The sequence below is a fragment of the Hakea prostrata genome, chromosome 5, assembly GCF_041222555.1.
Source record: "Hakea prostrata isolate BN-2017 chromosome 5, UWA_Hpros_2, whole genome shotgun sequence".
NCBI classification, from domain to species: Eukaryota; Viridiplantae; Streptophyta; class Magnoliopsida; order Proteales; family Proteaceae; genus Hakea; species Hakea prostrata.
Genome location: NC_142604.1, coordinates 29,428,855 through 29,500,943, shown reverse-complemented (window position 1 = coordinate 29,500,943; position 72,089 = coordinate 29,428,855). Strand labels below are relative to the sequence as shown.

Here is a 72,089-nt window from a genome sequence, read left to right as displayed (position 1 = left end):
AATTCAGGGTATCTAGATTATGCATCGAATAATGTATCACTTACAAAATAGATGGGATTCTGAATCGTACCTTCTTCTCAAATTAATACAGCACTCACTGCAGCCTTTGAAGAGGATAAGTATATTTGCAAGGCTTCTCCTGAAATTGGCTGAGATAGGACTGGTGGACTGATCAACCTTTTTTTTAATTCTTCAAATGAATTTTGATAGTCTTTTGACCATATGAATTCATTGAGTGCATTCGGATTTTTCAATGCCTTGAAAAAAGGTGCACACTTATCTCCAGATCTGGATATGAATTTGCTCAAAGCTACAACTTTCCCTGTCAAACTTTGAATCTCCTTCATATTACTAAGATGTGACATATCCAAGATGGCCTTAATCTTTTCCAGATTTGCCGATCAATACCCCTTTGTGTAACCATATAACCCAAAAATTTTCCTGATGAAACTCCAAACGTGCATTTCTCAGGGTTAAGTCTCATCTCATTCTTTCTAAGCACATCAAAACATTCATTCAGATCAGTAAGGTGATCATATTTGAATTGACTCTTCACCAGAAGATCATCTACATAAACCTCCATATTCCTCCCACTATGAACGGCGAACAATTTATTCATTGCTCTTTGATATGTTGCCCCGACATTCTTTAATCCAAAAGGCATAACCTTATAACAGTAGCTTTCACGATTCGTCATAAATGTCGTATGAGGTTGGTCCTCCTTTTTCATAAGGATCTGATTATAGCCTGAATAGGTGTCCATAAAGCTTAACATTTGGTGACTTGAAGTGGCGTCAATCAACTGATCAATCCACGGCAAAGGATAGCAATCCTTGCGGCAAGCTTTGTTCAAATGAGCATTCTCCATTTACCATTATGCTTTTTCACCATTATTGTCACATCCTCTGAGCCGGTACCCTAACTGGCATACCCGAGAGTGTGATCTACAGCCCCGAAGATCAAGTATTGAGGAAATCATCCTCCCACATATACAATAACATAATCATAAACAGGAAATAATCAAGGTTTAATATTATAAACAAAAGACGAAAGTCAAGAAATGAATAATCAATATAATCAGAGTGCAAAAAAAATGATACTAGATGTAATCACATCAAAAGAAGTAGAGTGAGGCGGAAACTTACTCCACAAAATACAGCGGAACGCAGTATGTAAGTCTAAAAGAAATAACAATTAAATCAAAGGAACTAAGAAAGATAACTAAACATAAGAGTTTTCTATTCTATAGATGAAATCTTCAAAATAGTGGACTTCATCAATCCATTTGAGACGTTCCAAATGCACGTTGTCTTTAATCTTAGTATGCAACTTGATCAACTAAGGGATCATCAGAGTAATCTTGAATGTTGCCAACACCTTGCGTGTAGTACGCTTCATCAGCTTGCGCTTCATCGTACTGTTCGCCATAGTAATCAGTACCTGTGGAATAGTCTAACAAAACAATGTACAAAAGGAATGAGTTTCGAAGAAACTCAGTAAGGTAGTTAATCCATAACAACATAAATAACATGAAAGCAATCCATAAAAAGATGAAATGCAATATGAAACAAATAATGTATGTATGCATCTAAACTGTATGTATGCTGGTCTCTATGGCCGACATGCTTTAAGTCATAGCACCGTACTTCTTTAGGTAGGTCACGCATATGGATCCTGTTGGTAGTGGGTCCGGCATCCCTCAGGACAAACCATGGCAGGGGGTTAAGTCAACACTCTCTCTCACAACCATTTGGCATAAGTACCGGCGCATGTTAGGATAAAGCCTAGCCCAATGCAAGTCATCTACTCAGTTACATCAACTCAGGTCCAAATACTTCCATTCCTCGCCCCGGGCGATCCTTTCTGGTATCCTTTCCACTAGAGTCCTAATAGTCCCAGACTACGGACTCATCAACCCTATTGGTTATCCACATATGGTAAACGGGAAGCTCTCATGTCCCCTCACCGATCTTGAGCGCCCATGAGCCCAAGTCTAGCCATATGCAACCCTCCAATAAATGGCCCCCACAATGTGATTCTCGTCCTCTCACAGGTTGGTTACCGGTCTTGAGCGCCCGTGAATCCCCATTGCTGCCACGGGTCGTTCGGTCTCAATACCCTTCCGATTTGGGTCTGATATAACGGGGATATCCTAGCCAAACACTGCTAGACAGCCCTAAGTATGACAATTAATAATTCGGGAAAGCGTCGATGGACAACCCCGGAAACATCCCATACTATTTCCGATAATGTCCAAGGACAGAAGTGTCAAAAGGACACCTCTCAATCCCAAATCATACCTAATCAGATACAATCTCAGATCAGTCATGACATACACAGTCAACAGAATTTAAAGTTGGTCTTCCTAGAATTATATTGTATGCCGATAAATTTTTATCAGCAGGAATTTGGTAATCATTGTCACCGTTTGTGGATGTGTTCCCAGTGTTATTGTTAATTCCACGGTTGCTTCTACAGAAGTAGACTTTCCAGAAAACCCAAATAACCTTGTTCCACAAGGTTTTATCTTCACAGTATCCAGCTTCAACCGTTGGAAGGCTTCATAAGACATGATGTCTACAGAAGATCCCGTATCAATTAAAACCCTGTGAATGTCTCTATTTGCCACTTCGATAATAACAACAATCGCATCATCATGTGGTTCTTGAATTTCACTCATTTCCTCCTCCATGAAGATTATTTCCTTCATCTTGTTAATTCTTTTAGGAATAACATGAGATTCAACAGAATTCACATACCTGGTGTGAGCCTTAGACTTTGAAATTGAATTTAAGTCTAAACTCCCCAATATGATCATAACAGGGGACTGCTTTTGTTGAACTCTCTGGTTTTCTTGACCTTTGGTATTTTCATCTGGAGAATTAGGCTGAAAATCCCTCTTCACCTGATCCTCCCTTCCTGGTCCTCGATTATTCCACCTTCTTGGTTGTTCAACAACATCTCTTTGTTGTCCTCCATTTCTTCTTTGAACATATCGATCCAGTCGCCCTTGATTGATCAACCGCTCAATCTTATTCTTTAGGATTCTGCAATCATCTGTATCATGACCATGGTCCCTATGAAATCTACAATATCTGTTTGGATTCTGCTCTTCTGCTTTTGCTATCATTGGTGCTGGCCACTTCACAAACCCCTGATGCTGGATTCGCATAAGGATTCCCGACCTTCTTGCATTCAAATGAGTATTGTTCTCCGGGAATGGTCTCGGAACATCTCTTCTCACTTGACAATCAGAGCTATTCCTTGGATAATTCCTGCCATTTCTTCAATCTCTCTGATCAGATCGTAGAACTCCCTCTTCCTTCTTTTTGCCATCACCATCAGTTTCCTTTCTGGATTGCAATATATCTTTCATGTTAGCATACTGGTTACATTGTGATGTTAGCTCCGCAATATTTGCTAGTTTGTTTATAATTAAGAACTCTAGCAAATGATCATCAATCAAACCTCTAAACATAGCATCATAAGCTACTACTTCATTTAGGTCTTTTATCTGAATTGATTCTTGATTGAATCTCTTCATATAGCTTCAAACTGATTCCCTTGATTTCTTTCGAATTGTTGCCAAATTATCCATTGTTTTGCTACTTTTCATATTGCTCTGGAATCTCAATAGAAAAATCTTTGTTAGGTCTCTGAAGCTTCCAATTGAATCGGCAAACAGACTAAAAAACCAAGTTGTTGCCGGACCCTTCAGTGATGACGGAAATGATCGACACTTCAGAACATCAGAGTTACCTGCCAACATCATAACAAAATTGAACTGAGCCAAGTGTTCAAACGGATCTGAGCTTCCATTGTACATTGTGAATACTGGAAGTTTGAAGTTATGTGGCAATGGTGGTGACATAATATCTCTATAAAACGGATTTCGATCCATTGTTTCTTCCACATTTTCTCCATTATCCTTATTTGTTAGTCGTTGAATCTGATCATTTAGAATGCGAAATCTCTTACTGATTTCAGATCCATGGACTTCAGATCTATCATCCTCTAATTTTTCTTTCTCTTTTTTATCTCTTCGACTCCCTAGAGTTTTACTCTTCCTACTCTGGCCTTGACTTATACGATCATCCTTAGATGATATCTGATCATCCAACTCCAAAGGAATGTAACTTGGATCTGCACTCTCTCCTGATCCTTCTCTAAGAACTTATCTCCTTTGGCTTTCTCTCAACCTTGCATCTGGAGGATTTTGGTCGAGACCGCCTCAACTCGAGGAAGAGTATGAGATTTTCCAGCAAGTGAGATCAAAGCTCTTCCTTCTGGCCGAACTCCTACTTGTTTTATGAATTATCTCATCAGATTCTGTGTTTCAAGGATCTGATGATGCATACTTTCAAATCGTGTAGTGATTTGATTCGGATCCAGCTCTAGTTGAGAAACAAAAAGCGTATCTGCGAGCTATTTCTCCTGTCTCTCAGATATTTCAGCAGGATGAGGTGAGTGATCCTCTATTACTCTCTGTTTCTATCGAGTTTGCATTGCCGGAATCTATAGTGTTGGCACTATTTCTCTTGTTTTTCTCTTTGGCTTCATTCTTCTTGGCTCTCTCTGACTAGCCTTCGCCATTTCGACCGGTACTACCTCCTCTCCCTCAGGTGATTGAGATATGACCTCTGTCATGAATCTTTCCCACAGACGGCGCCAAATGTTGGTGCAAATTTAGCCGTGATCTCTAAACTGTGAGTCTAACACCGAACCAAGCAGATCTGGACTGATCTGAATCTATCTTGTGAAACCCGGCCCTAACCTTAACCCGGATACTCTTTTATTGTAGGTCCGAAGACCCGAAGTAGAAGTGAAAGTCAACTATGGGCCATATTGGTAGATGATATAGTGTTCAACTCCGAACCTATGGAGATTGAAGATGATGCCCCATACTTGAAGACAGTGTTGGATATAGAGAAGAGACTGCACCTTGATGAAGAGAAGATTAGTTGATGACCTTAGAGCTTGGTGGGATATGATTTAAAGCCATTTTTACATGCTAGGTATGTTATAGAATATGTGTTTAAAGTTTCGTTTGATTCCGAGTAGTGGAAGACCCTCAAATCCCTATTTTTGGCTTTGCTGACAGCCTGGGTCGAGTGCTTGGGTCGACTGCCCAATGCTACCCAGCCAATCAACCCAGAGTTGCTGAACTCGAACAGAATCTTTTATTTTGAGAATCTTGCTATATATACCCCATGACTTCGTGATTTTAGTATCCCTAGCCTCCATAACACTTAGAGAACGAAGGGAAACCATCTCCAAGCCTCCAAGAGTGAAGAAGAAGACCTAATCTTGCAATCTTGCAAACTCTCTCTCTTGTTCTTCAATTAAAGGTTAGTAATCTATCTTTAATGTTAATGATTTATTCTTTCCATGATCACTCTCATCTCTGAACTGAGATTATGATAAAGATGCTGCAACCTTGTAGTCATATCTTTACAATCTCTTTTCATTCTCTTGTACTATGATCATCTCATTCATTCTTAACATGATTCTTATGATTTCTTCTTAAACTATGATAATTTTCTATTTTGATTCATTCTAGCATTATAGATGCTTCTCTATGATTATTCATACCTCTGATCTACTGTATTCATGTACTAGAATGAGATCTAATCATCTCTAGTTCATCTCTTTCATTCATAGCATGTTTCCAATGAAAACTATGATTTTTACCAAAATAGAAACTATGGTTCTAAATTAGGAAGTAATGTTTTAATGGTGGTTTGATGTCTAAATTATGCTTTCTAGGCTTAGACTACTGTGTTAGACAATCCCTCCAAGTTTCGCCGCATTCCGGTTTGTGTAGCATAGGTTTCGGATCAAGATTCTATTTTTACTTTCGGATTTTCTCTTGGGCAGATTGCCTGGGTCGACTGGCCAATGCTACCCAGCCAATCAACCCGCAATAGCAGAATCTGTTTTCTTCGTCCGATTTGATTCAATTCATGCTTATTCTTTTAGGACTACTTCCTAATGATTGTGTGATGCTATTCTAGGGTTTATTTGCTAACTTTGGATTCATCCTCTTGTCCGTCCGGAATATTCTCGGATCTATTTAAGGTAAGGAAAGTTGTTACCATATTAACATAGATTTGCATAAATTTAGTTTCTAATTTGGGAACTACTTAGATTTGCTACTGTTATGTTAGTTTCTATTATGATGTGAATGCTGCAAGTACATTAGGATCTTATTTCCTTATTTACTTTATGTACTTGATTATGTATGAATACTTACTCATGTATGTTTCCTTATTTATTTAATCTTGTCTTATTATACTCTTTCATATGATGTGATATTTGTCGTGGATGATATGACTGAATTATGATTGTGATTGCTTAGGTATGATTTGGGATTGGGGAATGTCCTTTTGACATTTCTGTCCTTGGACCTCATTGGGAGTAGTATGGGATATTTCCAATGTTGCCCTTTGACGCTTTCCCGGATTATTGGTTGTCATACCTAGGACTTGTCTAGCAATGTTTGACTAGGTTATACCCCTGTTATATCAGACCCGAATCGGAAGGGTATTGAGACCGAACGACCCGTGGTAGCAATGGGGATTTATGGGCGCTCAAGACCGGTAACCAACCCGTGAGGGGGCATAAATCACATTGTGGGGGCCATTTATGGGTAGAGTTGCATATGGATAGACTTGGGCTCATGGGCGCTTAAGACCGGTAACCAACCCGTGAGAGGACATGAGAGCTTCCCGTTTACTATATGTGGATGACCTATAGGGTTGATGAGTCCGTAGTCTGGGACTATGCTGATTCTAGTGTGAAGGATACCGGAAAGGATCGCTGGGGGCGAGGAATGGACGTATCTGGATCTGAGTTGATATGACCAAGTAGAAGACTTGCATTGGGCTAGGCTTTACCCTGACATGCACCACTACTTAGACCAAACGGTGATGTGAGAGAGAGGTGACTTAACCCCTAACCAAGGAATGTCCAGGAAGGATGCAAGACCCAACTACCACCGACAGACCCAAGATGCCAAGATGGCCGAGGGGGGAGTGATTGACCTACCCAAAGAAGTATGGTGCTATGACTTAAAGCATGTCTGCCTATAGAGACCAGCATACATAGAGTTAGAAACATTATTGCCTCATATCATATCATCTTATGCTTTGTTTGTGACACTATGTTATTTATGCTATTATGGAATAACTTGCCTTGCTGAGTTTCTTTGAAACTCACTCCTTTTTGTACAATATCTTTTGTTAGACTATTCTACAGGTTTTGATGGATATGAAGCGCAAGATGAAGAAGCGTACCATACGCAAAGTGCTGGCGACTACGAAGATTACTTTGAGGATCCCTCGAGTGGTCTCTCTTGTTACTAGGATTAGCCCTACTGTGGAGTGGGAGCGTCTGAGCATCATCGATGAAGTCTATGTCTATGAGGACATCCTTTATAAAGTAGAAAAGACTCTAGTTTAGTTAGATTATATCTTCTTTCTTGTCTTTAGAAATGCTTGTAATCCCATTTGATTATCGAACTACATTCCGCTGTACTCGTGGAGTGAGATTCTGCCTCACTCTACTTTTGATTTATATATCTATTAGTATCTTTTCCGCACTCTGATGAATATCTCGTTACCTTACCTTGATTCATTTGAATAATATTGTTAACATTGATTTAGTCTTGTTCTTGATTATATTGTTGTGAATGTGGGAGGTTGATTTCTCTAACTACTGGATCTTGTGGACTGTGGATCACACACTCGAGTATGCCAGATAGGGTACTGGCTGGGTGGATGTGACATATCTTCACTGAATTGAATCGAGCTCACTTCCTTTGAAACAATGAACTTGTTAGAAACAGAGCCGATCGTCTTGATTGGCATTGCATCTCTGACGATCTTGTCAGATGATGGTTCCAATAGGGTTTTAGAGCTCCTACAGAGCTTTAATGGAGATATCTGAATGAGAGTTCCAGTGATTTAGAGTGTGTTACCTGTTGAATGAGAGCTTCGTCCCCTTTTATAGATTTTCCCGCCTGATCTCCTTTTGACTGCGACCGTTGGATCATAATAATGAATTAAATGGTCATGATCAGACCTTTATTTGACTTTTGGGCGGATTGATATTTCATCTTATCAGCTTAAACCAATCGAATCGCCTTAAAACCGGAATGAACTGGCCTGAACCGGAATTGGGATATTTTAGTCACCACACCACCCAAAAAAATTAAAAAATTGAAAATCAACTATGGTTTGTTAAGGCAGTTCGACTTTCTTGACTATGTTAGGTCACCAGTCTACGTAATTGAGGAGGTTTAAGAAGATGCGATTGTCCTAACAGATGTTGCGATGTCCTAAGGTACTGAGGCGGGGCATGGTATCTCTCACAGGTCTTGATTCAAGGTGAGTAGTTTGTTGAGTGTCTCTATTGGTTTTATGTTGTCTTCTTTTAAATCGTGTATTATGTGACTAAGGTCATTTTCTATTTTCTATGATTTATAATTCTACTTCTCGTGATGGTGTCAGTCTATTCCGTTACTTACTTGGGTTGTACTCTAAATTACCTAGGGTTCTCCCATAGGCATTGGCGCAACCTTTATTTATTACACTGTAGCTTATGGATGGTATGACATTTCTTTAATCTCTTTTGCATGTACCTATAGTACGTTCTCACAGATATTATTGTTTGACATCGATATTATAAATGTATTGCCGATTAGGGTATCTTGGTTCCAATATCAGGCTATCACACTCTACCCTGGGCATACCAGGTCTACACAAGTAACTTGAAGTCACATGACACGGATCTTTGATTGGGCCATTGGATACAGTATTATAATCAAGCATCATTTATAATATCCATACCATGAAGTAAAAGATAACAATTTCCATTAATGTGTGTAACTATTGGTTATCAGTGAATTGCAACATATCAGATATAATATGGTTATTACAGTTATCTATGTAAAATACAACAACAACAATAAGCATCGTCCCAACTAAATGGGGTTCGTTACATGGATTCTTGCACTCCAATCAGTCCTATTTGGGGTCATGCTAGATACAAGGCCTACTCTATGCATATCCTTTCTCATCACTTCTCTTAAGGTTATCTTAGGTCTACACCTAGCTCTTCTAGTCGTACAGGAGCATTTATAGGCCTCTGTTGAACATGGTCGTGCCACCTGAAACAACTTTCTTGTAGCTTTGGGAGCAACTCCTAAACCAGCTCTAATATGATCATTCCTTATCCTTCCTAAGCCACTCATCCATCTTAGCATCCTCATTTCTGCTATACTGATTTTTTTCTATATGATTCTTTTTAACAGCCCAACACTCTACACCATACATCATAGCTAGTCGAACGACGGTCCTATAGAATTTTCCTTTAAGCTTTAATGTAATATGTCTATCACACAATACCCTAGATGCACCCCTCCACTTCATCCACCCTATTATGATTCTTTGGAAAACAACATCTTCTATATTACCTCTTTTATTTATGATTGAACCCATGTACCTAAAACAATCACTCTGAGGAATCTCCTTTTTGTCAAGTTTCACCCGTTCATTGTCTGTCTGATCATTTCTAAAGTTACAGAGTAGATATTCTATTTTCATTCTACTTAGTTTAAAGCCTCTTGATTCCAAAGCTTGTGAAATCCCACCTAACCCTAACCTAGACACCCTATTTGTTTTGGATGAAAAAGAGCTTGATTGTTGTTTGACCTTGAAGTTGGACCTTGAGTACAGTGTTGATATCTTTAAAAGGTCCTAGGAAGTCAAATCAAACCTCTCCCTTAGTGTAGGTCCGAAGACTTGAAGTGAAGGAAGAGGGCTTTGTGGGCCATCTCAATGGAAGACATGGTATTTGACCCAAAACCCATGGAGATTGATGATGGGGTTCCCTATTTGGAAACCTTTTCTGATTTGGAGTTGGACTGCTTCTTGGTGTTGAAGAGCTTGGTTGATGGACTTGATGTGACACCCAGCCCAAATCTAGCCCGGAAACCCGATCTGTTTTGCGTGAAGTCGGGTTTTATTTAATGTTGACTTTGAAGTTTGACCGTGATTTCAGTTTTACTATCTTTTAAAATCTTAGGAAGATGTCTTTGTGGGCCATCTCAGTAGAAGATATGGTGTTTGACCCAAAACCCATGGATATTGATGATGGTGTTTCCTTATGGAAACCTTACTTGATTTGGTGTTGAACTATTTTATTTGTGAAGAAGAACTTGATTGATGGACCTAAAGCTTAGTTGGACCTGGTTTGAAGACTTCCCTCCATACTAGGTAAGTAGTATGATGTGTTGAAAGAAGCCCATCCAAAAATATTGAAGTTTAGCCCATTAAATCCCTATTTTTGAATAAGCTGTCCGAGCAGTGGCATTTTGGTAAATATCTGTTTTGAAGGTTTTCAAAAGCTTTATTTCTTTTAATTTCGTGGTAAACTATTCCCACCATGTTTCTAAACCTCTAGATAGTGTGGGATCGACCTTTGAACTTCCTCTTTGGCAACCAATCAACCAACAGGGTCAATTTAGTCAGTTTGGTGAAACCCTAGTAACTCTTGAACTCTTTGTGCTATTTAAAAGGGAGAACTCCATGTGTTTCACTCTCAATCTGTTTCTAAGCCTTGGGAGAACGTGGGAAGATCCCTAGATCCTCTCCTTCGAAGCCAAGAAAGATCCTCAAGCATCTGTTCTGATTTCTTCAGCGGTTTCTCTTCTAAAAGGCTGGTATTCAATTCGCTTCTTCTTTAATTCATTCTTTCTTCTCTACTTCTGATTTTCTGATCATGAGAAGGGTATTACACTACTGTAATGACCTCTTCTTTAATTCTTTTAGCCCTATAGTGAATCCCCCAATTCACTCTATGATCTTGAAGCCATATGGCGATGATCCTTGAATTTGATTCCACCAAAGCTCTTAATGATACTTTCCCTAATTTCCTACCTATCTTTATTATTGTGGGGAAGGTCTCATATTATTACCATGACCTTCCCTTGTGTCCTCATGATTGAGGAGTTGATCCTTGTTTTTCCTTGGAACAATTGGCAACCCTTTTATTTTCTATTAATTCATTTGACTCTCCCCAAAACCTTTCTTGATTGTAAATTCTTTGTCCTAAGGGTGAATCTTTATTCTCCCTAGTCTTTTCGTGGGATACATGGATTCTTGTTAGTAATCCCTAATTGTATGATTTGAATTTCTTTCCCTTCACTTTAATTGAGAACCTTATTTTCTCTCATTAGTAGACCCTTCCTAATTCCATTCTTTATTTTGAAATACTAATGAGATATTCCTTTATCTATCTTGGGTTGTTTTTGTGAGAATTAATTATGGGTAACTCTCATGGGAGGTAACCAACTCTCATGAGAGGTAACCATATCAGAGACCCTATTGTTCTTTTATTTGTTGGAAACTTCCCAACACTTTTTCAGATTGTGCATTCTTTGTTTCTCTTTCCCATGGGTGAATCTTGATTCGTTGTTTCTCTTTCCCTTGGGTGATATTTGTGTTAACCTAAACTTGATCACTATATTTTCTTCATGATCCATGTTTAACCTAATCAGGATTTCTAATTATTCTTTATTCATTCTTGTTCTTGTTTGAGATCAGGAAAAAGATGATGCATCCTTGCAACCATCTATTCCATGATCTCATTCTATTCTTTGAGATCTATGATCATCATCATAATCTTAACCGTAGCTAATAAATTCCTTGAAACCCTAATCCTTTTATGATCTTTCTGGAAACCTCTTGTAACCTTCCATGTGAGGGAAACCTCATGGGTAATGTTTCTGTTAACATAAACTAGATTTCCTATGGTTTCTTGTTATTTTCTTGATAACAATCATTCCCTCTCTTTCCGTGATCATAACCTTTTGATGAGCCATATGTTATGGTGAAACCCTAACCTCTTTGTTACAAACCTATTATGATTGATTTTTCGGACTATGATCTCCCCCATGTCTTCATTTGGGTTAGGTTGTACTTGGTCTTCAACCCCATGAGCAAAGCACCCTTGTATAGCAATATACATGGGGGCGGTTGCTAGTGGCGGTTGATTAAACCAAGCGACCGCCTTAAGCTTCCGCCCGATTCTGCTTGCGGGAAAATGCCCTCTTTTGCCCCCTGTTCGTTATAAATAGCATCCCTCGCCCTATTAACGCATTATTTTGTTCGGGATTGCTATTTTGGGCGATTAGCCGGCAGTGGAATCGTGCAGGATTCAGGTCTGAAGTGCTGTTAATGATATAAAACCTTTTCTCTTCTATTCTTGGTGATTCTGATTAAGGTAATGAATCTCCATCTGCAATTCTCTTCTTTTTAACCTCTGATTGATATGAACCCATCTCCTTTTTGTTGGTGGTTACCCAATTGATTTGTTGTACTCCCTTTCCAATGTTCTTGATGAGATCCTGTTCAGAAACGAATCCCTGCATTTGTTAATGGATGGATCTAGTCAAGGGGAGAGTTTCTGGGTAATCCATTTGTGATAATTGTTAGGTTTCTTTTCACCTAGTGTCTCTTGGAGTGTTAGATTCGAGACTTTGGCCATGATCACTCGAAATCCGGATTGAAAACGGATGATCAGAAGCCTAAGTTTCGGATCTGTAACTCTCTGTTTTTGGGGCGGTCACTAGTGGCTGTCGCTCAACCTAAGCGACCGGCTCAAGCGACCGGCCGGTTTCCAGTGTCTATGTAAGTTTGATTTTGGATTTGTTTTGACTCTTGACTCTTATATATTCTTGTAACCCTATGCCTAGGTGTTCTCTGTTTCAAGTAAAAGTCTTATAATAGTTTCTGGAATTCAAGTTAGAGGAGTTTTACATAATTACAGGTAAGGACATGCATTCTTATTTATATGCAATTACATATACATGATGATTCTGTTGTTCTATTTACTATTCTTTGATCATGTAACTTGCTGTAATTGTATAAAGTATGTGAATCTTATTGTACACTTGCTGTTTGTGGTATTCCTTGATGTACTTCATCTTTCATGATATTGCACAACTGTTCATGGTATGATAAAGAGTGTTGTAGTGTGATTGTGATGGAAGGGGTATTCCATTGGGATATCTTGGCTTGGGATATCAGAAGGCTGTGGAATGGGACACATGCCTGCTGATGTCTCCAGCACTATCATGATTACTTGATGACATACTTAGGGAGTCTAGAATTGCATGGCTAGGTACCCCACATGCTATTACCCTTTCGGCAGGGGAATTGAAGCCGGGTGACCCGTGACAATGGTGACGTGACTATGTTTCATCCAACAGCGGTAACCAGTCCGTGCGGAGACTCAGTGGTCCACTATTGGTTATGCAATGGTAGGGTTGCATATGTTAGGGTTGGGCTCATGGACGTCCAAGGAGCGGACCGGGTGTCGCGAGGAGTCATGAGAGCATCCGCCCCAATAATATGTGGATGACCATAGGGTTAAGGAGTGGAGTCCAACAGAGGTAGCCAGTCCGTGAGGATTCTTACTCCTAGGTTGCGAAAGATACTGAACCGAGTTGGTTGGTGCCATAAGGGAAGTATCTGGACTTCATATAGTATGTTACCATTATGACCTTGCATTGGATTAGAAACCCCGACATGCGCCAGTACTCATTGCCAATGGTCGTGGTGAGAGAGTGTTGACTTAACCCCCAGCCACGGTTTTGAGAGCCAGGTGTGGACTTACCCCTTTGCCCGAGGATCCCTACAGAGGTAACCAGTCCTTGCCGGATCAGAGTGATGAGACTTACCTAGAGGAGGGCTGGTGTATATCTTAAAGCATGTCAGCCATTAGAGACTTGCATAGTTAGATCTTAGTAGCATTCATATTTCTGCATATCATCCATATCATTTCATATGTGCATTCGTGGATTGTGTTGACATATATATGAGAATTGCTTGTTCCTTACTGAGTTCGTTGGAACTCATTCCTTTCATTGTATGTATTATATAAACTGTACAGATGGTTGCACAACGTCGAAAGTTGGAGATGATTCGTATGAAAGAGCCTTCTCGTTTGAAGCTGATGTGGCACAGACAGTGGTACATGGACTTGCAGAGCATGAAGCCTCCTGAAGATGAAGATTATCTAGTTATTTATTTTGCTTCCGCTGAACTCGATATTACATTTGATTTTTGATTCTTTCCTTTGATTATTTCTTGGATATTTATTGAGGTATTTGGACTCCTGTAACATTTTTATTAATTATTGCACTATTCTTGCTCTTGATTCATGTATTTGTATTTATTATTATTGATAGACTAAAACCATGGATCCTGTGACGAATCGCACCCACGGGTTGTCGGGCGGGTGACCCGGGCCTGGCGGGCGGGGTGTGACACTTGAGGCCTAGTTGGACATGGTTTGAAGGAATCCCTTCATGCTAGGTAAGTTGCTTGTTGAGTTGGGAGAAGCCTGATAGAAAAATCTTAAGGTTTGGAGCTTCATTTTCCCTGATCTGGACTTGCTATCAACCTAGGTTGACTGCTTGGGTCAACTGGCCCAATCGACCCATAGGCAGGGGCAGTTTGGTAAAACTCTATTTTTTAGGGTTTTTGAAGCTCTATTTATTAAAATTTCATGGTGATCAGCCCCGTTATGTTCCTAAGCCTCTGGAGAACATGGGAAGAAACTTAGAACCTCCTCTTCGAAGCCAAGGAAGATCCCCAAGCATCCGTTAGAGTTGCTCCGTCGAATCTTCTTCTTCAAGGTTAGTAATCAATCTGTTTCTCTCTAGATCTACTCTCTCTTCTATTTCTTCTATTTGTTTTGATTGTGAGGAAGGTATTACACTACTATAGTGGCCTATTCTCTGATCCTCATAGTCTTAGAGTGAATCCCCATTCACTCTATGTTTCCTTGAAGCCATATGGTGAGTTTCCTATATTTTGATCTTCCATAAGACCATGAGTTACTCTCTCTTTGTCTTCTATCTACCTCTGTGGTTGTGAGGAAGGTCTCATGACATTACTTTTGACCTCTCCTTATCCCCATAATTTTTGGGTGAATCCCTTTTCCCTTTTCCCTTTGTGAATCTACTCAGGGTTTATTTTGAAGGAAATTTTAGGGTAACCTTCAAAAGGGGTATCCATTCGAAAACCTTGTTTTGTTTTTCTTGTTAGACCCTTCCCAATGCCAATTCTTGATTTTGAAATACTATTCTTTCTTTCCTAGAGTGAAACCCCTTTCTCTCTAGTCTTCCCATGATATACACGGACTCTCTTCAATAAAACCTTAATTGATATGGTTCGATTAGAACTCTATTCCATTGACCATGTTTGATGCTTAGACCTTTATAGATAGTCTTATTATGTTTCAGGGAACTCCCCTTTGAATTTCAGAGTAATCGAACTTCAAACGAAGAAGTTATGGCCGATTTAGGGTTTTCTGTTCTATACTATTGCCTGGATCAACTAGGCCAGGCTGCCCAGCCAATCGACCCAAAGAGTCAGTGACCTCAATTTTGCTATGTTTTGCTTCCGTTTCATCTCCGATCGTTAGGGTTTTTTCCTTATGTTCAATACATATTTGTTTAGGGTTATTTTGGTGGTCTTGGACTTGCCCATTGATATCTTTCTCAAAGTTTACGAAGTCGGATTCAAGTTGAGTACTCCACTCGCAATCTGCATATTTACATACCTTGTTATGATATGGTTCGAATGCATGAGTTAGATACCGTTGTTTTACTTTCTTTACATTATATTACTTCTGTAACTACGGTAGCATGTTCATATTGAGGTTTACATATTAGAATTGATTATAGAGTAATGTAAATGCGATTTGGACTATAATGTGAATGTGAATGTAAATGTGATATGTATGGAATCATGATATGGTGTGAATGCCTAGGTTGTAGTTGTAGAATGGGGAATGCCCTTTTGGCGTTTTGTCTTTGGACACCCAGTGGAGGTGGTATGGGTCACTTTCCTATAGTGCCCTTTGGCGCTTTCCCTGACTACTGGTTGACATACCTAGGGCATGTCTAGAAGTGTTTGGCTAGGAAACCCTTGTCATATATGACCCTATCAGAAGGGGAATTGAGACTGAGTGACCCATGGCAGCAGTGGGGATTTGTGGGCGCTCAAGACTGGTAACCAACCCGTGAGAAGACGTGAATCACATTGTCGGGGCCATTCATTAGTAGGGTTGCATGTGGTAGGCTTGGGCTTGGGCGCTCAAGACCGGTAGCCAACCCGTGAGAGGACATGAGAGCTTCCTGTTTACTATGTGTGAATGACCAATAGGATTAAGAGTCTACATAGCCAGGAAGGAGATGGTGACTCTAGTGGGAAAGGTACCGGAAAGGATCTCAAGAAGCGAGGAATGGATGTATCTAACCTTGAGTAGATGTGACTCAGTAGATGACTTGCATAGGGCTAAGATTAACCCTGTAAACGCGCCAATACTCAGACCAATGGTGATGTGAGAGAGTGTTGACCTAAACCAAGGTATGTCCAGGAAGGTTTCAGGACCCAATTACCAAACGGAGAACCCAAGATGCCGGGAAGGCTGAGGGAGAGGGATTTGAGACCCACCCAAAGGAGTATGATGCTATGACTTAAAGCTTGATTGCCAATAGAGACCAGCATATTTAGAGTTAGAAGCATACTTGCATACATTGTTTCATCTCATTGCATTTATTTTGCCTTAGATTGTGTGTGAAGATGTTTATTGTGATTGGACTACTTGTTAAGTTCTTTTTGAACTTAGACTTCGGGGGACATGTTTTTTTAGATGCTTTTACAGGATCGGAAAAGAACTCGTGCTACGGTACGGAGGACCCTTCCTTACTTGGTGTAGCTCCTAAATCAATGAAAAAGGTTATGACCAATGTGTGACCAAAACACACGTTTGGACTACACTGACGGCTCCTATTGACAGCAACCAGCATCGTCTTATTTGCCTATGGGATCGTGAGCTAGAAGCTGACCCGAACTTAGAAGAGCACAACCCTTACGGTGAAGAAGGTGAAGACTGAAGAAGAAGAAGAGCCGACAGAAGATTTTAACTACTTTACTTTGTTCTTCTAGATTTATATTTTAATTCTAATAGCTTTAGACTTTGCTTTAGATTTCGATCTACCTTCCGCTTTTGTTTGTGGGGTATATTTCCATTATACTCTACAGTTATCTTTTGATTAGTACCTTATTATATGCACTTTGATGTTCTTTTGTGATCCTTCTGAGATCATTTCTTGATTTTTATTATTAAATTACTTGAATACAATGATTTTGTTCTTGCTTTTGATTATGTTATTTTTGCTAAGTGGATATGATCGTTCATAAACTTGATCTTCGAGGCTATGGATCACACCTTCTGGTATTCCAGATAAGGTACCGGCTGGAGGGATGTGACAAAGCTATTATCCATGATTTTAACTTGGTATTAATCCCTACTTTAATCTCATCTATTAACACAATGTCATCAGCAAAAAGCATACACCAAGGAACATCGTCTTGAATGTCTTTGATTGATTCATCCGCTAAAGTGCAAATAGATATGGTTTAAAGTTAATCATTGATGTAATCCAATTGTAATTGGGAATTAATTACTTTATCCCCCCCCCCCCCACTATTTTTATACTTATCATAGAACCATCATACATATCCTTAGGTCCACGTATTTACTTGCAACCCTTCTTTTCTCTAGCACTTGTCAAATTAACACTTTAGGAACTCTATCATAAGTTTTTTCTAGGTAATTAATACCATATGAATGTCTTTCCTACACTCTCTATACGTTTCCATAACTCTTCTAATTAGATAAACAGCCTCTGTCGTAGATCTTGCCAGCATAAACCCAAATTAGTTTTCTGTAATTGAGGTTAAATGTCTCAAACGGGTTTTAATTACTCTCTCCCATAATTCCGTAGTATGGCTTATCAATTTAATGTCTCTATAGTTATTACAGCTTTAAATATCTCATTTATTTTTGTAAATTGGAACCACGATGCTTCTCTTCCAATCATCTGGCATTTTCCCTGTGTTCATAATCTTATTAAACAACTTAGTCAACCAAGCTAGCTCATGGGTTTCTAAACTCTTCCATACTTCTCTTGGGATTTCATTAAGACCTTGTGTCTTCCCTAGTTTCATCATCCTTAGTATCTTTTACTTTAGACATCGAAATTCTCCATGTATATGTTCAAAAATTGATGCCTTGGTGTATGTTGTAATCGTCCGAATCACAAATACTAGAAGTGTGCTCGTTTAATAGACTAGAGAAATAGATTTCCCATCTCTTCTTAATGTCCTCCTTACATACTAGTACTTTACCATCTTCACTTTTAATACGTCTAACATGATCAAGATTTCTACTCTTCCTATCCTTTATTTTAGCTATCTTATAAATAGATTTTTCCCCTTCTTTAGAGCCCAACTTAATAACTCTTCATAGTTCTTTTCCTTTGTTTGTCTTGCAATTTTCTTAGCTTCATTTTTAGTCAACCTATGCCATTGCAGATCATCAACATCCTTAGTCATTTATCATGACTTAAAACTAATTTTTTTATTCCTAATAGTCACTTGAACCTCACTATCCCACCACCAAGTCTCTCTACATGAATGGAGCTTTCCTTTAGATTCACCTAGAATATCTTTAACCACATTCTTGATACACGAAACTATCTCATTCCACATGGCATTAGTGTCTCCTTCAGAATCTCACTTTTCTTGTTTGACTATTTCATTGGCAAAGGATTGCAAACACTCTCCTATCAATTTTCACCATCTTATCCTAGGGTAGTTAACCTTGCGCCTTCAGGTTATCCATGTAAAATACACAAATGAAATATCAAAAATAAATGTAAGTAACTTGTATATTAGAGAACATGCCCACCCCTAAGATATGTCTAAACCATAAGAACATATGTAACAACAGCATTAAGCATCATCTAGCAGCACAAGCAGCTCCTCAACCTCTAAGTTGCCCGCCTCCTCAGGCAAGGGGCATCTCTTATACCACCACTCTCAATAACTATAGCCACATCCAAAGAAAGATTTCCCAAGTAATGAATTCCACTAAACTCGTGAAGAAAAACAATCACATTCATAATGCATGCGACGTGATCCTCTTTGCCATCCATATACAATTGTTACTACAAGTATCTAAATATTGTATCATGATTTAAAATATATACCAATCCTCTTGGGCCATACTCAATCCACCTCTAGTCCACTGGATCTAGAAACTCCTAAATTGTTGGAAAAGCCTTGGTTATAGAGCATAGGCCTACCCCATACCAAATATCCACTGAACTAAAATGATTTTCACCATCTCCACTCCAAAATAGGGTGGATAAAGATATAATATGGTTCATCTCCAACCATACTTGACTCAACAGCCCACGTCTACTCAGCCAATGGCCATGTCATATTTTCTTCAATGTTCAGAATTTTTTGTGACAAGGAAAGTCATCATCCTCAGTGGTTCTCTGTAGATTGTTTCCGACAGAGCATGAATGAACAAAAAACTATTGGAAGATACATAAGGTTTTTCCTTAGGTATCAATTTTATTCCAGGTTTTCAATTTTTTCACAATTATTTCACTAATAAAAGCACACTGATAAACAGAATAATCTATAAAGTTATTTAAAGTAACATACTTTTAAAAGCATGTACGAGACTCCATAAATACATAACCAGGTTTCAAAATATAATCCAACAAAGAAAAACAGAAAGGACACATGCATCAATGCATATGCATATGCACAAGCTCATTCTAAGATATCATCTCGCAGGTTTTGACAACTCAAGATTGTGGTTTTCTTCCAATCCCTAGAATAGAACCTTTTCATCGCACGGTACCATGAGGGGAAAAGCAGCCTGATCTGTGAATTATTTAAGACCAAAAAGCAGCCTGATCTGTGAATGATTTAAGACTTGCTATGCAAACTTATATTGCAACCTTTTTTTATTAGTTTCTGAAGAGCTGCCTTAGCTTCTTCCAATGTTTCCACAGCATGCCCCTCTTCGAAAGAAATCCTCTGAATATTGAACTGAAATAGCAGAACAGAGACAAATTAGATGTGTACATAAAAATGGATAACTACTGGCATAACTCTCATTTGATTAGTCGACCACAAAGACACATAAGCATGACATGAGATTATCAATTTCCCAATTTTAAATTTGCAACCTGAACAGCAACCCAATCCCCCCATACAGGGAAAGGTGGAAACAGAAATTGAAGAGGCATGATGTTACAGCAATGATAAATTCAACTTGAATGATACAGTTTCATGTTTTAAGTCTACACAGGAGATACAAATTGGCCTCCATTTTATTGATGAGCTTAAGCTGGATCTAAACACTGGTGCCCCTGGATTGCTCGAGAAAGCAGACCATACTCTGAAGCACGATGATTCATTGGTTGGGACTGGAAAATTTTCTGTTAAATCAATGATATATGCTGTTTAAGAATTCTGTAAGACTGTAATAATGAAACAGGTCAACTGGATCATATACATAAGAATTAAAGGGGTATTTGTGTTCTGTTATTATTTCTTTCTGAAGTAGCAATTGTTATCTGTCACTCTATTATGCCTGTTTTCCCCTTTACCAGCCTATTCCTTTTTCCACAATTTTTCTGACAGGTTTCTACAGCTGACAAGGGGTACAGTTTTAAGCCATGGCAGCTGTCTAACTCTCCTCTAACAGTTAAGTTTTTCCCCATACAGACAAGGACTAAAAAATTGTGTCGGATAACTTCAACTCTGAAAGCGCCCAAGGGGACAACCCAATTCAAATTGGGTCACATGATTATGATTGGCCAGAACCTTGACACAGCGAAAATCAAATGGATGATTAAGGTCATATTCATTCAGTTCCACTTAAATTTTCACATTTCGTCCAAAATCCTCTATTTTCTCAATTTCTGTACGTATGGCCTATCCAACAAAATTCTGTTCAACCAGAGGGTCCAGCATTTGCAGCTAGAACTGTAAGACCACTGCAAGATGTTGCAGAGTGTAACTGAATTGGAAAAGTGAACAAGGAACTGGAAAGTACTTCAATAGACTAGGCCCAGAAAGAAATGAAAAGAGGCTGCCAGTCCAATGTGATGCAACAACAAAGCATTTATTTGCGGATGATAGAAAAGAAAGAGTTACCTGTGCTCCTTGTCGGACCCGAATATCGGTGCCCTTGCTATCTACTGATATGAAAGCTGCATCATCAACTTCATTTTCTCTGGACAAAAGTTCTCTAAGTGGCTTTGAGAACATTGCATTGAGTTCCTAGATTAACAAAGAATAAATAAATAAATAATAAACCACAAATTAAAATATTTAAGAATAATTTCAAGTTGGGGTTACTTGCATCACTTTCCAGAATTAAACAAAAGGAAGCCAAAGAGATTACAGAAAGAGAATATACTGTTTGCAAGAACAACTATGATCCCTATAACTCACCTTTAGATTTTGCTCTCCTCCATCAGCCGCAATCTTATCAGGTTTGAGGGTTTCATATTCCTTGACATCTACCCAAGCAACAGTGCCAAAACCTCCAATGAAATATATATCACTGGTGACAATGAGAAGGAAAAATTAAGCCCATGTTTGCTGATCGCTAAAACAAAATACATCAAGCAACTAAAGAGTAACCTAGCAAAGACCATGAACAGCTATAAAGGCAGTTTGCCGACTCTCAAGATAGTAAGTATAATTAAACTTGCATTGTTAGATTCATCCTGAATCAATAGTTCATATACATAGCAATCAACCAAACTAACAGTGAATTTGAGAAGTGCATCAATAACAATAAAGAAGAAAAAAGCACAAATTTTTAGGCCTGAGCCCCCACAAAAACTCAACTCAGCACTATCCAAACTAAACAGAGTCAGCCACAAGAATCAAAAAATTATTATTCACTGAAAATTCAAAAGTTGGATGCAACTTAAAAAAAAACCAAAAAAGATAAGAAAAAGAAAAAGGAACTGCCAAACATTTGGCAAAGGCACTGACATAGAAATATGAATTGGGTCCTCAGCAATTCGCAACACCATCATCAAAACAAGGTAATGCAAGAGTCAACCTCAAACTGGAGAAACCTATGGGAGATCGATTGCAACCAGGATCAATACAATAATAAAGACAATATATAAGAACTAGAACTACATTTTGGCTTCTTTTTTTCCCCCCTTATTATAAACATCAAGGAAAAAAATGTAAAAGGACAAGAACAGATGGGGATCCAGAAAGATAGATAAAAGAAAAAAAGGAGGGGGGTGTTTAAAGGAATGGGCTATCTAATCCTGGGCCTCGCAACCACCACTATCTTAGCTGTTGAGCATGGATTACCCAATAAGCAATGTCTTACAAATTATTCATCCAAAAAATTACCGTAGCATAGAAAATTTAATTTCTCAAAAAGGCAAATTTTCTATTGCATTGAAATGGCCTATCTATAGCTTGGCTAAAGCTTCTTCACAAGGAATAGAAACTCCCTAAATTGAAGACAAACTAATAACCAAGTAACTAGTGTCAATAGACTCTTACTAAAAATAGAAGCTAACTAGAATCAGAAACTAGTAGGTTTTATAATTCAGCCACATGCATAAGAAACTAAACTAGAAATTACCAAAAGTAAAACCAAATAAAGCTTCTAAATCTCCCAGGGGATACAATGATCTAATCTTTGGCCCCCCAAATCATCTAAGAATATTTTCACTTATGGTCAAATATAGTGCTGTGACACCATTCAAATGAACGATAATGTGAACAGTGTATTTTGGCCTCTTCTTGGCCTCACTTGAAGACCAGCTAGGCTGATTGGGCTGGCTTGGTCCAGCACCTGATCCACTTCATTCTAATTCCGTGATTTTCTTCTGTCCAGCCTTCAATTCTACCTCAACTCTCCCATCCCAGAAAAAATTTGGCACAAAATTTTGAAAATTGAGGGACTGATCATCATGTTCTGGATATCTGTCTATAGCCTGCTGTAATCAAATGGGCATGGAAGGTGATCTTCAAGGTACTTTTGAGGAATAACAAATTCCACATGTCCTACACCTTCAAGTGTGTCCTCTGGATCGCAAGTTGGCCTCCTCCACGTCAGATTTGGGCTCACTTCATTGGCTTCATTGTGAGCTTGCAAGGATTGCATGCTAAGTAGAGCAAGGGTTTTATAACATGTTTCCTTCTACTAATAAGCTTTTGAGGATGTCTATTCTCTTCCCTTGCTGGTGGTTTCTCCACTATGGTCTTAAAGAATTGTTGAGGCTTTGCTTGGACAGCAAATAATCTTGCTTTCGTGGCTGCTATGCTGGAAATTTTTTTTTGATTTTTAGTACCTCCCACCAAAACGTTGTTGTCATAGATCCATAGTCTTTCTAGCAACACATCAGTCAAACCCATGCAGTGGGTACCGCATCACATGATGCATCTTCACAGCCGGAAAGCTATAAAGGGACATAACACCTTTGGTTGACCTCCAACATTAAGTAAAGATACTTTGTAGGGCAGTAGGTATTGTTCAAGCTTCAGTTGTTCACCAATGATAAATGCTTGAGAGAATTTTCACACAACTCTCACTGTCAATATGTCCTTGGTGCAACCAAGGATAACAGAGGAAAACTTTAACGTAGTCAACAACTGAAAACATCGGGGACTCAAAAGATGTTAGAGCTTCCATATCTCTGGAACACAAGCAGAAACATCAACTACAATCTGAATTAGCAGAGGATATAGTCCTCTGATCAGTTTATGTTTCTGTGTCATCTAGAGCACAGATGTAGGTGTCAAGGTGATTCCGTCCAGGCTCCTACATCTTTGCCAGTTTTTCCCACCACTTCCTTGGACTCCCTTGGAGCCATGACAAATATGTGTGAGGTTCCTCTCCAACATTTTGCACTGAATATCACAATCCCACTTGAAAGAATGAATCAAAATGAATCTTGACTTGCTAATTCAGTAATTCAGTAGATTATTGGGAAAGGAAAAACACAAAACAATATCTCACCAAGAAAAGGCAGTATCATATGACTTTCACGCTGTAATTTATTGACAAACAAACCTTATATTCTGCATCCTGAAGTAGTAGAAGTTGCCCCATTGTTGTGAAGCTCCCTGTTGGTGCTTTGCTACGTACTGTTTATGAGCCCATTCCTAGCAATATAATCAAGAATATGAATAAAACCTTTAGAAATATTCTTAATGCCTCAATCGAAAATTTTCAATCTTCCTTGCAAATCATAAAAGTTCAATTATTTGGTGCTCCAATCACAAATAACAGATTATACACAATATCAATATCAGTCTGATTAGACACAAGCAACCATACATCCAACCCCACCCACACTAAAAAGGAAGGGGGAAAAAAGATTCAATAACATTCCTAATTCTGCCATAATATTAGGCTTATTAATTGTGTCAAACTAGTCAGCTGTAACATCAAACCAAGAGGATTACAATTAGAACCAACTTGTGCATCTTGAATTCAATGTTATAAAACCAGATATATGTGGCATCCTGAAGTCAATTCCATACAACCATACATATGCATGGTTAGGGAAAAATTGGAAAGTAACTTAACTTAGCAGTTACCAATAATAAACAAATTTCCAATTAAATGATTCGAGGGGAACGTACCTGTTGATGGTCAGGAAGAGGAAAGACATCACCAAATATTGTTACCCTTGCATTTGATAGTCCACTCCATCCAGGAATCTAGAAACCGTCAATCAATAAATCACAGAACTGATACTACAGAAAATAGAAATGAGCAAAAATTTACAGCACTAACCTGCACAACAAGTGTGCACCTGGGATCTGCCAAAAGATTCCTCGTATGGATAGCCAACGGAGAAAATGAAAAGATTGGATCTGAATAAGAAAATGAAAACGTAATATGAGCACATAATTGAAAAGGAACCCAGAAGGTTGTCACCAGGCAGTGAATTGTGACTCGAACCTTTCTTCTTCTAAGCCTCCAAGCAAACACTTCTTAAAATTGACAACAGATATTTGGTATCACATGACTGATATAAGGTTTCAACAAAATATTACAAAACCAACTGAAATATGGCAGATTCCCTTAGACATCCAAATTTCCAAGTCAGATATGTAGCAATCTAGACATTGGAATTTACTCAAACTTGGAGGAATCATTGTCCCCTAGTAGGCTTACATTCCACCAAGTTACAGCACCATCCAAATCCTCTAGACCCATTAACTATAGGAGTACTACCAGGACTCAGCCTCCTAGCAAATTTAGGATTCTCAAACCAGCCATCAGATTTGGCCACTTTTCAAACTGTAACATCGCATACCCCTTGTAGTTTTATTTAAATCCAACCATTGGAAATACCCAATATACTCCTATACAACCTAGTTTGAGACTCTGGGTTTTGGGCTGATTTTTTTGATAATCTTGGAAGTGTGCTGCCTTGATGAGACTCTCCAATCGAGGCTGTTCCATGTTATCTTATCCTTCTTAAAGCCAGTAAAACACAAGTGCACCAGATCGTCATTGGCATCATAAAACTCTTAAACAGCTCCCTTTGAAATTGGAACTACTGGTTTATCTATGAGCCAGGTCAGTCATGTGGCCCTTGTCTGGCTTCCCAGCTCAAAGCTACATTACACCTGTCCTACTTAAAGTCAAATTCTAAGTCATACATAACATACGGGGATTCATTATGTAAGGCCATCAATAGGCCCCATTCAAAAGAATTGAACACAGTTCAGATTATTTGGTATTTACTCTCAGCTTTGAGTGTTTTCATGTGTGTTTTGCTCCTGCAACTTCTAGTTTTGTTCAATCCGGTCACAGAAAGTTCAAGATTGAAGAAAAATAGGCGAAGACAATCCAGGATTCTTCCTGTGGCAGAACCCCAAGCATCTACAAGGCTCTTCCAGGCTGTCCCTTCTTTTAATCCCCTTTAATTTAACCATTTTATTCCACAATCCTAGGTTTGTTCACTGCTTTCCCTCCATGACCAAAAAACTCATAACTTCCTAACCCTCCCTAAAGATTCACTCAAAATTCATACATAGATCACACACCTTGCGCCCTCCCCCCCCCCCCCCCAAAAAAAAAAAAAAACTGATCAACTTACAGTCAACTCTGACCAGCCCTCCATTGTTGCAATGCTTAATTTGATACCCTCTTTTTCACCCTCCAAAAACCCAAAAAAAAAACCCATATTTTCAAATCATCCACCTAAATCTCTTCAAACTTTAGGACAATCATCATCATGGTAAACCTTAGGTTCGATCTAATTTCCATGGATCCTGAACCCAGTTGCCAACCCATCTAAATCAGTTTAGATATCCCCTTTTCTCCCAATTTAGCTTAAAACCTTACATAATCGATTTGACACCAAGCCTAAGCAACCCATACAAGTTCTTCAAGCTTCTATACAAAAACCAACTCCACCATTAGTCCCACAAATAATCCCAACATAGCCTTTATCACAAAATCTTACCCATGGCATAACATAACCAAGGAACAAATTTTGATCAAAACTGAAGTTTCGACACAGAGAAAATGCGAGATTTTCAGGTTTCGACCGAAATTTCAATCGAAATCAATGACTTTTTTTCCCTAAAGTTTCAAACTTCAATTTCAAGCCTTATATGGACTCAAAATGATATTGATTCTTGCATCCTACCTATTTAAAGCATAATAAATATATAATGGAGCAGTTTACCAAAAAAACCATTGAAAATGTAACATTCAAGTATATATGAGAACCACCGAAAATATTACCAAGTACAAGTCCGCCTAATACGTATCACATTCATCACTTTGAAGTTCATACATGAGTGTATACATGTGTATTTTAGGAATATACATATTTTAGAAAATAATTTTAAATAGAGAAAAAAAAAAGTAGCAATATGCAAAAATTAATTTCAACTTCACATAATCATAGATCAACACAAAAAAGAAACTGTGATGCTTTTTGAATGTACTTTTGAAACTCCTAATGCTCCTTCTCCGACGACCTCTGCTCCTTCTCCGGTAACCTTGTCTCTTCTCCGACGACCATTCTCCCCTCCTCTCTTTGTTGTCCCTTGATGGATCCCTCTCCTCCTTCCCCCGCCCCCCCCTGACCCTCCATTGCCATCCCCCCCTCCACCACCCTGAACCAGAACCCCCTCACCTCTGCTAACCATCCTTTGCCATCTCCAACTCCCCAAGCTCCTTCCCAATCCTTGTTGTTTGCCTGGAACACCCTCTTCCATCCCTCCACCCCTGACCGCATTCTCTCTTTCATTCCTTCTTCTTCTTCTTCTCCTTCTGGCTCCCCTGTCCCTCTGGTTCATTGCCCTCCTTTGCTACCTCTCCTAAGATTCTCCGCTGGAAACTTGCTGTTCTGGGTCAGTTTCTGGGTTCCTGCCCCCCTTTGGGTATTATCAAAGCCTCCCTTGCTAAACAATGGAACGCGCTTGGCTCCCTGGAATCTTTTGTTATTGATAAAGGGATTTTGCTCTTCAAATTCTCTTTTGCTGCTTGTCACTCCAAAGCCATTGAGGGTTCCTCATGGTATGTTGGGAAATCACCAATTTTCATCAAGCCTTGGGAACCCTCTATGCCTCTCCGCCGGGATGATTTCAACTCTCTCCCCCTGTGGCCCAACCTCCCTGGACTTCCCCTGGAGTTCTGGAGCCGCGATTGCCTTAGCCGTATCATATCTGCGTAGGGTCGCCCTATTCGATCGGACCTGAAAACTTTCAGGTTGGAGCATCTCTCTTATGCTAGTATTTGTGTTGACGTTCCTGCCTCAAAGCCCCTGCCTCCTTGTATCTCTATCGTCGACGACTCTGGCAAGCACCTCAATCAAATTATCATGTACGACTGGGTTCCTTCGCGATGCCACCTCTGTCAAACTTTTGGCCATGAAACCCATTCATGCTCGGCTGCTCTTGCCCCTGTCGCCGTTGCTCCTGCCACGTCTTCTGCCGCCCCTTTACCTGCTGTTTCGACGAACACCGCTGCTACTAATCAATCTTCTCGGAAGATCCTGCTGCCCACCACTGCTGATGATGGCCGTCTGAACTATGCTATCTTGCCGACACCTCCGTTAGTTGAACTGATGTCTCCCCTGGAATCAGTTGTTCCTCACAAATTGATTGACCGTTTGGAACTTATCACTATTGATGCTACCACTGCTACTTTGCCGCCGGCAACTTCTCTCGCCGGAAATGTTTATTGAAGGAAAAAGAATAAAAAGAAGATCCACCGTACGACTGCCTTGCTGCTGAAGACTACTCCTTCTGAGCCTATTGTGCTTGTATTTGCCTCTGCCATGTCGGATCACACCTTGATCGACGATTCGCCAACGGCTGCTCCCCTAAAGCCTGTTTACCCTGGGTCTCCGACTGTACTGGCGCCTGCGACTGTTTCCCAGGTATGTTTTCCTTCTCATGATAGCCTTGAATCTGTCGCGAACCATGTCCCTCTACATCCTACCCCTTTGAGAAGTTCTTCCTCTTCTTTGACCCGTGCCTCTCTGTAACCTATCGCCAGACCTTCACCTTCTCTTAGCCCCTCTCTCCTTCCACCGCCTCACCTTTTATCTAGAATCACGATATCTACCTTGTCTGGGCCCTCTTTGTTTGGCCCAAAGGCCATCTCACCTCCCTCTCTTGGTCCTCTGAACATTTCAGGCTCTGGCCCGCTTATTAAGACCAACCCCTTTAAACCCATTACCCGAAGATACCTTGGCCCAAAACCAAAAAGCCCACCTAACCCACTCCCTCTAACTAAACCTTCTAAACAAAACCCTCCAACTAAGCCTACAAACCCTGACCCATTATCCCCCCTTTAACCGGCCCATCTCTCCCCTCTAGTTCTAACCATTGCCCAACTGATGTTGTAGCTTCGGCTGCTACTTCCCCTCTCTCTACCGAACCCTTCTCCACCCCCAAACTATCATCCCCTGGCTCTGTTTCAACCATTGATCCTGATATATTTGAATCTCCCTCCCCCCTTAGTTCTTCCCTGTGTGAGACGTCCCCTTTTCTTTCAGTGGATATTCAATCATGCATATCTAGTAGGCAAGATGACTCCCCACCCCCATGCAACATCAACACTGCCAACCCCCATGTGTATTTAAATGACTGACATCATTATATGGAATGTAAGGGGTCTTATTTCCCTTTATTTTTTGCATTACTTGAAACCCATGTTCATAGTGACAATGCCCGTCAGATTGCCAACTCCATTGCCCCCTCTTGGTCTTTCCTCTCCAACTCCTCCCACTCTTCTAATGGTCGTATTTGGGTCCTATGGGACTCTTCAAAATTCCAACCCACTCTTCTCTTCTCTTCCTCTCAAATCTTACATTTCCACATCTTACATTTCCACATTTCCTCTACCTCTTTCCCCTCTTTCTATATGTGCATTGTCTATGGCTTCAACCGTCCTTCTGATAGAGTCTCCCTTTGGTTTGATCTCCATTCTATCTCTTCTTCCCTGGTGGATCAACCTTGGGGTATTGGGGTTGACTTCAACATTGTTCATTTCTCGAACGAACGAATTGGAGGTAACCCCCCTGACCCCTTAGCTGTTGATGCTTTCAATTCTTGGATTGATGATGTGGGTGTTTCCAATCTCCGTTGGAGTGGCCACCATCTCACTTGGCAAAATTGAAGATCTGGTAATGCCCGTATTGCTTCCAAGCTTGACAGGTTCCTCGTCAATGACCCTTGGCTTTCCCATTTCCCCTCTTCTTATGCCCTTTTCTCCCCTCCCCCTCCTGTCGGATCATTCTCCTTGCCATCTTAATCTCCTTGATCATCCGTCTTTTGGCCCCAAACCATTCAAATTCTTTGATATGTGGACCTCCAACCCATCATTTCTTCCCACTGTCTCCAATGCTTGATCCCAGCCCACCCACTGCTACTCTCTCCCTCTTGTAGCTTTTGCTCGTAAGCTTCGTAATACAAAAGAGGCTCTTCGTTCCTGGAATTTTTCTTCTTTTGGTAACATCTCATCTAGAGTCTCCTCTTGTCGTGCTGATCTCTCCAGAGTTCAATCCCTCCTCCAAGCTAATCCCTTTAGCCTTTCTTTGGCTGAGGAAGAGAAATCTCTTTCCTTGCTCCTCTCTTCGCTCTCTTCTCATGAGGAAAGCTTTCTCTGCCAAAAATCTCAAATCAAGTGGCTTAAGCTGGGAGATGCTAATACAGCTTACTTTCACCGCTCTCTCAAAGCTCGCCACAATTTCAATAACCTTCCTTGCCTTCTCTCTCATGGGGGTGTCTGGATTTATGACCCTCCTAGAATCAAAGAGGAAGTTGTCTCTTTCTTTTCGAATCTCCTTTCCCCCTCCTCTATCCCTCATCACCCTCCCCTTAACCCCTCCATCCTTAACAAATTCATCGACCCATCCCTCTCGTCTTCCCTTTGCTCTATCCCCTCCCCCGCAGAAATCCGTGCTGCCATCCATTCCCATAAAGCTAATAGAGCCCCTGGCCCAAATGGCTTCAGTATGGGACTTTTTCTAGCTACCTGGGACTTCATTGAAGTTGATCTCATTCATGCCATTCGTAGCTTTTTCCTTAATCCTTCCCAGCTCTCATCTATCAATAATACATTTCTCTGTCTCATCCCCAAAAAGCTGGGTGCCTCCTCCCTTTCGGACTTCCGTCCAATTTCTCTCTGTAACCTCCTCTATAAATTCATCGCCAAGGTCTTGGCCAATCGATTAAAGTCTATCATTCCCTCTCTTGTGAGTCCTAACCAATCCGCTTTCATTGCTGGCTGCAGCATTTTTGACAATATCCTCCTCTGTGCTGAGATTATTTGAGGTTTTGACAGATCTGCCCATTCTCCTGCTGCCCTCATGAAAGTTAATCTCCACAAAGCTTTTGACTCTATCCGTTGGGACTTTATTAGTGAAGTTCTATCGGCTATGGGTTTCCCCCTCCCTTCATCCATTGGATTGAGACCCGCATCTCCACCCCCCCCCCCCATTTCTCTATAATCACTAATGGCTCCCTTGCGGGTTTCTTTGCTTCTCGAGTCGGGATCCGTCAAGGATGTCCCCTCTCTCCTTATCTTTTCACCTTAGGCCTTGAGGTTCTTTCCCACCTCCTTCAATCCAAAACTGATCAAATGCTCATCTCTCCGATTCCTAAGTGTTGATCCTTGAAACTCACCCACTTGGCCTTCGCGGATGATCTCATGATTTTCTTTAAGGCTGACCATTCCTCTATCTCATCTATCCCGTCCCACTCTCTCTCTCTCTCTCTTTAAATCTCTCTCCGGTCTCAAAGTCAATTTTGAGAAGTCTACTATCTTTCTCTCGGTATCCCCGCACTCTACCCGTGCCTCCCTCCTCCTTCTAACGGGTTTTCTCTTGGCTCCTTCCCCGTCACCTATCTTGGCCTCCCCCTCATCCTTGGTAGGCTAACTCGTCATCACTGCTCCCCTATGCTTGACCATATTTGGAAAAAGCTCTAACTCTGGAAGAGTAAGCTTCTTTCTTTTGCTGGGAGAGTGGTGCTCATCCGCTCTGTCCTTCAATCCTCCTATCTTTATTGGTGTGGTATCTTTTCCTTTCCCAAATCCACTATCCACTCTCTGGAATCTATCTTCTGCGCTTTCCTTTGGAAAGGCCAAGAGATCTCCCGCTTCCTCCATCCCATACCTTGGAAAGCTATTTGCCTGCCCTATTCTGAAGGAGGTTTGGGTATCCGTCGTATTTCAAGCATGAATATGGCGTGCCTTATGAAACTCATATGGAAAATTGCCTCTAAACATGATTCCATTTGGGTCTCTTGGGTCTATTCATACCTTCTTAAGAATGACTCCCTTTGGACTGTCTCCCTCCCTGCCAACCCCTCCTGGATCTGGAGGAAGCTCCCGCTTCTCCGAGACCGCGCTATCTCTCGCAATTTCTATCCCGATTTCTACCGGTCTCTCAATCTCTTTCTGGCTTGATCCTTGGCATTCGATGGGTATCTTGTTCACTCTTCTTGGTCCCAAAACTGTGTATGACTCTTGTATCCCTAAATCCACCCCCCTCTCCACTTTCATTTTCTTTAGGTCTTGGACTACCATCCCTCACCCCTGTCTCACACAGGGTTGGACCTCCCTCCCCCCCCCCTCCTCTCCCTCTCTGAGGATCGTATCACCCGGCTTCAATCCCCCTCTAACCCATTCACCATTGCCTCGGCACTGGAACCTCCTCAAAACCCCCTCCCCCCCGGTCCCATGGTGTAAGCTTGTTTGGTTTAAAGGCCACATCCCTCGCCACTCCCTCACCCTTTGGAGAGCCCTTAACCTTTCTCTTCCTACCCAAGCTTTTCTCATTAGCCGCCACATTCCTGTTAGCCCCAACTATGTCACTTGTTGGAACTGTTCAGAGGACCTGGACCATCTCTTCTTTGGTTGCCCGCTATCCCGCTCTGTTTGGATCCTAGCCCTTGCCACTATTTGGCCTAGATCGCGACGCCCTTTTGGCTTTGAACGAGAATGGAAATGGATCTTGAGAAACTTTGCAGGTGCCACTATCTCGTGACCATGTGGGTAAGCTTGTCTTTGCAGCCACTATCCAGATTACGTAATCTAAGAAGATGGATTTCCAAATCCCGATCCCGTGATTTGATTTGGAATGCCATCTATTTTGATGTTTCGACAAGACTTCGCTCTCTTCCCCACCCCCTATTGCTGATTCTCCAAGAAATAGGCTGATTGTTAGTTCTTGGAGCAAGAGTGCAGTAGGAATGCAAAGGGGTTGCTAAAATGAGGTGAAATGGGGATAGAATCCAAGAGAAATGAGAAAATTTTGTTTAGGCTCAAAACTTGAAGAGGCGGAATGGGTCGAAACTGGCGGAACCTGCATTATTTCGCAGGTTCCGCTATAAACAGAGAGGATTTATAACATGAAAGGTCACATTTTGTAATTTCCGTCAAAACAATTGATTCCGACAAATTTTTCTGCATTTCGTTTCTATTTGAAAAAATGCAGTAATTTTTGCCCCAAATTTCAACAATTTCGAGCGAAATTTATTCCATGAACATAACTACCTAACCCTATCCTACTGGAGCCTGGAAATCATTGCGCACAAGATCTTGGTTAATGGGCCTTCAACCAATTGAGGCTACATTAAAGTTGTTCCGAAAAGCTAAGTGATGTACTCACTCGATGCCACTTCTCCAGCTTAAGGTTGAACTTTGAACACAAACTTGTTTGAACTTGAATGTATGATTTCATCACTCTTTAATTTTTATGAGAATATTCTATGTAGAACATGTATTATCTATCACATACGTTAAACATAATGGTTTACAAATTTGTTATCTAGGTTGTTTGCCACACAATAAGGACAGACACTGCATGGAAACATTAAGTCCCAATGTTAAGAAATTTTTTAAAAAATAATAATAAAAAATAATAATAATAAAAAATAATTAAAAAAAACCAAAAATAAATTAAATAGAAAAAGTAAAAGAAAAACAATATGTAAATATTTACATATTGTGGGAAGTTGCTCAATGGCGGAGGTAAAATTAGGCTGAAGCAACAGTTGGCTAGTGGGTATACGGATACGTGCACCCAAGTTCCTGCTTATATGTAATAGGCTCCAGCTGGAGCTTTGGGTAAATAAATGTCATATTTATAAAAATTTATTTTTTAGGGGGGGGGGGGGGGGGAACCTTGTTTGAATGTTGCAGACCCAAATGGAACTCTCATTTACCATTGTTTTTTCATAAACCAGAGGGCATTGAGTTTAAAGGCCTGAAATATGCTACCCGAGCAAGTTTCAGCCCAAATGACGCCATACACCCTTCAAGATGGACCATTGAGTTCCAAAGAGAATAACTACAATATATCACTGAGATCTCTTCACCCAACTCACTATTTTAAATGGGAAAGATTGCCCACATAAGATCTATGATTTATGATATGGTTTATAATTCAACATCTATGTATCTTTGCACATTTGAGTTATTTCACTTGAATTATGTGACTACCAAACATTGTAGAATAGACCATATTAAAGATGTAAATAACTTTAACCAACCAAGAAGAGTCTGGAGGCAAACTATCACTTTGGGTGTCAATATTCAAACTCAAAGAATTCTACCACATACATTAAAGGGCTTAACATAAAGGCCTCAAAGTCCCAAGACCTAATTTGGACATTTATCCCTCAAAAGCAACCGACAAAAGTTACAGAGAAATGAATGTTGTGATCGAAAGTTCTGTCTTCAACCCTAGTTTAGGGCCTTTAGGTAAAACCTGGAAGTGATCCACATCCAACCCCAAGTTGGGCTTATTTTTTTTATGTATTGGCTTAGGGTTTGGGTATATAGGTTATGGGCCTTTGATCCAATGGATTTAAAGTGTGATGAGCTCCTTTACGGCTTAGAATAAGGGAACTAAGGCTAAGCAAGGATTCAGCTTTAATATGATTTAATCAGTCATCATACGATCACTTAAGTTGTCAAATGACTTGATAGTGGTTAACTAGTAGGGCTGTTAGCTGGTTGCATGCAGTTAACTAGGTTATAGCAAATATTCTTGTTTTTTATTTGCATTCAGTTTTCCTAATCGTGACTTTGTCCGCAGGCCATTCTTAGCCCCTACTTTAACCCCATCATGGTTCAAACAAAGTAGAATAGTGTAAAAAAATTTAATTTGTTGCGTTCAATTGTGGCTGCTGCCTCATCCTGCATCAGAATCATCGTCACTGATTTGTAATATCTAAGCTGAAACTTCGTGAGCAATATCCAGGTTGCTGCTCTGTAGTGTATGGTATTCAAGCTGCTAGTTGGAATTTAGTAAGTAATATTCAAACCTAGACTGTGGAGTCAGTCTTCTTTCATCATGTCATCCCACTCCTTTCCCCTTTTTTTGGTGTTTTGATCCTAGCTGCCATTAAAGTCCCCAACTGTTCTACAGAATTTCCTAGAAGATTTTAAAAAAAGGTTTTTTCCATGAGCAGATTCTCCGAAGCCACATCCACATCCATCTTTAAACCATATAATCCCCTCCATTAGTGTAGCCTTTTATCCAATTTGCAGCTGCATCTAGGGCTGCAACTGGACCGGGCTGGGCCGGGCTTTTGCAATCCCAAGCCCAGCCCTATATGTTCTAATCTGAGCCGATTCCAGCCATGACCCTAGTTCAGGGCCAAGGATTATTGTCCCTGGCCCTAAGCCTTACAGGGCCAAGCCAAGCCCATTCCCGTCCTAATTGGCCCTAATAGGGCCAGGTCGGGATGGGTTGGCCCTAATTGGCCCTGACCCTGACCCTGATTAGCCTTGTCCCTGGCTCTGATTGACCCTATCTTGGCCCTAGCCTTAATTGGTACTATCCTTGGACCTGAAATATCAAATGTAAATTCATATTAAAAAAAAAAAAAAAGTACCACAAGTAAACTAAAAATAAAATCCATAGAAATATAAGATGATTCAAGTTCATACAAAATGATAAAATAATCAATAAGTTGATAGTGTTGATTTATACATAGATAAATTCATTATGCATAACTCTATATTGAGCTCTGAAAGTCTCCCATTGCTTTGGTGATGGAAATTGAAAACGTCTCCCATTGATATCCTTATTCAACAAAACAATCCATATTCAAAACTTTGTTAACAAGTAAATCAACGATAATTTAGTATTGATAATTTTTTTGTAGTTAAAGAAAATGATATTTTAGTTACAAACATAGCTATTTGTACTTAATAAGTTTTTTTTTTCCTTCTGAAATATCACATTGGAGGTAAAAGAAAGATGTCAATATTCATGATGAGAAGTTGGGGTGTAGATATATTAGATATTAATTCTCTATATACTAGTTTTTATTATTTATAATATATTATCTCGCGTTAGTCCAAAAAAAAAATCAATGATTTTTGGGAACTAAAAATTACTTAGTTCAAAAAATTAAAATTATCTTAAAAATAAATAAATAGTGAACACATAGTCTAATATGACCAAAATGACTGAAGGTCAAAGTTGAGACTTATAGTTGTATCAAGTTAATATGAAGATTAGGGTAAAAATCTAGTACATGATCAGGGTCAAATTAACATTAAGACTAGAGCCAAAATTAGAGTTAGGATCGGGCCACAATCAAATGGATGCTTACTACATTGGTAATGATGATATAATTTATTTTTATTAATTTTTTACAAAACATGATCATGTTTTTAAAATTTGACACATGTCAAGTATTCACCCATGTGGATTAGAATTAATTCCTGTCCATATGGGTGGAGGGTCCAGGAATCATGGCCAAAATCATGGGCCTAGATCAAGGCCAAGATTAGGGACAATATCAAGGCCAAAATCAGGATTAAAATCAGGGCCAAAATCAGGATTAAAATCAGGTCCAAAATCAGAGCCAAGATCAGGGCTAAGATCAAGGCCTAGATCAGGGTCAAAATCAGGGCCAAGATCAAAGACAGGCCGGGATGGGCTGGGCGGGCCAGAGAGTAATCCCAGGCCTGCCCTTGGCCCTAGTTCAAGGCCAGAATATTTTGGCCCTAACCGGCCCTTAGGGCCAAAATCTTTAGCCCAAGCCCTATTTGGGCTCAAGGCGGGCTTAGGGCGGGTCAAGGCCATTAGGGCCAAACTTGCACCCCTAGGATGCAGCACCAAACCTGCTAAAACCTAACTTCAGTTAAGACCTGTCTCCCTTCAAAATCCTAAAACTTGCGACTCATTCCCTTCAGTCTCAATTAAAATTCCTTCTATTTTGTAGGGCAGCACCTTCATCATAGCCCTAAAGTCAATCCAAAGCCCAGACACCATAAATCATTAAAACCTCATTGACCAGCCCCTAAAGTCAACCCAAAGCCCAACCACTATAAATCATTAAAACCCCATTGTCCAGCTGCATAACTTTTCTCAAATGCCCTAAATATAGGAATTTAGTTTCAGACATCAGAACCAACTCTAATCAGATTTAAGTAGAGTCCCACAAGAGCACAAAGCCTTAAATTTGCAGCCTAACTCCCATTGGAAACCTATCTCCCGAAATTTTCCTCAAGTCAGAAACCCTAAACTTAAATCTGCCATTACTCACTCGGTGGTTTGATATTGAACTCAGGAAGATCTGGCACCTAGTTTATCTCCATTTAATGTAGGACTACATATGGAACCTTGTCAATAGTCTACCCATGGTCATCCAATAGAAGCATAACAAATTGTATACAGGTTGATCCACTGCTTTATTGGTACTAGGCTACTATTAAATGATCAAATAGACCAAACTAAACAATCCTATAAGATGTTAATTACCAGAACTCTTACGATTCTGGATACGCTTGAAGAATTGATGCAGGTCAGGCACCAAATTGGCCAACTTCCCTTTGAAATCAACCTAGTGTTGATATATGGGTGTTGGGCCTTTGTTCAACATGTTTATGTGGTCATGGGCCTACTCTATGGGCCATTGGGCCTGTAAGTTTAGTGTTTAGGTCAAGTACAAAAATAGGTTTTTATTTTAGTTTAATTGGTTTAATTATCTAAATTCAGCCCAACTTCAGTTATAAGGGCAGAATAATCTTTTTCTTATGTTTTATTTTATTTTTAGGAGTTTAAGTCAGTCAAGGATATGATAAGGAGTCCTTTTAAGTATAAGAGTCCTATTTGAATTTGGATTAGTACATTGTGTACAACTAGGAAAGTCAGTTTCTAAGTCCTAATTTCCCTAGAGCTTCTTATGTAAGGCTATAAATAAAGCCCTGGACAGATAATGGATTACGGAATTCAGATTATAGTGAATAAAGAGTTGTTGCTGACTAAAAGCAAGGTTAGTAGAGCTTCTTATCAGTGGTAAACGACCTCCATGTGGTCGAGTAAGCACCTTAAGGTTTCTATTTAAGGGATTCTCCATCAGCAGTGCTTGTAGCCCACCTCCACTTCTTTCCATCTCCATCATACCCCATTACAAGGCTTGTGTTACAGGTAATTAACAAGTCAGCTAGTTCCTTTCCCCTTCTAATATCACCCTTTTTTCTATTTTCTCGAATTTTCTTAGTTTTTTAGACATCCAAAATTCACGGTTCGATCTACACCAATCTAGCCATTGGATCTATCCCAAACTTTAGGAACCTCATTCCCCCAACCCTTGTGACCTTCCATCCCAATTTCAGCCCTATCAGGCAAACCAAACCTTAGATTTACCCATACTCTTTATTCTCATCCTATTTCCCCTCCAAAATCAAGAAACCCAATAACTCCCAAACCACCCATCCCAAATCACTGAAACTTGAAAAGACTATATTAGAATCAATTTGCTATTCATGTTAAGTTTTTTCCTATTTCCCTAAGTTTTCATCCCATCTCAAATCTACCCCATATCAACAAATTTATTAACTTGTATGGATTAATGTATCCTTCATACCCTAAATATCCTTATATACCTTTATCCATCTATATCCCATCAAACAAACTAAACCCCAAGCAGGGAATTAGACTACAATAGTTAGGAACCAATTGGGCGACAACCACCCATACACCTTAACCTCAAAATTCCAAGGAACCCTTTCTTGGTCCCATATGAGTTGGTTCTCTTAAAAGATCCTGGAAGAACTAGCCTTCATTCACTTGAGGTGCTGGTTTGGTGGATGACTCAGACAGCCAGGCCTAACTGGATGAATCATTTCCAATGCCATGGCAGCTTAGATGAGGCCTGTAAACATATAGCCCACATCATTCACATCTAATGTGGAATGTTTCATCCCAAAAAAGAGCTTGCCCACTAGACAAATCACAAAAGTCATTTTCTCCTGCAATAGTCGGATAACTGATACACACAGTAAGAATCCAGGACACAAGGGTCCATATGATAGAGGTAACTAAATTAGCCATCAATAAACCAAAAGGGTCCTCTATCAATGGTCAAGACTCAAAACTGCCCCATGCAAACCTCTGCAGATAAAACCAACGGGCCTTCATGGTTCAACATCTATGTATGTGACATGTGCAAATGACCATAGAATGATAAAACAAAAAAGAAGGGGGGGGAGGAGAGGATAGTATCCCAAAAGAAAGACTTCAAGTTGAGTTACTTACGGCCCGTTGGGTCAGGTGCAAAATCTACTAACGAACCAAACGGGTATCCCTCCCGACGATGGTGCATCCGGGACATTACTGTGCACAAATGGGCAAATCTGGCCTTCAAGATTATCAAGAGAAGGGGGGGGGGAAGGAAGGAATAGAAGTCAGAACACAAAAAGATGTGAGGTCACTAATACATTCTTACCAATAGGAAACTTTCATACAGAAGGCCAAAGAAAAAGCGATAAAAAACCTTGAATTTAGGATAGAACTCTACCTGTTCCATCAGGTTGCGAACTGCCAAGGCTGGTCGAGGTAGATCATGAGCAGAGGTTGCACTCTGCACACCACCAGAAATAGGAGTTCTGAAAAGCCCAGCCCTCGTACCTCCACCAGCTCCACCTCCAGCTGAAACCATTTGAGGTGATGCCATACTTGAATTTCCACCCAAAGTATTTTCATTACTTCCACTGTGGCTTAAGTCGCCCTTCATAATACGAGAGATTCGATCACAATACTGTAGAAAAAACCATTTTCGAGGTAGGACAAACTATAGACAGATCAACAGATATCACAAGCTATTGAAACATCAGCATCCTGAGAAATGACAGTTTAGACAGACACAAACAAGCCACAAGTCCTCTGTAGACTCAATAACAGTTGTGCACATTCACCAGGTATAGAAATCAATACGTAACCATTAACTTCCACAATACTTTAAAGACAAATATCAAGAGTAAGGTGGCACACACTGGCACTGCAGGGAGTAAATTCATCATAAACCAATGCGGAAAATGATTCAGTTCTTGGCAATAAAAAGAGTGGACCCAAATTACACGTCAGCGGAAGGTCAAGGCCACAAGAATCCCCCTAGGCTTCCAAAACACTTCTAGTATACCAGTAGTCTATACTATTACAATGGCATAGTTTTTGTTTGGCCAGGGTTAGTTTGGTAATTCTGTCCAACTTCAAAGTCAGGGACAACAACTTCATTTTAGTTTATTGGTCTTTTTGAAAGTTTACTTCATGTTTCATCTCTTGTTCTTGTAAGGCAGCCCAGAATTTGGCCAGCCCAATCACTAAGGAGTCCATTAAGTTGCTTACTAGTTTTAAGTATGTTTTCAAGTGCTAATTTGCTGTACTTGTCCATTAAGACAACCTACAAAAGTTATGCAGGACCTAGATCACACATCGAGTGGAAGACCAAGACCACGAAGACCCCAAGTAATGCAAGCAAGCCCACCCCCACCCCAAGCCGAAGCAGCAAATTGGCCCCAAGGAACAAGCCCATTTGAACACATAGTGGGCTGGCCAAACCCTTCAAGGGGTGGTTTGGTTATTTTCCCACTTCTTTTGGTTATTAATTCTGTCCATTAATTTTCTTCATATTTTTGTTAGTCCAGATCTAATTTCTTTTTCTTTTTTTTAAAAATTGAGTTACTTGAGAGTCCTAGTCAGTGATGGAGTACAATAAGAATCAATTTTAAAGTGAGATTCCTTTTGGATAATTCCTTGTTCTTTTACAAATTGATTTCTTCTTTTGTGGGTGTTATTTATTGAGTTGTACAGGGGATCCTAGTTTATAAAGTATTACCTAGTTGAGTCAAGTTAGGTTTCCAAGTTTAAGTGTTTTCCCTCCAAGTGTAAGGCTATTTAATGCCCACATCTCTTTCTTTTTTTTTTTTTTTTTTTTTTTTTTTCTTTTTTTTTTTTTTCTTAAAGGAAGAAGAAGAAGAAGAAAGAAAGTAAAGTTGAATCGAATAAACAAAATCAAATTCTAGAGGGAAATCAAGTGGTCTTCTTTGGATGGCCACGACAATTATTGAAGCTCATCTTCTTCAAATTTCAGCAACATTATGCCATTTCCAACAGCAACTCAACACTCACAACAGCCTCTCTCCCTTTCGATCAAGTACAGCACGTCCCCTCCCCCATTCCAGCCTTCCTCTCTCTTCCCTTAACCAACGACCACCTCCACCCCTCCCAAACCCTGTGGCAACCCTCCCCAGCCCTTTCTTTCCCTTCCAGCCCTATTTTCCCCCCTTTCTTTTTCTTGAAAGAAAGGAAGAAGAAAAGATGGATAGAAAGAAAGAAAGAAAAAAAAGAAAAAAGAAGAAAGAGAAGAAAAGAGAGAAAAGACTCCAGGATTCCCAAACACCTAATCAAGATCAACCCAAAACTCTATAACAGCCCACATCTTTTCCTAACTGAACTCTACCCCCTCCTCAAGCACAACTGCAGGCTTCCCTTTCCATCCTAGGGTGAGTTTGGGTGTCCCTGACACATCCTATATTTCTTTGTTGAAGCCCTAATTTTACCTTCTTCCCAATTTCTTTCAACCAATATAGGTTTGTTAGACAAACCTTTTGCCCAAAACCCCTACCTTCCAAAATTTCACCATCAGACCCATCCCATCTAGATTTGCTAAAGCTTAAATTCCCATTTATTATCTCATCTTGGTTTCGATAAGATCCAAATTTCCAAACCTTGGTTCTTTATTTTCTGGTTCACAGAGGAGAGGATCCTGGAGTAACCCCAATTTTAGGGAGAGAATTGCCTTCTCAAAACTCTGAAGTCTAGGTTACATCACCTAGGTTTGCAGCACACCGCTGGTTGCTGCAGCCCCAATTGAATGAGGACCAGGTCTTCCAAGATTTGTAAAGAAAAACTAACTTAAATGGGGCCAAGAAAGGGTTCATAGTTTGGGGACTTTAGGGAAGTATGAAAAGTATTGAAATCTTGTAATTGGCTGGTTAGAATGGGGTCAAACTAGGATTAAGGTCACTAGGATTGGAGAGATGATGTGCCCAAAGTTTGGGACAAATCTAACAGCCAGATTAGCACAGATTTGACAATGAATTTTGGGTCTCTTGAAAAGTCCAAAGATTCAAGAAAGTTCAAGAAAAATAAAATAAGGTGATACAAGGAGAAAGAGTGAGAGTAAGCCACTGAAAACCTGGATTTGAAGAGCTTTGGAAGCAAGAAAAGCGAAGCGAGCTGAGCGTGACGCACACTGTAGTTTTTCAGCTGGCTTAAAAAAGCCGTAGCGCGCTAGTGGAGGCTGAAAAGCTGAAGTGCGCTCAAGCAACTTCTCGAAGGCTGTCTATTCAACTATAGCAATGATCTAGGCTTGACCTCACCTTAGAGTCTTACAGTCTCTTCAATCTTGGACATTCACTGACCAAATTGAACAAAACCAGCATTGCAGAAGCAAAACACAAGAGAATGCTCAAACTGAGAAGCTTTATTAATCATATCAATGAGGGGGCTCAATTATACATAACAAGCTGGAGTTGTGATCTACCGTTGAACTCCTAATTAAACTCTTAACTCTAAATAGAAACTAAATGAAAATAGAAACCAATTGACTTAAACTGGGATACTTGAAATTAACCTATTTGGGCCCAGAGAAAAAAGGCCCATGAGCCATGAATACACAAACCTATGAAATAAAGGCCCAAAAACCATACTTATCAACCATAGGTGGCTTTCAAAAGAAAATAGGCCGATTTGGTGCAGGATTTCTACCACTAGTATACCAGTAGTCTGTACTAGATTTTTTTTACAACAATGTAATTTTTAGTTGGGCAAGGGTAACGTGGTAATTCTGCCCAACTTTTAAGCTAGGGACAGCAAGGTTATTTTAGTTTGTTAGCCTTTAATTTCAAATCTACTTTATGTTTCATCCTAGAATTGGCCTATTACAAAGTAAACAAATGGAATCAAAGGCCAAATACATAAATCCAATACTAAACTATTACTAAGGAGGAAGCCGATATGGTGATGAATCTGCACCTACTCTATTTCGGAGCCAATTCTGAAAAGAATCTAGGTTATTGATCTAGGCTACACCATTGGATAGAGTGGTTCCGATGGCTTCCCAAGGTGGTACATTATCTTCCCACACACAATTAGGTAATATGTTCCTAAGGTGGGATTGTAGTGCGAACTGTGGTTCCAACAAAGCATTCCCCGGCAAACTATCACCTCTCGTTATTTTTAGCCACTACCCTCCTAATGCAAAGTTGACCTCTAACCAGGAGAACCAGTGGAAGATCATGCAGCAGGATCAATACCAAAAGGATTAAAAAAATGATGGGGATATGCAAAGTGAGATACGATCAGATCCCTCATAAGTCACCTGGTCACCTACAGTCACTCACCAGAACATTGCTCCGGCTTTATTGGGTTGATTTCAAAATAGAAACCAACAAAATTTAGAAACTAAATCCAACTAAAAGGAAACAAAGGGTTGCAATAGAAATTTGAGCCTACCCTCTAATTCTGAGACTAGAAACTATTCAACTTTAAACTGAATAGAATCTCAGAACATAGTTTGAGGTCAATTTTTTGGGACCTCAAGATGAGATACAAGGTGAACTAAAAAAATTCAAAATCTCAGCCAAGATCTCGATCAAGTTGAGATCTCAAACGGAGACCAAGATTTCAGTTGAGCCACATCTTTAAAAATGCCTCCCCTTGGTCGAGATGAGTTGAGATATCTCGATCTCGAACTATCCCTAAACAACTTCTTTCACACAGCTAGTTTTGGTGATTTTTGTCACATTTTTCACCAGAAACTTAGTTGGATCTCTACCTAGGCTGCATCAACAAGGTGTTTAGCTCATCTAATATTGATTTGAAATTAGAGATAAAAACAGATCGGACTCGGTGTGGTAGGTCATATCCATTCTCAACTGCATTTAAAATACGCTATACAAATTTCACTCATTATGCATCGAATATAGCAGAGTTGCAACCAAATTTGAAATCTTCTTTAATCAAATATCCAATTATTATTGATCCAATTCATTTGCACACTTCCAATCATTGCACCAAATAGAAACTGAAATACACAAATGTATTCCAATCTTTACTGCTCATACCCCCTCAAAGGACTTTACTATCCACCCAATTTTCATTATTTCATAAATTTGCAAATTAAGGCATCCATGCAAAAAGACTGAGAGGAAAAAGTACAGCAATTTAATTTAAACAAGATGAAAATAGGGAAATTCGTCAATTGTTTTGTTACATGCTTCATATAACTTGATAAGACATCTTAAAAGATTCACTTTTCTTTCTGCAACTAACCCATAAAGAAACACAATTAAAAAGGAAAAAACAGATTTTTTTTTTAAAATCCATAACATCCACATGGACATCTCTCCTCTGCCTGCAACGAGGAATTTTTCTGCTTTCAGAAAAATGAGCCTGGTATGGTTTTGTTTCATCCATATAAATGCTTAAATAGCAAAGGTAACCCTTAGGTTAGCATGTTATCCTAGTATTCCTTAACTTTTGAATTTGATTGGTTGAACAACGATACATCAGACCAAGAAAATGAGGAGAGCTTTGCCATAATGAGTGCAACTAATAAATAAACAAATCACCTATCAGCTCTGTGAAGGATGCAACCAAAAAAGGGAACAGAGGTATGCAGCACTAACAACTTACCAAGTGCATACCAAAAGTATTCATATTTGTAAATAATCTTATTTATGCCTACTACAGTGTGTCCAGTATATATATATATATATATATACCTTTTTTAGGAAGTTGGTTAGTCATTTAGTTGAGATTGGAGTTTGTTATTTAGTGGAGTGTTAATAGGAGACGTGGGGTGTACAAGCTCTATATTAAGAGCCGTTTCTTTATTGTTAATGTATGCAGTGATAACAGCAAGTAATCAAGAGCATCGTAGGCTCTGATCTTTTCTCTTCCTTCTTGAAAAGTTGCAGGCTGCTTATGTTTTCCTGTTTTGTTTTTTTTTCTTGCTGTGTTTTGAATAGCATAGACTATATAATTCTCCAACATTGTGGTATCAAAGCTTCAAATGGTGTTTTATACAAGAGGAAGCCTTCAGTGAGCCATTTGAAGGTATTTGGTTGTGTAGCATATGCAATGGTAAATTCGCAAAATCGACAGAAGTTAGATGCAAAGTCATCTGTGTTGCTGTACCCTTCTTCTACAACCTCCCAAAGTTCTTGAGATTTGAATAGTGTATATATATATATATATATATATATATACGATTATATATACAGATGTGGTCGAAAATGGGATTATCATATTCGCGTCTCATTAGTTATTAGATGGATTCAAAAAGTTTCCTGATAAAGATTATGTGAATGCAAATTCCCTTAAATGAATATGAATATGGATTTTTGACTATCAATTTACATCCCTATGTGAATGGTAACTTTTTTTTTTGCACCTTTCTTCTTTCAGCCTCAATCTACATCACCTCCCAATAGGGATCAGCACATCAAAGACAAGTCCCAGTTTTGTTTCTGCTGCTTCAGTTGTGCTTGCTTTGAAACCTGAAATTACTTCTTTTTACTGTCAATTCGTGGAAAATTTTCTAAGAGAGATATTTGAAGCTTTTGGTCCACCCCCGCACCTCCCCCCCCCCCCCCCCCCAAAAAAAAAGGTATGTTGCCCCCTTTTAGTAGAAATTCCAATGCAGTTAAGAATGTCCAAATAGGTCAATTGGGCTTTAGAACACTTTACTTTGGCCCATCGGTGGGTCCTATAGACATTTAGCTTCTTATTTTTGGGTTAACAAGCAAGGACTCTTAAATAAAGCGCAAACACATAAGGACATATAATCAAGAAGGAACCTCTTTTACCACTCCAACTTAGGAACCAAAATAAAAAAGGACTTCTGCTTGACTTGGGGCTCCCATTCTACTAAGAACTCTCACATAATTCGTCCTAGGATTATTCCAATTACAAAACAAGAGCAGATCTAGACTCCTTGTAGAAAGTGGAGTTGGACTTCTACTTAGACTTAGGGCTCCCATTCTACTCAGAACTCTCACATAACTCGTCCTAGGATGATTCAAATTACAAAACAAGAGTGGACCTAGACTCCTTGTAGAAAGTGGAGTGCAACTATGGAGATCTCTCTGTAACTGCGCCCCTAACCTGACTAGGGACTCTTCCATAACTAATCAAAGACTAACTCAAATTCAAAAATATAAGTAGATATGGGCTCCTAAAAGTACTAAATATCCAATAAGATCCATTAGGACCCCAAGGAGAGGGCAAAATGACCAATTTGCCCCAGTCCAGATTGGGCCTTCCTAGAGGACCGCAAATAAAAAGGGTAGGGTCCTCTCTGGTTACATCAGAAGGGAGTGGGAGAGGTTAACCCTAATGCACAACACAAAGAAAGAAAAAGAAGAGTGTGTGGGAACTTGAGAAAGAAAAAAAAGAAGAAATGAGAAGGAAAGAGGAAGAGGAGAAAAGAGAAGAAGATTCGGCTTAACCAACATGTTTCATTTTCTCCTCTCTTTTTTGAGACCTTAATAATATAAACCTCATTTGTGGATTTTTGCTATCAATCAATGGGATAAACATGTTCCTCAATCCCTTTGGGAAGACAGCAGAAACCTTAATAATCTAAACCTGATTTGTGCGTTTCTTCTATCAATGGGATAAATTTAGACAGTTGTTCCTTAATCCCTTTAGGATGATGGGTGAAACTTATGATGACCAAAACCCCTGACTTTTAATTTCAAGCTATGACCATGATAGAAAATTTGAAAGAGGGTACTATGATGACCCTAGGTTTGATCCCATATGATCATGGGAAAGATTTGGCATGAATCACTGTTTATTTTAACCATTCTACTGACCTTTGAAATTGACACAAACACAACATCCCATATTCTTGATAAGACAGGATTTGACATATTTTCGATTGCGGACTGATTCTGTCGAATCATGTAAGAATGGGTTTATCTCTTAATCCAGTTTAATTTTTAACTTGAAACTGTTTGTTTTAGTAAAGGACTCATAGATGAACTATCATATCACATTTGAGACATTCTAATCTCATCTGATAGAGTACAAAATACTAGAGTTTAGACTAATGGACTTAAGATACTTTCTTAACACGAGTTTTATAAAAAATAACATATCTGATGTTATATTATCAAGTTTAATCTGGAACTCTTAGCGTGAGTCCATAACAAAACCTATATTCCGTAATCAATTGGAAAAAAATATTAAAAATAGTAAGGTATAAGTACTATTCTTTTAGGATTTGATAATCAAACTAAGGGTACTTTTGGTTTATCAGTAATACCTTACTAGGTATGGAAACCAGAGGTTATGGGGTTGTATTGGACGCTTAAAACCTGACACACGTTGGCTGTCACTTTTTGAGTGGGATTCGTTTTGTTTTCAAAGTTTTATATGTTTATAAACATCATGCATCATTAATTTTTTTTTTTTTTTCATGATTATTCTTGCATCAGGTTTGGGATATGTAATTATGATTCTGATAGTGAATTATAGTGACAATTGAGATTTGTGATTGTGAATACATGTTGTGATAGTAAAGGTGAGTTTATTATGGTTCTCTACTTCACTCATTACAGGAGTACATGTGGTATAGAATGCATGTATAAGTATAATGGGTCATAACATCATGTGAGTTGTAAGCACATTTGGTTAAATGACATACCTAGTACCAGTACTACAACCCTTGCCAACAGGAGTTTAGGAGTTGGATAATTCTTACAGACCACTTCAATGAGATCATGTCAAACTACTTATTCCAGAGTATGAAGTTGAGTTCTACTAGAAACAGTCAGTGTACCTATGACTGGATCCCGGCTGATGGGTGATAGCACACAGTTATAACAGGGGTTGTTAGGTCTACACCCAGATTGCTTCCAACGTGGCTATTGTTTGACCTCCGAGTATTCATTGTGTGAGTGGTTCTACGGTCCTCCGTAATGTGTCGCAAGTACTACCATAACAGCATTGACTTAGTAATCATTTGCTAGGACGAGGGGTTATAATTCTAATAAAATGATCATGCATAATCATGGACTACATGGTTTGGTTTATTACTTAGTTGTATGATTATCTGTATGGATGGTTTTATTGATGCATGGACTGACGTAATGTGTTAAGAGATTTGCATTACACTTGCATCTCCCCTAACTAAGCCTGTTTCGAAAAGCTTACCCCTTGGGGGAATTTTTCTCTTTAGGTTGTGTTACAAATGGTACTCAAGCTTTGGAGGAGTACGTTTGGTTAGCTCAAGAGGTTAACACACATGATGTGAATTGTGTGTACTGATTGTGCTTTTGGAGCATAGACATTTAGTAACCATTTTTATGATTTCAGATTCCATGAATATCGTTTTTCGTAATCAACTTTGGCACCATGTAATGACACATTACATGTAATTAGACAATAGATAGCACTCTCGTAGTTAGTATGAGAGAACCTTAAACATTGTCGATACAATTCATATTTCTTTCCTCCAGGAATGATTTTGGTTTCTCATTATGCCATTGCATTGAGATCTATGGTGTCGATGTGAGATTGACCCCAAACTATGCAATCTTGGATTGTCTGGTGTGCTGGCGTAGCTGATGTGAACCAAAATTCTCTTCGCCGAAACCCTAAGTTGGGCCCAAAACCCACACATATGCGGAAGCCTTCCTAGGGTGGCCGAACCATAGCGGAAGGGGCAATTTTGTCCTTAGTCCCCATAGAATAATTAATTCTCTTATTTCAGCATGTGTCTTTAATTAATTAGGTTTTAATTTCAGCATGTGAGTCTAGTCTTTAATTCCAACATGTGTCAATTCGACTCTTTAGTTAAGTTTTCCACTATATCTTTTATTATTATTTTGATGGTTGTGATTAAATGTAATGGGATCCTAATCTATAAAGGAGTCCCACTTTGAATTAGAGTCTTAGTAAGCTATAAATAGCCTATTCTTTCTTTGTAGAAGTTAAGTCAGATTTTTTGAATAAGAGTTATCAAGTCAAGGACTGAGGCTCCTGTTTGAGGAGGCCATGGCGGATTTCCAGCAAGCTTCTTCTTCAAAGATCAGCAACTATCTTCCGTCTAGCACTCTTCTTCCAATCTGCATCAACATCTTTAAGAAACTACAACAGCCTAGAAGCAAATACAGCATACCCCCATCCCCTTCCCTCACCTCCTACACCCATCACACCCTTCCCCTACCTACACAACCCTAATTCCCCCTACCCCTTGCTGTTGCACTCTGGCAGCATCATTTCCCAAGCACCACAGCCCTTCCCCAACCCCCTACGATCCCCTACCCTTCCCCTACCCTACAACATCACCGCCTCTCCAACCCTCTCAGCCCTCTCTCTCTGTCACTTCTTCCCTACGGCAGCAGCAGCACCCCACCCCTGCTAGGTTCCTAATCCCTACCTCCCCTTTCCCTCCTAGTTGGATCACATATCACCCCTCATCCCATCCCTACCCTCAATTTCATCTGAAGTCTGAAATCCTAACACTTCTAAAATTCCTGCACTTCATTTTCTCCACTAAAATTCTGCAATTCATCTTCGACCTCTAGACCTAAACCCTACTTCTACACAAACCCTCAATCACACCCCAAAACCACTTAGGGATAGCCATTTCTAACCTAACCGAAACCCTATGACCCTAGTTTCTAAACCCTAACTTCTAAATCTAGATGTGAAACTATCATTAGAGCAAGGGTTTCAAGTTTAAACCCTCAGCCCCAAAACCCTAAGCTTGGCCTAATTCTTCTAAGCTGACCCCTGTGAACCCAAAAACCATTCCATAATATTAGACTTATTTGCTGGCAGATTCTGGGCAGCCCTTAATTTTAGAGAAATAATCAAAAACCCTAACCCTAAAATTGGGTTTCACATAGGTAGCATACCAGTCATGCCTTGAAACTATGTCGTTCAGGTGGGGTGTGACACATTAGGCTTCTTATTTTGAGGTTTGTTGATGCAATGGGCCTAATTTATAAACCCATAAAGTGGGACTAGTAGACAGGGTTTGTAATAAAATTCAGTATTTAAGTCAGAATTTGAACTAGATTAGATTACTTAGTAGCTAATAATATTCTGGTTTTATTTTGTTTTGTTTACCTTGGTGAGTAATTTAAAGTGATTAGAAGTCCTTTTATAAATGAGACCAGGAATTTAGCGAGCTATTATATGTAAACCAACCCCAAATTCTTCTACTTAATCCTCTAAAACCCCACCCCGGCAAACCCCTATGTTCTTCTATGCCAGATCAACTACCCCAAAATCCAAAAACCCAGAAACCCTGAGTTCTCTAAATCCAGATCCTAGAAGACTGGCCCCTAGTGATCCTATTAAATCCAGGGCCACATCAAGTATATTGGGTGGCGAAGTAGTTTAGAGGAGAACCCATCGGTTCAGTTAGTAAGTTGGCACCACCATCAACCAGTTGTGGAAGGAGAGTAATTGGTGAGACTCACCTAAAACCAGACCTAGACTAAACCATTGATTATTTGAGATACTAATCTTGATACTCAGAAATTGTGAGAGCTTATATCCCAAGGAACTGAGAACAAGCGAGAATTCATTCCTTGTTGGAAATTGGGACATCCAAGTAACTTAGCGAGTTGGCTGAATGGAAGGTAAACTACTAGCTGCTTTTCTTCTACTATGGTAGGAAATGTTTTGCATCCTTGCATACTTGTTTGATTTTGCTTTCCTATCTTCTAATTCTTCCTCTTTGTGCCTAATTCTTTCTAGTTTGTTAGGTTCGTTGTGTATCCTCCCCCTCCCAAAAGTTTTTCTTTTTCTTCAATTCTGTGACAATAAATTGAGATTATCCATTAAAAGTATAGAAAAGTTGATGGGTCGAGTTCTTTTCAGCATATTCCAAACCATAGATAATCCATACATCTAAAAAAAATTCAAGACAAATAGACAACGGGAATCAATTGTACTCCATCGATCAAACCATAACATTGAGCCACTTTACGCACTAAAATACTAGAATTATCAGTAACAAACTAGCGCTAATATATTATTACTGGAAAAAAATGTGAACGACATGCTACCAGATACCCAGTCCCGTGAAAGCAACGGAACATAGCAATCGGAGAAGTGAAACACAGAGAAGCATCCAAGATGATGAAAGCGATTACCTCCAAAAGCGAAGAACCCTGCACGGGAAACAAACCAGGCCCACCTTCCGATCCCTCCTCGCCGCCTGCATCTGAAATCTCCCGAGCAAGGGCTCGAACTCGAAGCCCATGAAGCCGCCTCCCGTCCGTACTCAAAGAAAGCCGTCTCGTTTCCACATTTTCATGGATTTTCATACACCCACTTCGCCTAATCGAAGATTTGATCGAAGCAGCCGGTGAATGAACCGCTGGGCAAGTCTCCGCGAACCTAGATGAGAAAACTGAGCTCGAAAGTACTTCCATGGCGAAAAAAAAGTGAAACTTTGCAGAGGGGAAAGTAGAAAACCCTAGAAAAGGGGAACAACCTCTAAAGGATGGATTTAATGGGGTTGGGGAGGATTCTGGGAATCAGTTTCATTACTAATTCTAACTTTGGAGCAACTGCAGATTCTTTCTCCCTTTTTCGTTAAGCGGAGCCGTTGCAGATTCAAGGTTTTTAAACGGGAAAGATAAATAATAAAGGAATAACGGTAATGACGCGATTTCCAGATTTGTAGGACGCGCGCAACGTTTGAAGTACGATGTAATGTAACTGAAATGTTTGCGCCTTTTATATTTGTGTAAATAAATCTGATTGTTTTGTTACATCATACCATCAATACTATTATATCATATCATATCATATCATATCATACTATCATACTATCATACTAGCATATTATCTCATAAAGGAGAAATAAACTAGCCTGAACCAGTTCGGCTGAACTCGAACCAGTTCGTTTGAGCAGACTGAACCAAGTCGAACCGACCAAGGTAAGGTCGGCAGAATAGCAAGACGAATCCAATAAGACTTGTAGTTGAAGAAAAGGCATTCCATTGGAATTCAACTACTCATACTTGAGTAGGATTCAATTATTAAGATTCATATAGCAGACTAACTAAGGTTTGAGTCCCAGTCAAACTCATACATAAAAAAACTATAAAAAGGTATATAACACAAGAAGAAGGTATACTGAATTGAGCTATCACTACTCAACATTTTATTGTTTATTGCTTTCTTGCCTTCCTTAATCGGAGACTTTCTTAACTAGATCGTCGGAGGTGAAACTTGACCACCCTGGTCGAGCTCATTCTTGCAGGTTCATTCGGTTGAGGAGGCATGCAGGATTGCATAGCAACAATTGGCGCCGTCGTTGGAAAATTCTGATCAAAAAGCCATAATGAGAACCAGATCAGGATTATTGACAGGAGACGGATATGACGGAGAAAAGGAGGTCTATCAGGGCGAAACTCTGCAAGGAATTGAAAAAATTCTCGAACTCCAAATTCAACAAGATCCTCCAATTCTTCCAGATCCTCCATGTCACATCCACCCAGCTGGTACCCTATCTGGCATACCCGAGTGTGTGATCCACAGCTCTGAAGATCAAGTATCGAGGAAATCATCCTCCCACATATGCAATAACATAATCATGAACAGAATAATCAAAGTATAATGTTATAAATGAGAGATCCAAATAAGGAAATAAATGACAGTATAATCAGAGTGTGGAAAATGATACAAGATATAAACATAAAAAAGGAGTAGAGTGAGGCGGAATCTCACTCCACAGTTACAGCGGAATTGTAGCACATAAGTCTAAAAGAAATACAAATGTTCTTAAAGGAAAGTAAAGGAATGAAAATCAAACTAAACTAAGTGTCTTCTACTTTATAGATAATGTCTTCATAAGTATCGACTACATCAATCCAACTCAGACGTTCCCACTCCACATTAGGTCTAATCGTAATACGCAATGTGATCACTCGTGGAATCATCAATGTGATCTTTATTGTAGCCAACAACTTGTGTGTAGTATGCTTCTTCAACTGGCGCTTCTTCATAGTATTCAGTACCTGTAGATTAATCTAACAAAAGAGATTGCACAAAAAGGAGTGAGTTCGAATGAACTCAGCAAGGCAAGTTAAACCACAACAACATAAATAACATGATTTCAAAATATAACATGATGCAATGTGATATGAAACAGACAATGAATGTATGAATCTAACTCTATGTATGTTGGTCTCTATAGGCAGACATGCTTTAAGTCATGGCACCATACTTATTTAGGAAAGTCTCATCACACAACGCCGTTTGGTAGTGGGTCCTTCATCCCTCAGGACAATCCATGGCTGGGGTATAGGTCACCGCTCTCTCACATCACCATTGGTCTAAGTACTGGCGCATGTCAAGATAAAACCTAGCCCAATGCAAGTCATCTACTTAGTCATATCTGTCACATCCACCCAGCCGGTACCCCATCGGGCATACCCGGGTATGTGATCCACAGTCCCAAAGATCAAGTATCGAGCAACCATGCCTCCCACATACGCGATAACACAATCGTGAAGAATAATAATCAAGGTAAAAGCATATAATAAAGAATCATAAATAAGATAAAATAGATAATCAGAGTGCGAAAATAAGACGATACCAAGTGTATAGATATAATTCAAAAGGGAGAGAGAGTGATCAGAAGTCACTTCCTCACATGGCAGTGGAAAGTAGGCAAATCTTGTTAAGTTCTGTAACCAACTTCTAAAGAGTATATCAAGAAAGTTAAGTTACGAGATCCGGTTTAAAAGAAGAATTCAAAAAGTAACATTAACAAATGTTTCCTCGGTCACATAAAGTACATCCTTAGAACTATAAGAATCCAAAGTCCAGCACAACTGCTCCAGCACCAGTGTCGAGCTAATCCTGGTGCGTAGCATAGTCCTCTTCGGTACCCTCAAAATAATCTTCATAGTAACCACTACCCTCAGGGTAGTATGGCTCATCATAGGGTGCTTCAAAGGACGTGCTTGCCATCGGTGTAATATCCAGCCCTATTCTAACCCCCGACCCTAACCCGGATCCACTGTTGTATTCAGGTCCGAAGACCCGAAGCGGTGGTAGAAGAGACCTATGGACCATTCTGATTGATGATCATGATTCGGAGACTGAGCCTATGGACATTGATGATGATACCCCTATCTTAAATGCATTATCAGTGTTTAAGGAAAGTCTACGCATCGGAGAAGATTAATCTCGTTGATATACCTATTGACCTCCTGTGCACAATCCGAAGGTATTCCCCTAAACTAGACTTCTTGATTGAATTGTGGAAGAAAACCTCACTCAAATTGACCTTGTATAGCCTTTCAAATCCCTACTTGAAGTTGCTGAACTAAACTGTTTTTCTCTTTGAGAAACATTTTGGTCGATCCTTTTGGTTGATACCATCGAACAAAGTTTCCCAGTCTGCCAAGTTACAGATTCCATGGAATATTCCTATTCTATTTATTATGACCTCGAGCCTTGAGCCTTGTGCAATCATTTTTCTCACCTGAAATCATGGGGAGAGCTTCCCAAGGCACCTCCTTGGCTAATGTGAAGGGCACCTCATCAAAAACTCATTGTTTACTATTAATTCTTGTCTACTTCTTCCACACTAAGATATGAATCACCATTCCACTCCCTAACCTACCATTTTCTACTCTTTTCTTTTCCTTTCTTGCTGGTGAGACATTGGAAATGGTGCTGCAACCTTGCAACCACCACTCCAAGTGTCTACACATGATTAACCTATGAGTTTCTTAGCCATCCATTGATGCTATGCCTCCACCTCATGCCTAGCTTATGTATTCCTCTATTCTTCTATTAACATCATGTCATTTTGTACCAAACTAAGTTGTAGGGCATGCTATGTTCATGTTTATCACTTCTATATGATTCCAATCGAATTTCTATTAGTTCCTCTAACTATTACATGCCATTCCTCATCAATGCAATCAATTCCAACTCATGCCATGATGTTTATCACTTGAACTTGTTAATTCAAATTGGGGCTTTTTGTTTGGACCATTGGATTGGGTAATTTTCTTGACTTATAGTGCCCTACTACTGTTGTTAAGTGTTTCCCCAAGTTTCAGATTGATCCAAACACCGGAAAACCAATTTAGGATGAAAACACCCAAAATCCATCATTCTGTCCTAAAGGAAATTTTGGTCGATCCTTTTTGTCGATACCATCGACCAAAGTTGTTGCTGACAGCAACCTTGGCCAGTTTTGATCCAATTGATATCCAATCTTCTTAATTCCTTCTCTAACTTATTATTGATGTTTGTTTAGGGCCTTAACAATTATTTTGGACTATTTCTTGGTACTCTCACTTCATCATCAATTCAACCCAAGGTAAGGATGGTTATCTCCATAAACATATGGATCACCAACTTATGATTTATGTTCTTGTTTATGAATGGAACCTTTTGATTACTTTTAAATCTTTATAAGACTGTTATATATGTGTTAGAATAGTAGTATTGGCATCTTTATACTCTTGTTATGTTACATTACTATTCTTGTTTACTTATGTCTATGATGATTCATTTCAATATCATGTTTTAACTTTTATGATAAGATGTATTGGATGCATGAAAGATGATGAACTTGAATATGTGATTGCTTACGTATTGCTTGGGATTGGGGAGTGTTCTATTGACACTTCTGTCCTTAGGCATCGGAGGGAATAGTATGGGATGTTCTCCAATGGTGCCTATCGACACTCTCCCGGGTTATTGGATGACATACATAGGACTGTCTAGTTGGTTGGCTAGGTTTATCCTTGTCGTGTCAGACCCGAATCGGAAGGGCATTGAGACTGAACAACCCGTGGTAGTGTATGGTTGGATGGGTGCTCTAGGCCGGTAACCAATCCGGTAGGGGACATAAACCATGCTACGGATACCTGAAAGGGGCCATTTATTGGTAGAGTTACATATGGATAGACTTGGGCTCACCGGCGCTCAAGACTGGTAACCAATCCGTGAGAGGACGTGAGAGCTTCCCGTTTACTATATGTGGATGACCAATAGGGTTGATGAGTCCGAAATCCGGGATTTCGCTGACTCTAGTGTGAAGGATACCGGAAAGGATCGCCGGGGGCGAGGAATGGAAGTATCTAAATCTGACTTGACTGACTGAGTAGATGACTTGCATTGGGCTAGGCTTTACTGTGACATGCGCCAGTACTTGACCAAATGGTGATGTGAGAGAGCGGTGACCGATCCCCCTTACCACGGTTTTTTTTTATGACTTTACCGATCTTCCCCAAGCATTCCCAAGATATGGAAATGGGAGAGTGACTAACGACCCAAAGAAGTACGGTGCTATGACTTAAAGCATGTCTACCCTAGAGACTAGCATTCATAGAGTTAGACTCATATTTGCATCATATGTTCCATATCGCATTGCATTATACTATGTTCTGAATGTGTATGATTTCTAATTATGGAATAATCGCCTTCTTTGAGTTCTTCGAACTCATTCCTTTTTGTGCAAATGTTTTTAGATTATGTTCCAGGTACTGAGGACTATGATGGCACCTCCTTTGAGGTGGACTATGATTCCACATACTACCCTCCGGGTAGTGGCGTCGGTGAGGATCCGTATATTGGAGCCGAGGAGGATTACTATGCCTACCAGGGTTAGCCCCACAGTTGTGCGGGAGCGGCAGCGTTGGGTTTACTTCATCCGTACTGTTGAGGAGACTACTATTAGTATAGAAGAAACCCTAGCTTAGTGCCCCATTCCGCTGGTGTATTTTTGGAGTACTTGGACCTGTAATTAATTAACTTTTCGGAATTATCTTTAATACTTGGACATGTACTTAACTACTTTTACTTTCCGCTACTTTGAGAGAGTGGCTACCACACCTTCTCTCCCTGATATGATTTTGACCACATTCTGATATTATCTATCTTCCGCACTCTGATATATATTTAATCCTATCTTATACATATTGTTTAGTATTAATTGTTTTTACCATTGATTATTACTGTTCATGATTATGTTACCGTGTATGTGGGAGGCATGGACCTCAGATCATTGATCCTTGGACTGTGGATCACATCCCGAGTATTCCAAATGGGGTACCGGCTGGGTGGATGTGACAATCGGTCTCTTCAAAACCTGTAGAATAGTCTAACAAAACAATAGCACAAAAAGGAATGAGTTCAAAAGAACTCAGCAAGGCAGTTAATCCATAATACATAAACCATATGATACAAGTCATAACATGATGCAAATGATATGAGACAGATGATGCAAATATGATTCTAACTCTACATATGCTAGTCTCTATGGTAGACATGCTTTAAGTCATAGCACCATACTTCCTTGGGTAGGTCTCAAATCACTCTTCCCTCAACCATCTAGGTATCTTGGGTTCTCCGGTGGGACTTGGATCCTGCATCCCTCTCGGACAATTCCATGGCTGGGGTTTCGGTCACCGCTCTCTCACATCACCATTGGTATAAATATTGGCGCATGTCACGGTAAAGCCTAGCCCAATGCAAGTCATCTACTTAGTCATACCATGTTAGATCCAGATACGTCCATTCCTCACCCCAGGCGATCCTTTCCGGTATCCTTCACACTAGAGTCACGAACATTACTCACCGGACTCATCAACCCCATTGGTCATCCACAAATAGTAGACAGGAAGCTCTCACGTCCTCTCAGGGATATGACTCACCGATCTTCGAGCGCCCGTGAGCCCAAGTCTGACTATTTGCAACTCTACCAACAATGGCCCCTTTCGGGTATCCGTAATATCATCTATGTCCTCTCACGGGTTGGCTACCGGTCTTGAGTGCCCATCAAACCATACTACTACCACAAGTCGTTCGGTCTCAATACCCTTTCGATTCGGGTCTGATATGACAAGGACATGCTAGCCATATATCTAGACAAGTCCTATGTATGTCATCCAATAATTCGGGAAAGCGTCGATTGTCACATCCCCCCCTAAATCCACCCAGGGGGTACCCTATCTGGGTTACTCGGGAGTGATCCATAGCCCAACAGATCCAGTTTAGGAACGATCATATCCACTTAGCACAATAATATAATCAAAAGCAAGAACAATTTATGGTATTCAAGTAATCTAATAATAAATGTTAAAAAAAATGATCACAGAAGGATCACAAAGAACATCAGAGTGCGGAATAACAAGTACCAAATCAAAAGACAATTATAGAGTATAGCGGAAATATACTTTACAAACGTGTGCGGAAGGTAGATTGAAATAAGGTAAAGGTTACAACTAGATCTCCAAAGAAGGGAAATAAAAAGGTAAGCAACTAAGTTACAGTTTCTTCTAACTTATACAATGTCTCCTCAATAACATAATCATAAGAAACTAAGCCAGGCCGGATCTAGCTGCCGACAAATATGTCTTGAACTGATAGCCTTCACAGATATAGTCACCGTAGCCAAAGTGGTATGCGTCACCAACTTAGTCCTCAAAGTGTTGACCGTCACAGTCAACAGTAGTAGTACCTGCAGAAAAGTCTAACAAAATATGTTGCAAAAAGGAGTGAGTTCAAAAGAACTCAGCACGGAAAGTTATTCCATAATAACATAAATCATATGATGCACAGCATAGCATGATGCAATATGATATGAGACAATGATGATATATGATTCTAACCCTAAGTATGCTAGTCTCTAAGGTAGACATGCTTTAAGTCGTAGCACCATACTTCTTTAGGTAGTCTCAGTCACTCATCACCGGGGGAATTGGGTCCTGCATCCCTCTTGGACAAATCCATGGTTGGGGGATTCGGTCACCACTCTCTCACATCACCATTTGGTCTAAGTATTGGCGCATGTCACTGTAAAGCCTAGCCCAATGCAAGTCATTTACTTAGTCATATCATGTCAGTTCCAGATACGTCCATTCCTCCCCTCTCGGGATCCTTTCCGATATCCTTCACACTAGAGTCACGGATATTACCCACCGGACTCATCAACCCTATTGGTCATCCACAAATAGTAGACGGGAAGCTCTCACGTCCCCTCACGGATCATTTCACCGGTCTTGAGTGCCCGTGAGCCCAAGTCTACCCATTTGCAACTCTACCAATAAATGGCCCCTTTTGGGTATCCGCTGTCACACCCCACCCAGCCGGTTTTCAGACACGCCCGAATACCCGTGGGGCGATACTCTCCGCAGGATCTCGGTTCGCGGCCAATCCATAACAACAACATTATATAGCATAATCCATGAGCAATAATATAAAAGAAAGTAAATCTAAGATTATTACAGCGGAAGTCTCAAAGTCAAACGGCGCTCTAACAACGGAAAAAGGAGGAAACAACCTAAACCCAACCCAAGTAAAAGAAACTCCAAGCCTCAGATGGCTGGACTCCAAAAGCACAATCTGCACAAGTACACATCCCATCATGCATCTTCGTATTCTCGCTCGCCAGTCCCACATAGGACTCTCCCGGCAGCAGACTCTCCAAGTAATATGAGTTGTCACAACCTGCAACAGAGTCTAAAGAAAAGACAATATTCACAGAGGATGAGTTCCACAGAACTCAGTGAGTCTAACATATCATACATCATGCATTCATCATGTACACACACACATATCAACATATACAAACGATGAATAAAAGAATGAACATGAAGATATGATTATAACTTTTACCATGTAGTCTCTACAGTAGACACGCTTTAAGATAACACACCAGCCTCCTCTGGGTAGTCTCATCACTCACCCTCACGGCACTTAAGCCCGTCTGTTGGGTTCACCGCGGTAGTTGGGTCCTGTCACATCAACCATGGCTGGGGATTAGGTCAACACTCTCTCACATCACCATTGGCCCGGAGAACGGCGCGTGTCAAGGATTTTCTCTAGCCCAATGCAAAGTCACTATGTCTCGTGCTACATGTGATCCGGATACCTTTCCTCATGCCTAAGCGCCCTTTTGGTCCAGTATCGTTCTCACCTATGAATGGAATCCTCAACAGGAGGCATCTATTGGATCCCATTCCTTAACCTTGTAGTCATCTACATATGCTAGGGTGGATGCCATCATGTCCCCTCACGCCGCCTAACCGCTGTCTTTTGGGAGATCACGAGGTCCATTCTAACACATGTCACTATACCACTGCATGATATCGTGGGTCTGTTTGATGCACACAAAACCCCATCCACTGATATCATGGGTCACTTGGCTTCAATACCCCTGCCGAAAGGGTAGTAGCACTCACGGGATTCTTAACCACATGCATCTAGACAACCACACCAACTATGAAAAGTGCTCTGGACATCAGAGGACAGTGTCCCATACCACAGCCGCTGATAACCCAAGCTAGGAATACCAAGATAGGTAAACCCCATTTCACAGTCACATACATTTATATGCATCAATCAAGTGAAGTAACCAATCACATAATCACATACGATTTACATTTAATCATTTAGTCAGAAATATAGTATGACATGTAAGATTATCAAGATTATAGAAGGTAACGACATTTATCATGTAATACTACATTATTCACAGTCCAAACACACAATGATATGACATAATATATGCGATGTTATCCTCACCTGTTAATCGAGAATTCACGCGCAGACCCACAAATTCACAAAATTAAGGAATGCCCAAGACCCAATTAACCTAGCAAATAAACAAGCTAAATTAGATTTAATTCAGGATTCAATTTGAACACGGATCAAATGTGGGTTAACCGGGTCTTAATTTCAATTCAACAAGGCGGGTCAACTCAGTCCCAAATCGACCAGGCTAACTCGGCGGGTAGCTCACCGAGACAACTCGGTCGAAAATGCTCGGTTTCGCACGAGGTTCAAAGTAGACGTGCGCAACGGCCGTGCGAATCTTTCTACAGAGTCAGAAAATTATTTCCTCAACCTAAGCCCTCCAATATCACATTTAAATGAATTACCCATCAAAAACCTCATGAAAATTGGGCCAAAATCAGGTATGTTGAAGCATACTTACTTCTCTACGTGATCATACTTCCAAATCGCGATTCCGCACTGTCAAACTACACAAACTCTTCCTCCCCAAGCTTCTTCTCCTCTTCTCTTTCCTCTCCCACGAGTTCACCCTCCTTCAAATCCAAAAATCTTGAATTTGGGTGATTGGGGTGGTTAAAAAGCTTTTAGGAGGTGAAATGACCATTTTGCCCTTCACTGAAAAAGGACCGGTCAGATAATTTATCTGACCGCCTCCATCCAACTGCCCCCATATCTTCTTCATCCGAAGGCCGATCGCGATGAGCTTCGGAGGGTAGGTACCTCACACAATTACCAACTCAATGGTATATTTTATTTGAGATTTGAAGTCATCTTGCATAGCTTTTTGGGCACACCAAAATGTCACGTTAATGCCTTAAGGAGTAATTTTCTCTCTCCTGGTGAAGTCAAACAAAGTGCCCGGGTTTTCATCACTGTCATTCAAGTCCATAGGATCAATTTCTGAACTTTTGGGCTCAACTCAGATGGTCAAGAGTTGACCTCATCCTGAACTTCGGGTACATGGACCTGAAATGCCGAGTTATTAGGTTAGGATTTTTAGGGATCTCACATCCGCAATGCGATTTATGTCCTCTCACGGGATGGTTACCGGTCTTGAGCGCCCACAAATCCACACTACTACCACGGGTCATTCGGTCTCAATGCCCTTCCGATTCGGGTCTGATACGACAGGGACATCCTAGCCATACATCTAGACAAGTCCTATGTATGTCATCCAATGATCCAGGAAAGCGTCGATGGGCATCTTCAGAGAACATCCCATACTATTCCCTCCGATGCCTAAGGACAGAAGTACCAGTAGGGCACTCCCCAATCCCAAATCATACTTAAGCAATCACATGCTTATTTCCATCCATTACATATCAACAATACATTATCATAGTGAAAACATGTCATAACATCTCATAATACAGTGTATAAATAAATGAAAAGAATAAGTAAACATGATAAGCCAAGTAATTAAGCATGGTGCTACTGTCATAAGTAACTACAGTAGTCATATGATGTCTAAAATCAACTAATAAGTTAAGTCTACTAAGTTACCAACAACAGTGTAAAAGTCATACAGTCTATGTTATATGGCAATAACCGTCCTTACCTCAAATTGTGATGAAGATGATTCAAAGTCACAAGAGAATGGTCCAATTATAGTCTTAAAGCCCTAAACAAACATACATGAAGGATTAGCGAAGAAATCAAAACAATCGGAGATCGAATGGATCAAAACTAGGCAAAAGTTTCGACCAGCAACCTTGTCGGTCAATGGTATCGACCCACTGTATCAACCCAAAGGGTCTCGGGCAGCAAGTTGGGTTTTTGGCTCAAAGTTGGTCTTCCGGGTCTCGGATCAATACGAAACTTGGGGAGCAGCTTAAACACAATATAGAGACACTAATTATCAAAGAATCAACATCATCCAATGGTCAAGATAGAAATCCCCAAATTGACATATCAAGTTCAAGAGTTGTTAATCATGGCATTGGGTATTTCTTAATGCAAATTGGGGGAAAACATAGTGGATTAGGTAGGGAATAACTTAGGAGCAATATTGAAATCATATGCAAGGTTTAGATTAGGTTAATCATAGGCTTCATCTCAGTTTTGGTAAATAAAGTAAGTTGGTAAGCAAAAAATCATGGAAATGTATATTAATTGATTAAGAGGTAAGTGGAACATGGCAAGATGGTTGAAAACATTAATGTATGAGGTAAAGAAGACTCATGGCAAGGTGTTTGCAAGGTTGCAGCACCTTGGCCATGGTCCCAACATCAGAAATGAGAGTAAAGATGAGTGAGAAAGAGACTAGGAGAGAGAGTCATACCTTGAGAGAAGAGATTAGAGAAGAGAGACAAAGGATTCTTGAAGAAGATCAACACCCAAGCCAAGGGGGAGGCTTAGAGGAGCTTTCCCACGTTCTCAGATGTTGAACTGAGTGAAATAATGTTTTAGGTTCAAGGTTTCACTTAAAAGGAGGAAGGAATATCCAAAAAACACCTTTTTATTCGAATCTGGGCTTGTTGGGTCGATACCTTGGGTTGATGGTATCGACCAACAGTATCGACCCAAAGTAGTTTCAACAGAATTTTCAGGAATAGTTTAGCAACTTCGGATGTGGATTCGGAGGGCTATAAAAGGTCAAATTGAGTGCGGTTTTCTCCTACAAGTCAATAAAGAAGTCTAGTTTCCAGAAATACATTCGGATCAATCATGGGAGTTCATTAGGTCCACCAACTAAGCTCACCTTATTCGATGCGCAAGCAGGATTTGCCAGACATAGTTCAACAACTTTGGACAAGGATTTGGAGGGCTATATGGGGTCAAATTGTGTGGGGTTTTCTCCTACAAGTCCATCAAGAAGTCTAGTTTCGGAAAATACCTTTGTATTGAGCACAGGAGTTCATTAGGTATTTCAACTAATTCACCCCTCTTCGATGCGCAGATTCAAAACTAACACTGACAATGCTCTCAAATGAGGGGCATCATCGTCAATGTCCATGGGCTTGGGTTTTGACACCAAATCATCAACCAAAAGGGTCCACAAGTCTCTTTTTCCCCCACTTTAGGTCTTCGGACCTACAAACATAACATATTCTGGGCCGGGTCAAGGTTAGGATAAGGCCGGATATTACAGATCTACCCTAAGGGAAAGGTCTGGCATCACTTCCTAAGGCTTTCAAAGATAATAACACTGAAATCAAGGTCCAAATTTAAGGTCTATCATTAAACAAGTCTTTCTTTATCCCAAAACAAATAGGGTGTCCTAGTTAGGTTTGGGCTGGATTTTACATTCTTCCCCCCTTAAAATAATTTCGTCCTCGAAATTGGGAGAGTACTAGGCTTCTAAGGAGATGGTGGTACTTCGCTTTTATCTTGACTTCCTTCTCCCAAAATCTTCGGAAAACAATTAACAATAAATCTTTTGTAAGAAAACAAGGAATAAATCTAACATGCCTTGAAATCAAATCGGAAGTATGATTATGGCTTCATGAAGACTTCACAAGGATCATGGCAAAGACCAATATGAAGATCATAAAACCTTAAGAATGACAGGAGATTGTAGAAGAGATGGTTGCAAGGATGCAACATCTTCTTCTAAATCTCAATCACAAAGGATAAAACATAGTAAGAGTAGATCAATACAATACAAGAGAGATTACTAACCTTTGATTGAGGAACAGGAGATGAAAAGCTTAAAGTCTTGAAACAATTAGAAGGAACATCAAATCATGAAGATCACGTTTGATTTCTCTTCGAAATCATCATGTGGGGAAAACACAGGGTTATAGAGTGTATGGAGATCCACTCTAGAATGGCAGGGATAGAAGAATCAGTCATGGGAATGACTTAAGATCTCCTGCCTATCAAAGGGAATAGAAGGCACAAGAAGAAATAGAAGGGAGAAAATATCAGCTTTGAGGTAAACTTCTACCAATTGAAACTAGGCAACTCGTACGACAGAGAATAAATCGAACCATGTATATGGTAGGTATGCATTTGGCACAGCAGGAAGGTTAGGATTTTGTGGGATTTCACATCGATAAACACCTTCGGAGAATATCCCATACTATTCCCTCCAATGTCCAAGGACAAAAATGTTAGTAGGACATTCCTCAATCCCAAATTATACTTATCCAATCACATTCTCAATTCATCATATCACACATACATGATACATCATCATATTAAAAGTCATATCATAACATTGCATGATTCAAGTGTATATGTAAATAACAATAATTAAAGAGACATGATATACAAGAGTAATTAAACATGTTACTACTGTTAAGAGACAACTACAACAATCATGATGTCTAAATAAAATTGATAAGCTAAGCATATCAAGTTGTCAATCATCATTGAATAAACACATAGTCCATGTCATATGGGTATAGCCGTCCTTACCTTAATCGAATCGGGAAATATAGCAAGTACCACTTAGAATAGTCCCCAACTTAGTGCTTGAACCCTAGACAACATATATGCAACATTAGAGAAGGAAACAATCAAATCGGAAATCAAACAGAGCGAAACGAGCAAGTGTTGAGTTGCTGTCCTCCTTTGGTCGACTGACTGGTCAACTAACTCAGTCGACCAAGTAGTCAACCAAGATGAACAGTGATGGGCAGCATAGTGAACTTGGGCCTAAAACTGATCTTCTGGGGCTCGGATCGATCCGAAACTTGGAGGGATTGATCATAGCAATATAAGGACACTATACAATGAATATTATCATGATCCAATGGTCCAACTAGGAATACCCAAATTGAAACCCTATGTTCTATATGCTAAACATCAAGAATTGAAATGGAATTTGTTGCAATGGCAAGAAATGATGGAGAATCAGCTAAGGAAGTGATAAGAACTATACTAGAATCATAAACCAATAGTAAATCAGACCTAGCATACATCTACACATCAGTTTAGATCAATAAGACAGGTTGGAATGACAAGAATCATAGAAATGCAATGCTATTGATTGTATTGGAAGCATAGCATAGCAAGAATGGAAGAAAAACAATGGAAATGAAAGGGGAAACACATGACCAAGTGTTTGCAAGGTTGCAACACTTTAGCCATGGTCTCAATAGCAAGAAAGAGTAGAGAAATGAGTAGAATAGAGAATGAGAGAGAGAAATCATACCTTGAGGAAGCAATGGAGATGGGAGGCAATGATTGAGACCAAGATCCTTCACCAACTTCAAGGAATGCCCTAGGGAAGCTCACTTCTCGTTCTCTGGAGTGTCAATGATTAGGTTAGGCTTCTATGCATGAGTTCCCATAAAGTAGGCTTAAAATAATAGAGAATTTTGTGATTTTTGGATTTATTAATGTGAAACCCAGCCCTGACCTTAATCCAGAAACTTTGTTATTTGTAGGTCCAGTGACCCGAAGTAAGGCAAGAAGTCATCTTTGGGCCATTTCTGTTGAAGACTTGATGGCTGGATTGGAATCCATGAGTGTTGATGCCAGTGTTCCAATGGTGGAAACTGCACCCTGATGAAGATTGGATTAGTTGATGCTCTTGGAGTGGTCTCTGTATTGATTCAAAGGCATTTCTAACTCCTAGGTATGTCACTCTAGGTGTGTGCAAAACCCCTAGATGTTTGGACTTGATCTGAGCCTTCAATTCCCTGTTTTGAAGTTGCTGTCTTGATTGGTCGACTCATTGGTCGATTGGACCAATCGACCAATCAATTGACCAATTGATTCTGTTTTTGAAATTTGAATCCTGTCTCTTCTATTTAAGTCTAATCTCGGGAATACTTCACCTCATCTGCCTCCTAAGCCTCTGGAACGAGTTAGAACCCTAATCTAACCCATTCCCTTGCATTCCTTGGTGATCTCTCACAAAGACTTGAAGAATTCTTCATCCTCCTACAGCAAAGGTATGATTTCACTCACTCTTTCCTCTATCTTTGATTTTCTTTCTTTAATTCTGTTCTTCGTTGAGATTAGGAAGAAGATGATGCACTCTTGCAACCATCTATTCCATGATCTCATCATGTGCTTTAAGATCCATGATCATCATCATGATCTTAACCTCAGCCAGTAGAATCTTCGAAACCCTAACCCTAATCCTTTGAAACCCTAACTTGTGTGATCATCTGGAGAACTTTTTGGTAACCTCTGTTGTGAAAGGAAACCTCATGGGTAATGTGGAGGTTGGTCTAAATTCAATATTCTTTAATTCTTCTTGTTATAATTGACCCATCATCAATTCCCTCCCTCCTGTGATCTCAACCTTTTTCATGGGAACCAAAAAGGGTGAAACCCTAATTTCTTGGGTAAGATCAAGAACCCCTAGTTTGATCATGGTAACCCAATCAATGTGTTTTCTTTACTATATCTGTAATCTTCATATCCTAGTTCTTTAATCTTTGATTATAATATTTTTCCCTCATAATCTATATTTAACCTAGTAGGTTAACCTTTTTGTTCCTAGGTTACAACTTGGGAACTTGATTTGATTTATGATTTGATATCCTCTATACCCTAGAATACTACCATGATAATTTCCCTCTGATTTGTACCCTTTTGAACCATCAAATTCGGTTCTTGATTCTCAAAATTCGGATTCTTGTAGGCCACTTGCGGGGTGGCGCCAGACCAATCAATCGACCAATGAGTACAACAACCTCATTCTTGGTCTGTTTTGATTGATTTATGATCTTTTCCTTTATGCATCTTTCCTAACATGTTGTATGCACTTGTTTAGGACTGTCTTCTCAGGTTTAGTCAAGATCATACTTGATTCTTTAAGATCCTATCCAAGTTAGAAGGTAAGGACAGTTAATTCCTTAACTACATAGATTGCTTGTTCTCTGGTTTCTACTTCATGAAACTATGAGATTACCTACTGTTGTTGTATTTTAATTCTGATCTCCTACTGTGGGAACAGTAGCACTTGTTTATAATGTCTTTTTATTATTCATGATATATGAATTACTCATTATTGCCTAATCTGATTTTTGCTTTTACATTCTCTTGTATATGATGAACTACTGGTTGTGTATGTCATGACTATTCTGAGAATGTGTTTGCTTAAGTTTGGTTTGGGATTGGGGAGTATCCTTTTGATGCTTCTGTCCTTGGACATCGGAGGGATTAGTATGGGATGTTCTCCGAAGATGCCCATCGACGCTTTCCTAAATCATTGATTGTCATACCTAGGGATGTCTAGCAGTGTTTGGCTAGGATATACCCCTGTTATATTAGACCCGATTCGGAAGGGTATTGAGACCGAACGACCCGTGGTAGCAATGGGGATTCACGGGCGCTCAAGACCGGTAACCAACCCGTGAGAGGACGGGAATCACATTGTGGGGGCCATTTATTGGAGGGTTGCATATGGCTAGACTTGGGCTCATGGGCGCTCAAGACCGGTGAAATGATCCGTGAGGGGACATGAGAGCTTCCCGTTTACCATATGTGGATAACCAATAGGGTTGATGAGTCCGGTGAGTAATATCCGTGACTCTAGTGGAAAGGATACCGGAAAGGATCGCCCGGGGCGAGGAATGGAAGTATCTGGACCTGAGTTGATGTAACTGACTAGATGACTTGCATTGGGCTAGGCTTTTCCCTGACATGCGCCGGTACTTATGCCAAATGGTTATGAGAGAGTGTGTTGACTTAACCCCCTACCATGGTTTGTCCTGAGGGATGTTGGACCCATTTCCAACCGGCTGCCCAAGATACCTTAAATGGTTGAGGGAACCCAAGATATCTTATTTGGTTGAGGGTGTGAGCGGACTTTCCCTAAGAAGTACGGTGCTATGACTTAAAGCATGTCTGCCATAGAGACCAGCATACATAGAGTTTAGATGCATTCATACCTTATCTGTTTCATACTGCATTGCATCATGTTATGTTTTGCCACATGTTATCTATGATGTTATGGATTAACTACCTTACTAAGTTTCTTCGAAACTCATTCCTTTTTTTGTACATTCTTTGTTTAGATTATCCTGCAGGTACAGATTATTATGACGAGCAGTACAGTGAAGTGCAAGCCGACGAAGCGTATTACACGCAAGGTGCTGGCGACGATCAAGATTACTCTGATGATCCCTCGGCGGATCAAGCTGCGTACTACTTTTGAAAACAGCATAGAGTTAGAACGGATTCATTGGATTGACGAAGTCCATACTTATGAAGACGTTATCTATAAACTAGAAGACGCTTGATCTTAGTTTATTTCTTAGTACATTTGTTTTAGTTGTAATTCCTTTTGACTTTCATACTGCGTTCCGCTATATTGGTGGAGTGAGTTTCCGCCTCACTTTACTCTTTTTGATATCATTGGATATCTGGTATCTTTTCCGCACTCTGATTATACTGATTATTCATTATTGTTTTGAACCTTTGTTTATAATATTAAACCTTGAATATTTCCTGTTTATGATTATGTTATTGTACATGTGGGAGGATGATTTCCTCAATACTTGATATTCGGGGCTGTGGATCACACTCTCGGGTATGCCAGTTAGGGTATCGGCTGGGAGGATGTGACAATTAATCTGCTGGTTGACTGGCTGGTCGACTGGTTAGTCGACCAAGCAGTTGACCAACAACTTCAGTCAGGGAATTGGAAGGCCAGACTGATCCAAATTGAGTTGGGTTTTCTCCTACAAGTCAATCAACAAGTCTAGATTAGACAAATACCTTCAAAACAATATCAGAAGTGCATCACGTACTTCAACTACGCTCCCCCCTTCTAGGTGCAGTTTCTCACTGAACACTGACAGTGTATCCAAGTAAGGGGCATCACTGTCAATATCCATAGGCTCTGAGTCATACACCGAATCTTCAACTAAGAGGGCCCACAAGTCTCTTCTTCCACTTCAGACCTACAAACTCCAACAGATCCGGGTCAGGGTCAGGGTTAGGAAAGGGCTGGATTTCACAATATCAACTTAGATCCAGACGCGTCCATTCCTCGCCCCTGGCGATCCTTTATGGTATCCTTCACCCTAGAGTCAACATAGTCCCTGACTACGGACTCATCAACCCTACTGGTCATCCACAAATAACAGATGGGAAGCTCTCATGTCCCCTCTTGGATTGGTTACCGGTCTTGAGCGCCCATGAGCCCAAGTCTACTATTTGCAACCCTACCAGTAAATGGCCTCTCACGAGTATCCACAATGTGATTCATGTCCTCTCACGGATTGGTTACCGGTCTTGAGCATCCATGAATCCCCATTGCTACCACGGGTTGTTCGGTCTCAATACCCTTCCAAATCGGGTATGATATTGTGAAATCCAGCCCTTTCCTAACCCTGACCTTGACCTGGATCCATTTGTGTTTGTAGGTCGGAAGTGGAAGAAGAGACTTGTGGGCCCTCATAGTCGAAAATTCGGTGTATGACTCAGAGCCTATGGATATTGACAGTGATGCCCCTTACTTGGATACACTGTCAGTGTTCACTGAGAAACTGCACTTAGAAGGGGGACAGCGTAGTTGAAGTACGTGATGCACTTCCGATCTCGTTTCGAAGGTATTTATCTATTCTAGACTTGTTGATTGACTTGTAGGAGAAAACCCAACTCAATTTGGATCAGTCTAGCCTTCCATTTCCCTGACTGAAGTTGCTGTTCAGGCTTGGTCGACTGGCTAGTCAACCAATCAGTCGACCAACATAATAGTAAATTCGAAAATTACAAAATTCTCCATTATTTTAACCCTACTTTTTGGGAACTCGTGAATAGAAGCCTAACCTAATCATTGGCACTCCAGAGCTCGAGGAGTGAGCTTCCCAAAGCCCTCTCTTGAAGTTGGTGAAGGATCTTGGTCTCAATCATTGCATTCCCTCTTCATTCACTTCCTCAAGGTATGAATCCTCTCTCTTATCCTCTAATCTACTCTTTCCTCCACTCATTCTCACTATTGAGACCATGGCTGAAGTGCTGCAACCTTGCAAACACTTAGCCATGTGTTTCCCTTTCATCTCCATTAATTTCTTCTTATTCTTGCTATGCTATGCATTCAATACAATCAATAGCATTGCATTTCCATGATTCTTGTCATTCCAACTTGTCTTATTGAGCTAAACTGATGTATAGATGTATGCTAGGTTTGATTTACTATTGGTTTATGATTGTAGTATAGTTCTTATCATTTCTTTAGCTGATTCCCCATCATTCCTTGCCATTGCAACAAACCCCATTTCAATTCTTGATGTTAGCATATAGAACATAGGGTTTCAATTTGGGTATTCCTAATTGGACCGTTGGATCTTGATAATTTTCATTATGTAGTGTCCCTATATTGCTAGGATTGTTCCCTCCAAATTTCAGATCGATCCGAGACCCGGAAGATCAGTTTCGGGCCCAATTTCCCTATGCTGCCCGTTACTGATCCTCTTGGTCGACTGCTTGGTTGATTGGTCAGTTGACCAATCAGTCGACCAAAGGAAAACAGCAACTCAACTCTTGTTTGTTTCGTTTCATTTGATCTCTGATTTGATTGTTTCCTTCTCTAATGTTACTTATATGTCATCTAGGGTTCAAGCACTAAGTTGAGGACTATCCTAAGTGGTATTTGCTATTATTCCCAATTCGATTAAGGTAAGGACAGTTATACCCATATGACATGGATTATGTGCTTTTTCAATGATGATTGGCAACTTGATATACTTTTCTTATCAATTTTATTTAGACATTAAATGACTACTGTAGTTGTCTTTCAACAGCAATAACATGTTTAAGTACTCTTGTATATCATGTCTATTTAATTATTGTTATTTACATTACACTTGAATTATACAATGTTATGATATGATTTCCAATATGATGATGTATCCTGTATGTGTGACATGATGAATTGAGAATGTGATTGGATAAGTATAATTTGGGATTGAGGAATATCCTATTGACATTTCTGTCCTTGGACATCGGAGGGATAGTATGGGATGTTCTCCGAAGGTGTCCACCGACGCTTTCCCAAATTATTGGATAACATATATAGGACTTGTCTAGGTGTATGGCTAGGATGTCCTTGTCATATCAGACCCGAATAGGAAGGGTATTGAGACCGAACGACCTGTGGTAGTAGTATGGTTTGATGGGCACTCAAGACCGGTAACCAACTCGTGAGAGGACATAGATCATATTACGGATACTCGGAAGGGGCATTGTTGGTAGGGTTGCAAATAGTCAGACTTGGGCTCACGGGCGCTCGAAGATCGGTGAGTCATATTCGTGAGGGGATGTGAGAGCTTCCCGTCTACTATTTGTGGATGACCAATGGGGTTGATGAGTCCGGTGAGTAATATCCGTGACTCTAGTGTGAAGGATACTGGAAAGGATCGCCCGGGGCGAGGAATGGACGTATCTGGATCTGACATGGTATGACTGAGTAGATGACCTGCATTGGGCTAGGCTTTACCGTGACATGCGCCGATACTTATACCAATGGTGATGTGAGAGAGTGGTGACCTAAACCCCCGCCATGGAATTGTCCGAGATGGATGCATGACCCAATTCACACCGGAGAACCCAAGATACCTGGATGGTTGAGGGAAGATTGATTTAAGACCTACCCAAGGAAGTATGGTGCTATGACTTAAAGCATATCTACCATAGAGACTAGCATATGTAGAGTTAGAATCATAATTGCATCATTTTTCTCATATCATTTGCATCATGTTATGACTTGGATCATATGGTTTATGTATTATGAATTAATTGCCTTGCTGAGTTCCTTTGAACTCATTCCTTTCTGTGCATTTGCTTTGTTAGACTATCCTACATGTTTTGAAGAGTCCGATGGCACGTCCTTCGAAGCACCCTATGATGAGCCACACTACCCTTAGGG

General features: G+C 40.0%; 1 protein-coding gene across 2 annotated transcripts; it reads right to left on the bottom strand.

Moving 5' to 3' along the window:
* Positions 1-19,318: 19,318 nt before the first annotated feature.
* Positions 19,319-51,478, bottom strand: LOC149015793 (uncharacterized). Of its 2 annotated transcripts, none has more exons than XM_089155655.1 (9): positions 50,908-51,478; positions 39,243-39,482; positions 38,981-39,083; positions 24,736-24,815; positions 24,582-24,659; positions 24,007-24,098; positions 21,405-21,516; positions 21,105-21,230; positions 19,319-19,991 (listed from the first exon to the last, which is right to left on the bottom strand). In XM_089155655.1, the coding sequence occupies exons 1-9, from the start codon at positions 51,187-51,189 to the stop codon at positions 19,869-19,871; spliced, it is 1,236 nt and encodes a 411-aa protein (XP_089011781.1). In that variant the 5' UTR covers positions 51,190-51,478; the 3' UTR covers positions 19,319-19,868. The 2 variants fall into 2 exon arrangements, with proteins under 2 accessions (XP_089011781.1, XP_089011782.1); XM_089155656.1 differs by having other exon boundaries at positions 19,323-19,991; positions 39,243-39,452.
* Positions 51,479-72,089: the final 20,611 nt, after the last annotated feature.

Bases quoted from the DNA above. Each gene is read 5' to 3' on its own strand.
- LOC149015793 (XM_089155655.1), bottom strand. From the start codon at position 51,189: ATGGAAGTACTTTCGAGCTCAGTTTTCTCATCTAGGTTCGCGGAGACT. The intron at 39,483-50,907 runs GTAATCGCTTTC...TTTTTTCTACAG, and splicing joins AGGGTTCTTCGCTTTTGGAG to TATTGTGATCGAATCTCTCG. The intron at 19,992-21,104 runs GTAACTCTTTCT...CTGCTATTTCAG, and splicing joins GGGTCCGACAAGGAGCACAG to TTCAATATTCAGAGGATTTC.